At 39.8% G+C, this 72089-nt stretch overlaps 1 long non-coding RNA gene and 2 pseudogenes across 3 annotated transcripts; all 3 read right to left on the reverse strand.

The window, feature by feature from the left end:
* Positions 1-7299: 7299 nt before the first annotated feature.
* On the reverse strand, positions 7300-24241 carry LOC131275573 (uncharacterized). 3 transcript variants are annotated; one of them, XR_009182996.1, is made up of 4 exons: positions 24132-24241; positions 15525-15913; positions 11652-11776; positions 8776-9255 (listed from the first exon to the last, which is right to left on the reverse strand). It is a non-coding gene; the product is annotated as an uncharacterized lncRNA (long non-coding RNA). The 3 variants fall into 3 exon arrangements; XR_009182995.1 differs by lacking the exon at positions 24132-24241 and adding an exon at positions 22770-22865; XR_009182997.2 differs by lacking the exons at positions 15525-15913; positions 24132-24241 and adding an exon at positions 22770-22963 and having other exon boundaries at positions 7300-9255.
* LOC111759182 (5S ribosomal RNA) lies at positions 22045-22163 on the reverse strand (annotated as a pseudogene).
* On the reverse strand, positions 23543-23661 carry LOC131275713 (5S ribosomal RNA; annotated as a pseudogene).
* Positions 24242-72089: the final 47848 nt, after the last annotated feature.

The raw sequence follows: 72089 nt of genomic DNA on the forward strand, positions 1-72089 counted from the left end.
TCAGGCGCGAGCGCCGGCGCCCCCTGCCGGCCGGCCCTGCCTCACCACCCCGCGCCCGGGCCAAGCACCTGCCACCACGCCCAGCCGGCGCCCCTGAGCCAGTACCGCCCCGGCCCAGGAGGCGGGGCCAGCCCCAGCCCCGGCCTGCCGCCCACGCGCCCGCACGCCTCCGGCCCCCCCCCACACACACACACGCCCCCACCCCGCACGCCTTACCCCCGGAGCTCGGGCCCTGGGCCCTCGGCCGTCGCAGCGGGTCCTCACGTCCAGACCTCGCGCTCCCGGCCGCGCGCAGGGCTCTGCCCTCGGCCGCCGGGGCCGCCCCCAGGAGCCACGCCCACGCGGAGGGCGGGGGTCGCCCCGCACGCCGCCCGGCCTTCACGCCCCACAGCCGCGCCGTGCGCGGGAGCGGCCGCTCTCCCTTGGAGCGGCGGCCACGAGCCGGCGTCGGATGCGGGCGGCCGCGCTGGCTGCAAACGCCCACCGCGGGGCCAGGTGGAGAGCGGCAGGTGGCCGGATCGGGGCCAGAGCACAGGTCCTTGCACCTGGCACCGGGGGCTGCCCAGCCGCAGCGGGAGGCCCGGAGGCGCACGCAGCGGAAGCGCCCCCGGGCCGCGGCGGTGGGCGTGGCCTCGGTGCCCCCGCACCTGCGCCTGGGCCCTGCCGGGCTGCCGTGGGCACGGGCCTCTCCTCGCAGAGGCCCTGGACCGCAGAGCTGGGGCCCCTGCCCGCTGCCCTGCCACCCGACCCCCTCCAGGCGTCCCGGCCTCAGCCGGCCTAGGCCTCGCTGTCGCCAGCGCCTGCTGGCGGCGGAGCTCGCCCAGCTTCTGCAGATGCGCCTGGCGGGAGGCGGGAGGCGAGGGCGACACGGCCGCCGGCTCGGCCAGACCTTCCAGAAGGCGCCTGAGCGCTTGCCGCCGGCGGGAGGGACCCTTGCAACCCGCGCCGCGCGCCCCGTGGGGGAGATGCCCTCGGGAGGCCGCTTCCTTCAGGTCTCCCGCTAGCGAGACCCGGCCTCCGCACACCTGCCGGCCGCCAGTGACACCCTGGACCGCGGGGCCTCGGTCTCCCAGCCGCGAGCCCAACTGGCCGCGGAGCCGGGCTGCCAGGACCAGCGCCTCTGCTCGCCGTGCCCTCATGTGCCCTCGTGCCCCGAGCACAGATCCACGGGCCCTGCCGTCCCCCCCGGGGGAAGGAGGCCCCGGGCTGCAGCTGTGGCCAGAGGGGCAGGGGCCAGAGGCCTCGCGGGCAGCGGACCGTCGGGTGTCCACCGGGCAGGGCAGGGAGCTCTGGTCCCAGCGGGCCCGCGTGGCGGGTGCTGGTGCTTGGCCTGGACCCGGCGGGGAAGGCACGGGCCCGAGACCCGGGCTCAGCCAGGGGAGACCCCCATTTCCATTAGTATGTACACTTTAAATGTTTTATGTAATTCTGTAATAAAATTCATTAACATCCACTTCCTTCCTAGTGACACAATTCAAATGCCGAAGAACTGAAGCAAGATTAAGTTGAAACAGGTAGGTCCCTTATAGGATTATGAGCTCAGAATTCTGGCTAGCTACATGGACTGAAAAGTTAACTAAAAACAGGGATGGATGCAAACCATCTTTTCTTTTTTTTCCCCATTCTTTGATTTGCCAAACTGCCTCAGTTCAGTGAATATTCTGTGATGCAATACAGGTCTTAATATTGATTTCTGTATATGTATGACACATAGAGTCAAATAATGTTCTATTATATTTGAAGCACATTCATTAGCTTCAAGCAGCTTGCAGCCAGCCTCATGGTGGAAATGCTTGACGAGTTGCTATAGAAACACAAATCAGAATAAGGTATAAAAGAGAGTTTCTTAGAAGAGATGACATAATTTGAGTTTTGTAGAAGATAAGTTAAGGATATAAAGGAAAGTTCATTCCCATCAGAGGCCTAACAGGATAGGAATATATACCTTGACTGGAGTTTTTCAGAGGAAAAATGTGGCGACAGGCATGGGAGGTAGTTTAAGAGGAACTACATATTATGCTAATGTGGTTGAATATTACTTTGAATAGTATGGGGAGATTGAAGAAATTTAAGCCAGAATGAATATATCACATATGGAGGTTAAAATAATTCCTTTGGGAGAAATATGGAATATATATTGCAGGTGAGAAAAATGTCAGGATAGCAGGAGAAAAACCATTTAGTAATAGTCAGGGGGAAAGGGTTGCATTTTATAGAAGGCAAGAGATAGACTCAAGCTATTCCTTGTCAGTCTCATAGGAATTTCTTCATGAAATGCTCTCCATTCCCTGACATTTCTCTCCCAGGATGTCTCTTCACTCTATTTGATATCTAGGGTTAAATGATGTGAGCTGCCTCACAGGACAATCAGAATTTGTGTGTACTGTCATTACTCTGCATAGTCCTTATAGAAAGGTTTTGCTGTTACATTCATTCACATTCTATGTACTGACTTCTAGGCAAGGCTCTATGTATTAAGAATTATGGTATAAAAACCAAAGTTATAGTCATGATAGGGCATGATGCTTGCCCTTGTGGTTCTCAAAATAAAAGAGAGATAAGGCATGTGGAAAACGTGTGTTAAGAGTGTGGACTACATTTAAGGAGAAAATTCACAACAGTAGGTGATCTTTTCCCTGGGGAGTGAATAGGAATCCACCTGAGATGTTCGGTTTGAACAACAGTTAAAAAGTGAACATGATAACCAGGGAAGAGAAAGACTTCTTCTATAAACAGAGGTAGAGTAATATACAGGGGAAAGAAGTATAGCACAATGGATTGTTTGGGCACTGGGTTTGTGTTAGGAGTACTGAGTTTTAATGTACATTTCTCCTCTGGATTGTCACTTCATGTTATAGAAGAACTGATGCTTCAATCTCAGCCTTGTTCATTAGCATATAATGTGTCATCAAATGCCTATACATCTGTCCTTACATCCAACAAAACATCATTTCAGTGTCCGGAATGAGAAGAAAGTACTATCGATAGTCGCACGTCTACCTACCTGACGGCTCTGCTCCGGCAGCAAGTGAAACACTGGCCTGCTGAAAATATCAATCTGCACATTTATGCACTTCCAGAACAAACCTACCTCAGTTTGGGAGATCACAGCCCTTCAAGGTTATCCAGAAGACCCTGTGTTTCTCTAACTCCAGCTTCAGAGGGTGAGGGGCAGGATTGGAGGACAGGAAAAAAGGTGATTATTGTCATTCCCTTGCCTAAGGACATCTAAGTACAAGGGATGAAGAAATCGGGCTTGCTCTATGTTGTTTATATAGCATTTAAAAGCTGTTCATTAAAAATCCATTGAGGAACCAATTAGTTTGCAGCTCATTTCATGTTTAAATACTTTGCCAACAATTTACCCCATATTTCATTTAAGCTGAAGTTGAATATCAAAAAGAAAATCACTTCGGCATGGGTTTGATGCTAATTAACATCATTATGTTTCTTTCCTCGTTCTTTTAGCTAAAGGGTTCAGAGGTGCTAGGTGCATACAAAGTCAGTCAGACACTGTAATACCATTTGTTTTTGAACAACAATTTGCTCTAGCTTTAAAAAGAACATATTGTGAATGGGCTTTGCCAGTACTGCTTTCGGATGTGATTAGGTTTACATGGGTTATGGCAAGACGGATAATGGAAGAGTATATTTGGATTAAAAAACAACTCGAATGTATCATCATTTCTCCACATCCATGTTTCTAACTAAATATTCCCTTTACCATAATAACGAATTGACAATGCATTTCAATTTAAAAGCAGCTTTGGAGTTGATACAGTTATAGTGGTGAAAACAAAGATAACAGCAGGCTAAAAGCTTTGTGGAAATTGAAATGCTGGCAACCCCATTTAAATAATTTTGGTTCTACCCTGATTTGTCTTCCTTATATTAGAATAAGACTTATTCACCTTAACTGTTGCCGATTTGGAAAGTTTAGCTGCTCTTTTTTTTTTCTCCTTTTTTTTTTTTTTATTGAACAGTTATTATGTGCCAGACACTGGATGAAATGCTTGCTTTCATTTTTATTTTATTTTTAGTTTTTTAAAGATTTATTTTATTTATTTCTCTCCCCTTCCTCCCCCGCCCCAGTTGTCTGTTCTGTGTGTCTATTTGCTGCGTCTTCTTTGTCAGCTTCTGTTGTTGTCAGCAGCAAGGGAATCTGTGTTTCTTTTTGTTGAGTCATCTTTGTGGATGTCAGCTCTCCATGTGTACAGCGCCATTCTTTGGCAGGCTGCACTTTCTTTCATGCTGGGCGGCTCTCCTTATGGGGCGCACTCCTTGCTCATGGGGCTCCCCTACACGGGGACACCCCTGCGTGGCACGGCACTCCCTGCGCGCATCAGCACTGCATGTGGGCAGCTCCACACGGGTCAAGGAGGCCCGGGGTTTGAACCGCGGACCTCCCATGTGGTAGGTAGACACCCTATCCATTGGACCAAGTCTGCTTCCCCAGCTGCTCTCTTTTGATGCCAAAAAAAATGCTTAGGGAAATCCCCAGGACTTAGTAAATATTAATTTAACAACAACAAAGAAAAATAATATTTTTTCTGAACCAAAGAACCAAGTTATGCTTTATCATTGTTATTTTCGAGAATGTTTCAAACCCAATAAGTGTGCTATAGAAGAAGTTTATGAAAAATACTACTGTACAAATACATATAGAAATAAGATTACTGTAAGAACAAATTCTATTTTTATGACATTTAATAATCTAAGTATAAAACGAAGGGAAAAAACTTATTTCAGGTGTGTATTTAAATACCAACTGAATGTGATGAAAATCAGGTGTTAAACATCCTTTAAATGAAGTGATGTCTTATATTTTAATTTGAGCTCATGTTGAACAAGTGTTTTAATATCTGATGCCTAGTAGACTCCATCAAGTAGTTAATTATGGACATCTAGCCCTGAGAACACAGGCACTCCAGCTATATACTTATTAGTTATATGGAAAATACAAACAGTAACCAGTGAACTAAGTCAACTCAAAACTGGAGGACAGCAGTTTTAACCAGAGCCATAAAGATGATTTAGTGAAACCTCCACATATGTAGGATGATAATCTATGTATTTTGGCTTTTAGATCATGTTTCCTTTCACACTGTATCATAATACTAGCCAAATTTGTCTCTTGTTGAGATCCCTGATTTACTGTTTTGCCCACATACTCTCTCGGTTTCTCTAAATATTACTTTATTCTCTCCTCCTATCAAAGTCTACTCTCAGGAACAGAGTACCTTCATTTATATAAAGAGTCTATTCTAGTTTTTCTCCTGAATCATTTTTTTAAGAGAAAATATTCAAATTAAAGAAGAGTTCTGTTTCCAGGTAAGTTAGAGAAACTATTTGAGGATTCTGGGGGAATAAAAACAGATTCTGGATTGAGGGAAAATACAGAATTCAACTATAGAATTCAAGAGGAGTTCTGTTTCCAGGTAATTTAGAGAAACTATTTGAGGATTCTGGGGGGGGGGGGGGGCGGGAAAGCAGATTCTGGATTGAGGACAAATACAGAATTTAACTATAGACTATGACTACCAGGGTAGGGATTGGACAATGACTATGACTACCAGGGTAGTGATTTTAAGGGAATACGGTATTAGAGGTTTTTGTGATGTTGGAACTTTTCCTGGATGCTGATTGTGATGATAGTTACATAAATCTAAAATTCATAGAGGGGAAGTACCAACAAAATCAATTTTACGTATGCTGACTTAATATTTTAAGTGTAGTAAAAACATGGGAAAAATACGAATGAGGGAACTGAAGTCCCAAGTAATGAAAGAGCACTTCATCCTTAAATTAATTCAGTTTTTAGGTCAACCATATCCAGGCAATAATAAAAATTGTTAGAGGTATAAGAATTTTCAAAGAAGACTGCAGCCATATAAAAGTGGCCCACATTTTTTTTTGAATTGGGTATACATGGTACCGATAATTAGAGACTGGTAAACTTGATATTGTTGCAGTGTGATCTTAGGAGAAAAAAGTAAAATAACAGTAAATTGTGATTGATTACAAAAGGAAACTATCAGTGGTATTCTTTTATCTAGTTAGAACTATATTTCATATCAGAATAGTCTCAATTTCTTTTTTGATTTCTGGGCTGATAGGTCTGGGAACAACCATAGACAATGTCTATTGATTTAGCCTTCATAATAGATGTAAAGCTCACAGAAACCTACAGCATTCTACCATGGACAGAGATTCCTAGAGCATGAGGTCCAGGTCTCAGCACCACATTTTAAACAGAATAAATAAAGACATGGGTACATTTAGAGTGATGGATTTGGAGAATTAGCAAAATCAAAATAAACCCAATAACAATTACCAATTAATAAGACTGTGGTAGGAGTAAACTCATTACCTGATGTCAGGTACGCAATATTGTTGACGTGTTCATAGAACTTTATAGCTCGCAGCACTCTCAAGACTTTGAGGACTGTTAATAACTTGCTCTAGGTTATAAAGTAAGTTTCCAAGTTAAACTAAACTGTTTTTTCCCATGACCATTCTACTAAATCTCGCTTAAAATAGGGATGATTAAGTAAATGGGTGTATTTAAACTATGGGAGGTGGTATTTACGGAGAGAAGATGAGGGCGTAAGAAAGCTGTCTTCAGGTATTTGCAGCACCTGAACATGGAGATGGATTTAGTTCTTCAAATCCTGATTCACTGAGAGGATGATTACCAAGTGACTTCACTATGTTAGCATTGGAAGCAGTAGGAATGAAATGAAAAATAATGTAGCAGCCTAATTCCAAGGGGGCAAAAAGAGGATAAAAACACAAGTTTTCTGAAATAGATCTACTAATATCAGGATTTACTTTTCCAAAAACTAAGATTACACAAAAACTAAGATTACACAAAAACAGATTTATCTACCTTTAAAAATTACTGGATTACCTACTGCTAGAAATGTAGATTTAAAAGGAAAGAATAAAAGCTACTTCCTTCCTTTTGAAGTTGAAAATAACTTTTTCATGGTTGTATAGTTTTTTAAGATGATACTAGTTGTGAAAGAGAGTGAGCACACCTAGCAGACCTAGAATTAGAATGCTAATCTTCATGTTTATTTATTTCAAAAATACTCCTAAGAGACCTATTCTCTGCTAATAATTCATCGAAAGCCATGGACTGGATTAAATAAAATGAAGTGTCCCTGTAAATTACCTACGATTGCCCATGACAAAATAAAAGTTTGTAGTGTAGTTATCATTGTTTATAGTTTTAGAAAATGATAAGCCAAAAAATGCAAGAAAAAGTAATAAAACCACCACCAGTAGATCCTCAGGTACCCTGTATTCAAATTTTTAATAGCCTTATGTGAATAAATGTGAGAATATGAATCCAAATAATTAAATAATATCTGTATCACTGGAATTCAAAGTTGTTTAGATCATACATTTGTAAAGAATTTGTAAACAAAGTAGCCAATGGACCAAATAGAGTCAACACGTCTGTTCCCTAACATAGACCTATATTTGGAGAAGTCCGTTGAAAAGACCGTGTCACATTCCACTCTCACCCCAGGTCAGGACCCCATGGTGTCCTGAGCACTGTCATCAGCCAACAGTTCACTGCGGTTATACCAGCTGCTACTGAAAGGAACTGCCTGTGGCCACCACAAGCCTCTTCACCTACCACCACAATGAATCCCAAAGCTTCAGGAGGGGGACACGCGAGCAGACCCTGGAAACGCCAGTCATTTATTCAAACTAGAAGTGCGCATCCATTTTTTACCTGATCAGATATTAGGGGATCTTAAATGCTTGCCACTTCCATTCGCTGGAAACCTCCTGAGAATTTTAGTATCAGTGTGAACTCCTCCCTGAAAGCACATTTAAATTCAGCTCTTAATCTTAGCTCACAAAACCACATCCCTAATGGGTCATTTTGGCAGACAGGTGACCCTGCATCCTACTTCCCAAAACATACTTCAGAAGGCAGGAGGTTTCTAGATCTTGAATTTGTTGCCATCCCTCCTTCCTGGTTCCTTGAGATAAACTGCCCTGGCTCCTGGAGCCCTGGGCTCAGTGCTAGCACTGACCCAACCCGACATCTGTGCCCCAGGCAGGTGCAGTGCCAGGAGCAGGAGCAGGAGCTGAGCCTGGACAAACCGCTGTGCCCGTTGTCACAGAACTGATGGTCTAAGAGGGAAGGCAGTAAGCAAATAAATGTGCACGTAAATAACTGCAGATTGAAATACGTATGCCAAAGGAAAGGAGTAGCTTGTCCAATGGGAGAATCTAAGAAAAAAAAACTAAAAAGCTGATAGCTCTGTGTTTTCAGCAGTTAACTAGGTGAGGTGTTCATCTGGTTAGGGAGGTAGGGTTGGTTCTGACCCAGCAGAAAACCTGAGCAGAGGATTCATGGAAGGAGGGAAGATTTTTTTAATTCTAAAAAAATAAAGTATTTAAAAATGTTTTAAAAATATATATGGGTTAGAGTGGACTTACTGATATTCTACTATAAAACTATTGTGACTAGTAATAGAAGAAATTATAGCATTGAGGAGGAAAAAGTGGCCACAGTAGGTGCTAAGGGCCGGGAGAGGGAAGAGATGTGATGAGGGGGCATTTTGGGGACTTTGAGTTGTCGTAAATGATTTTGGAGGGTCAGGTGCTGGACTTTACATATCCTGCCTTAACCCACTGAATGTACTGGGGGAGAGTGTGAACTACAGGGTGAACTATTATCTATGCAGTGCAGCAGTGCTCCAAAATGCATTCACCGAGTGCGATGAGTGTGCCGCACTGATGGGGGAGGTTGGTTGGTGTGGGAGGAGTACGGTGAGGGGGTGGGGGAGGGGGTAACGGGAACCTGTTACATTTTTTAATGTAACATTGTTCTGTGTGTGATGTATATATCTTCCAAAAAATACAATTTACAAAAATGATGGGGTAGGGGTGGGGAAAGGAGTATATGGGAACTTCTTATGTGTTTTATGTTTTTTAATGTAACATTCTTTGTGATCTATTAACTTTAATTTAAAAAGTGTAAAAATAAAAATAAAAAATAAAAATAAACCTGAAAAAGAAAGAAGGAAATGAAGGAAACGTCATGGCTGCACCTCGAGAAGAAGGCGGCCGGCTGCAGTCCTGCAGGCCCTGGTGGACTCTCGAAGGACACAGCCCCTCTCATCGGAGTGGGGAGTTGTCGAAGGGCTTCAAGGTACAAGTGGCTGACAGTCTGTCCTTTGCCTTTTTCCACCAGATACGCAGAAGATGTTGGAAGCTTATCATGGGAGGCTGTGGGTATGGGAAGGAGTAAGCATGACAAAGAATACTATGTAAATATGTAGGAGTACAATTTGTGTAAATACATTTATTAACAAGCAAATAAAATAATCCTTGCTCTCAAAAAAATCTGCTTCTTCAAAATCTGAGTGCCCATGGACTCTACAAAAAGTGTATTTGCATAATCTGAAGAAGCAGGTTGATGTATTACATTTCTGGAGCCCTCGAGGGCCCTTCCCAGGGGTCTAGCTAATGGCACCAGTTGCTTCTTTCCAACCAGGCACACTCCATAAACATTGTGGCTAATATGTCTGCCCAAGGTCTAAATATCTGAAGAGTGAAGCTGAAATTTTGCCAGTATTCCTGTGGCTCTAAGGCTGCCTGAAGTTAACTGTGACAAACTAGCCATTTTAGTGAATCATCTGAGCAGTAGCCTCAGCAGCACTGGTGCAAATTTTTTCAAATTGACATGAAGGAAGTCATAGATCTCTGAGCTGAAACATGCTATTGTAGTTTTCTGTGTGCCAAGAAAGCTAAAGAAAATAAGTGTAGCAAGCCAGCGTGAATGCAGAATTCACAGCAGAGCATGAATATACGAGCTTCGCTTGCAGGATGGAGGATGGGTATATCTACATTTACAGGAGGCTGGATTCCTGCAATGGGTTTTAAGTAATCTTAAAATCTATGGTTCATACTGGGAAATGGTAAGAAAACTTCAGGAAACAAAACAGGAGGAATGTTCATACTAAATGTACAAAGGGCAAGTGACAGAAGTGACCTAAAAGCTAAATTGTCTGCAGTGTCGCATGAATTACCTCAGTTAATAGTCATACCAGTTCTTGAAAGAGGTGGTACTATTATCTCTGTTTTACAAATGAGGCTATTGAAGAAGTAAAGTAATTTGCCCAAGTAACAGAATTAGCAATTTATTCAGTTAGAGTCTGAGTTATGAATTAAGCTTAACCACAGTGCTGTCCCTCGGGTTAAAGTTGGACCCCGACTGCAGAAAGTGACCCCAAAAAAGGGAGACTCCCTTTCTGGAATATAGGAGACTTTCGGTTTAAAAAGATAGATTAAATACTGCAATTTGTTAAATTAGAAGTATCTACATTTAAGTAGCCTCCTCCTAAAACTTATTTACAGACTCAAAGTAACTGCAAAACCTGTTGTCAGTGAGAAAATGAGGGGAGACCTTGGACTGCCTACTGCCGATTGCACTCAGATACTAGGCCCCTAAGGCAGCATTCAGTAATGCACATTTTTCAGGGAAAGGCAAAAATCCAAGGATGGCGCTATGCTGTACCTAACAAAAATAAAGGATTTTGACAGTGTTACTTGACATAAGCTAAAAATAAAAAACAAAAAAAAAGAGGGAGTTTTTTGCCACAGGAGGCACTTATTAAATATTTGGCTAAAGCACCACAAATTTAAAGTTCCGACGAAGTAAGTATGGGTCAAATTCTAAGGTCTGTCTTTTTCACCAAGTGAAAGACCTCCATTATCTGCTTGTTTTCCACAGAAATCGTGCCTCACCCTCAATCTGACTCCTACTGGCTAAGTTTACCTATTTGCCCTTTATAACCTTTCTTGATTCTCTTTGTCTTTGTTATTCTCCACTTGCCTCCCATTCCCCAGCTTCCACATGTACCCAAATACATGCTTAGTTTACTTAATCTTTAATATGATTTGTTAATTCCATTACATGCATGCTGCATATTTTCTCTCCTTAGATTTGAGTGTTTACCACTCTTCTACCCACCCCTGCCTCTCTCACTCTTCCCATTTGTAGCAGTTTGATATTACTGGTGAATTCCAAAAAGAAATATTGGATTGTGTTTGTAAACTATTCTTGTCTTCTGGGTGTATAGATATATTAGGGTGTGTTGGATTTGGAGGTTTTACTTTACTTGATGAAATAATGACTAAGCCTTTGATTGGGCCACTTCAGTAGATGTTGAGTCCCCGCCCCCTCGGTGGATGGGAACTCACAGAGAAACTGCACCGCAGAGAAGGGAGGTTGGAGTTTTCATATTGGAGCCCGGGAAGTAAGCACACAGAGGAGCAGAACAGCTGAGCCCAGAGAGAATCGAGCCATGGGGAGAGAGACAGAGCCGGTATCTGATAGTCAACAGCTGGCCTTGTGGAGCAAGCAGGGCAGCTGAGCCTGGAGAGAAACAAGCTCCAGAAAGCGTGGAACCCAGGAAGCCTGAACCCTCACAGATGTCAGCAGCCATCTTGCTCCAACACTTGGCGACAGACTTTGGTAAGGGAAGTAACTTATGCTTCATGGCCTGGTAACTGTAAGCTTCTACCCCAAATAAATACCCTTCATAAAAGCCAGCTGATTTCTGGTATTTTGCAGCAGCATCCCTTCGTCTGACTAATACACCATTATGCCGATAACTTACCATTTCAAGAAAGTCTTCCTGGACCAATCTGAAGGAATCTGTTGTAACTATTCTAGTAGAGGGTTGTAGAGAAGAAATAAATCAGGCCAATAAATATATTTCTTCTTTCTCCTTTCAGTAGGCCTCTGAAATAGAGAAAATTATAATATCTGTGTACCAGTACTTGCATTCAGGTACACTACACACACACAAGCCAGTCACACACAGACATGAGCCAGAGAGAAGCATCCTGTTTAATTATACAAGTTGGGTTTTTTTATTTTTTATTTTTGGTGTTTTTAACCAACTATTAATTAACTGATATGAATGGAAAATGTGTCATTAATAATTTAACACAAGTATTAGTTATTGGGGTTCTGGAAAACTAGTGAAACAGTTGTGCAAATATGTCCCTCAGAGAACGTGTAGACCTGCCGGAGGTAAAGAAAATGCAGCAAAGGGCTAATTTGGGGTCACACTCAAAACTTATTTATGATAGAAGTTAGAAGAGCAACGACCTCTGGGGGTGAGCAATTCCTGTGAAAACGGACTGGGAAGCCAGGGAAGGCCTTGTGCAGGTTGGGTCTCCTGACCTTGGCAGTTGTGTGTGTGCCTGTGTAACTTCCTCGAGTTTTGCACTTAAGATACGTGTGCTTTACGGTATGTAAGTTATTTTTCAAGAAACATTTTTTAAGTTATCAAAAATAAAGACCCATAAGGTAGGTTTACTATCAGGTATTAATTTCCTACTATGTCAGGTAATCTACATATTTTTCTTAAGCTCTTTGATGTTCTGGAAAAGTATATATAGTCCTTCTCTCTCTCTCTTTTTTTTTTGAGGTACCAGGGCCAAGGATTGAACCTGGGACCTCATAAGTGGGAAGCCAGCACTCAACCACTGAGCCACATTGGCTCCCCTGAGCTGGTCTTCCCATTTGTTTGCTTGTTGTTTTGTTGTTGTTGCTGTTGTTTGTTTCTAGGAGGCATCAGGAACTGCACCTAGGACCTCCCATGTGAGGAGTAGGAGCTCAACCACTTGAGCCACATCCACTCCTTGTCCTCTTCTTTTAATGAGAAATTATTGTTTAAAAAAAAGCTCATTTTATAAAGTCAACATGGAAAGAGCTAGTTGTTAATGTATTAAAATCTCAAAAATAAAAAGATAACCAAGGTTGCTCCCACCAGTAAAGCATGGTGAAGGAAATTATGCCCATCAATTTCTCTCCCATTCTTTTACCCCAAGCCTCAGGCACAAGCTGAGAGCAGTTCATTTGTATCTAAGAAGGAAGATATCCTTTGTAGGAAATTAGGTATATATTCAAATATTCACTGACTATCTACTATAAGCAAAGGTAAATCCAAATTTAGGGACTTATAGTTAATAGAAGTACAGATGACTATTTAAAATAAAATGAATACATTTATGAATGCACAATTATTTACAGTCTATACTTATTTATGAGAGGGGAGATTATAATAAATTATAGAATTTAGCAATATTAAAAAACATCACAAATCTGGGGAAAAATTAATTAATTGCCTGACAACACCTCTAACATATATATTTGTCTGGATTTTCATCTGCATACTCTTTGCCAAAACTATTATGATATCTTTTGTAGAAAAATAAAAGATAATTCTTGCCTCCAACATTGTTGTCTGAAATGTGTTATTTATCAATAAATGCTTAGCACTGTTTTTTGTTCTTCATAACTTACAGGGAATATGAATTACATTTACTGGATTGTAAAACTGGGGGGATGCTCTAAAGTGTGCTTTGAATATAAGCTGTAAGATTTTAGAATACTTCAATTATCTTGTGTGCTTGCTATCTGAAGTATTTTTTAAGTGATATTGAATACCTAGTTTGTTGTCAGTGTCCTCACTGCACTGGCCTATTTTAGCTTTAGGTTATCTTGCTCAATGTCAGTGTTTTGTTTCTTATGATCAGGAGATTGAAAATATTTCCAGTGGGTTCGTATGCTCTAATCCTCTTAATTTATTGGCTTATCAAACATCAAGAGTTTATTCACCAGGCAAAGCTCATCTCTTTCTCTTAATGTGTTACTGAACTCGTATGATCTGTTATTTTGGTTAAAATTTATACCAAAATATTGCCATGTTTCCATTGTTTTTTTTAAACTCATCTTTATACTTTTTCCATAATGCTCCTTTTATCTGAATTTTCTGTTTAGTTAATTGTTGGATACACATGTACTACTTAGGGTTTGGCTGGTAAATGAAAGACCATAAACGTTTTCTTCCTGTGTCCACGCAGGCGTCGGCCCTTTCTCCCGTGCTTGACTGACCTGCCCGCGTCCTGGGCATCTGAGCAGCGGCTCCTCCGCTCCCGCGTGAATCCGCCGGTGGCAGGTGCAGGAGGCTGAGTCAGGAAGCCCCCAGGGCACTTGTCCTCAGCCTCAATCCACGTGCCAGGCAGGACCCAGGTGCATGGAGGACCTCCTGAAGGCGCTACCTTTAGTTAAGGGGTTGCCCGACGGAATATGGGACCCCTTACTCCAGATCCCTGGAGAGTTTTAGGGGCGGGATAAATTCAGATACAGAGAAGCTCCAGGGAGGAGCGAGAAGTCAGCGAGCACAGGCAGAGCAGACGCAGGAGAAGTGGGCGAAAGCCTGGAGAGGGCGCGGGCCTGGCACTGCAGGGAGGGCACCGCCTGGGCAGGGCATGGCCTGGCCAGCCCCTGGCCTTGGACTTCCAGCCTCAGTGACCTGGAACCTTCAGCCCCATTGTGCAGCCAGCGGGCGGCCTTTGTCCTGCGGCCCGGCAAGCCGCGAGCCATGCGCTTGTGTTCCTAAAAGCTCTTCTAATGCCAAGAGGACTGGGAATGACTCAACCGTACAGGAAAGTGACTCCGAAGTAAGGGAAGATATTCTACAAAGTCAAATGAAATAATTCAGCAAGTGAACCTGCCCTCAGCTCAATGGTAAAAGTGCCTGCGGCCCTCCAGGTCACCTAGCTAAAAGGGCAGGACACGTGTGCTGAGATGAACGTGGGGAAGAGGCAGGCGTCTTACTGGTAGTGGATAAAATAGCTTCCTTTTGTAAATTTTACAAAATCGCGTAACCTTGTGACTTAACCATCTATTCTCAAATTTCTGAAGACTTCCTATTGTCAAAATGAACCTGTAGCACAGGTGTCTGGGCTCCTTCCCTGGAGGTTCTGATTGGACAGGCTTAGAGAAGGCTCCTGGATGGTTCCATGAGTGTCCAGGTGATTCCTGTCCTTAGAAAGGTTTGAGCACTACCGCAGCCTCCGCCAGGGACAGGTGAAGCGTAACACACGCGGCTACGCCTTCGTTGCACACCAGTGGCATGTGATTCTAACTAACCTGATATGCAATCTGATTCACTGAGGCTACCACGTGTTTGTGCTTTTAGCATCAGAGCCTGGGCGCGCTGGGAAGTTCTGCAATTGCTGAGGAAAGTGCCGGGGACCACATCCCTGGAGAGAAATGCTGCACTTTATGTGACTATCATAATTAAATGCATCCATCTTTGCATGCCTATTTACAACAATTACTGCTACAAAATTGTTCTCAATCTCCTATCCCGTGTATTTCAGGACCTAGAAGTGATGTGAGCATCTTTGTTCCCTGATGCTCTTTCTGAATTAGTCAGAGTTCAGTCTGGGAGCACAACCTCTGCAGTTGCCAAGATTGATTACAGGAATCAGATCACACACAAATGTTAAGGAGGAGGTGGAGAAGAAAGTTTCTGGAGGGAGGAGTGAGAGGATCAGACAAAGCTACAAGCCAGTTCTAAGTGATGGTGCAGGTGGACCAGGGAAGCTTATAGAAAAATCAGAGGGGCCATACACACCCAGTACCAAAGATGGAAGTGCAAAGAGGGAGCTTGTCCACAGGAACCTCCTACCTCCACGGCGCTACCATCCCTGCATCTGAGGCTCCTGCTGGCCAGCTGACCCAGGCGTCAGAAGGGGAGCCAGGTGTGAAGTGGGGGACGATGAGGATAAGCCGACCCAAGGGCACCTCAGGGGTGGCCTTCAGCTGCTCTGAGCACAGTGGCTTCTAGGGGTGAAGTCTGCATGCATCACATCGGCCTTCCAGATAGCGTGCACGTTCATCTTTGGGCTGAGTTTAAATCTAGAACCATCCAGGGACAGGGAGTCTAGGAAATACACCAGCCCAAACCACCTTGATATAGCACAATACGCTTCACTGAGGCTCTTGAAGAAATCCCTGTTCATTAGTGAATCCATGGAAATTTGTTAGTAAGTGGTATGCTGATGAATGTTTAAATGCCTGCGTGGTAGAAAAAAAATAAGTAAATAATCAAGACTTCATTTATAGTTTCTGCCAAGCTCTATCTAAAAAATACTTCTTCCAAGGTCAATTTCAAGCATTACTATGATGTCCCTGAATGCCAGGTTAGGAAGAGGTGCTAAAATTTGTGTCTCCTTAACTAGTATGAACCAGTTGCAGCCCTCCTGTTTACTGATGACAGCAGGTATACTTCTTTATCACTCTTCCTTGACTCAATTTAAGAATTAGCAAGAGGAATACAGGTTTTTCTCCTTCTACCCACTCTGCTGCGTTAAGACAGTTCTCAGTGACTTAAAAATCCATAGATCCTCCATTTTTCTTGATCTGTTTTTCAGGACAAATATTCATTCCTTCGCTCTAATTCAGTACTCAACTCATGATCATACCATTACATATGTGTGTGTATATATATGTAATATATATTTATATCATGCACACATATATACACACATCATTACATATAAAGACATATGTATCTATATTATACATGTGGTGTATATATGGGGACATTTCTCCTCCACAGAAATGGCATGGCCTGTAGTTGTAACTTAATACATTTTGAAGTCCACTGTGCTGGGCCTAGACTAAGCCCTTTTAGTTTAGAGATTTGTGTTTATCAGGAATAGGAAATTGTATTGAATTAATCTATGATACTCTGGCTATCTGTTTCTCTCTTCATCTCTCTTCCTAAAACTCTTGCCTCTGTGCTGTAATCGATTTTTTGAAACTCTATTTTCCAAGGAAATTATTCCTTTCATTTAGGTCTTGGAAAGCATTTGAATAGAGTTAGTTTTAATTAGTCTCATACTTTTACTCTGAGTAATAAGTCTTTGAAATTATTTTTCACAGTTTCCTAATTTGAGTTATATAAATTTATTTCTGAGTAAAGTAATATATCCATTTGACAAACAAAGCAATTTAGTAACCAGCATGAAGCATTCATGTACCTACTTAATATATTCAGATACTAATTGTATGGTTTATAAGTGAAATCATTAGGTTCAAAACACATCTGGCTAATTGTGTTTTTTTTTAACTTCTGCCCTTTAAAATTTGTTGTGAATATTTATTAGCAGTTAATGAGTGTCTTCAAAAATGCACTTGAAAAATCACTTTTTTGCTTGACATGTTTTTTATTTTTATTTTGAATTTTACTTTTAAAATGTGTGTCTCTTTAAATAGTCTGCTGAATTTTGTAAGATCATGGTATTGCCTTATATTATCAGAATCATCAAGATGCCCAGGTTTTCATTCATTTAAAATCTTTATTTTTTAGCCATCATTTGCCAGATTATGGAAATTTATAATGTCAATTTAAACTCTAAATCTATGGCAACAAAGATCTGGAAATTCTGTTTCCAGAAAAATATGCAGAGTTAATAATGCAGACAAGGCTCTTTGCCTTAGTACCAACCACTTGGATGGCTGCTCTCATAATTTTGTAGTAAACTTATTTTCTATCTCTCTATTTCCAAGTTTTTTCATTCATTTGTTCCAAAGTTTCATAAATAAGTTTCAGATACTTCGTGTGAAGTTACGTAAACCTTTGCAATCTGAGGAGAAACATATTGGGAAAGTGTATTATTTCTCTTGTAATCACCTAACACCCATTCTCTTTGTTCCCTCTTTCTGAAAGTCCTATCAGTTAGGTGTAGGAGAGCTAATTGATCCTCACTGAAAAATGAGGAAGTAGGTTATAGATTCTTTAATCTTCTTCTTGTCCTAAAAATGTGTTGTTGTGTTTTTTTCCTAGTAAGAAGCTAAAACTAGAAGTACAATAAAATTTCACATGTAACAAAATCTCTAAATAAAAGCATTGAGGATTATATCCCATTCCCCCTCCGTGCTCTGAGAGCTGGGGCCTCGACTGGGCGGAGAGTGTGGATCTGCCCCAGTGCCTGGAATGACAGGCTGCCTCCAGCAGGCGTGGAGGACACAGCATCAACCCACAGACGACACGAAGACTTTGGGATCTAATGGAGCTTTCCCTGATATGTTTCAGGCTTGCTGTTTTCCTTCTAATTTCTTCCTTCTGCAATGCAAACATCTGTCCTAAGACTAGTCCCATCATTGTGTGTTGGAAGCAAATATGTTGTTTTCCAGGTTTCACAGGTCTATCCACAAAAGGAAAGGAAGTTTGCTCCAGCATGGACCATACCTATAACTGATTTTTTCAAAATATGTTTTTTTAAGGAAGTTTTGAACTTATAAAACAATCATGCACATGTGTGGAATTCCCATACAACACCCCTCCCCCAATACACTACATTGATGTGGAACATTTGTTACAGATTTTGAGATATTATCAGACTATTAAGACTAACTATGATCCATAGCACATATTTGGCATACTTTTTCCATCTCTCCTATTATTAACACAGTACATCTTTGGCATGACGCGAGAGTTTTACAGTATCGCTGTTAACTATAGTCCATAGGTTACACTAATTGTACTTTTCCCAAGCTTCTCCACATTCTCACCTCCTTGCAATAGTGATGTACACTTGTTCTAGTTTACAGGAGGGCATTCTTGCATTTGGACTATTAACCACAATTCTCATCCACCTCTGGGTTCACTATGTCATTCAGTCCCTAGACTATTCTCTAGGTTTCTTTCAATTGACATTTACATCCCTAGACTATGCTTTTCAGCCACATTCCCACTTAAAAAACAGCTTCATTAGTTCTACTCACAGTAATGTGTTACCATCAACTTCATCCATTTCCACATTTTTACAGTCAAGTTAATTAAAACAAAACCTTCTACATATATTAAGCATCAGTATACCTTCTCAGGCTTCCTCTTATCTCCTAATAACCTACACTCTAGGTTTTAACTCCATGTGATTATTCTTCGTATTTAGTTCATGTTAGTGAGACCATGCAACATTTGTCCTTTTGTGCCTAGCTTATTTCAATTAGCATAATGTTCTCAGGGTACATCCATGTTATCACTTCTGTCCCAATTTCATTTATTCTTATAGCAGCATAGTAGTCTATCATATGTATATAATTAGGAATAAACTTGTTTATCCATTCTTTCATTGATGGGCACTTGTGTTGTTACCACTTTGGGCAACTGTGAATAAAGCTGCTATGGACATCGGTGTCTGTGTCACAGTTTTCAGTTCTTCTGGAAATATTCCTAGTGGAGGAAGTGCTAGATCATTCAGCAGTTCTATATTTAGCTTCCTGAGGAACCAGTAAACTGTGTTCCACAGAGGCTGCACCATATTACAATGCCACCAACAGTGAAGGAGTATTCCTATTTCTCCACATGCTCTCCAGCACTTACTGTTTTCTGTTTTTTAAATAATGGTCATTCTGTGCAGGGTGAGGTGTTATTTCATTGCTGTTTTGATGTGTGTTTCCCTGATAGCTAGGAATATTGAACATTTTTTCATGTGCTTTTTTGGCGATTTGTATTTTCTCTTTGGAGAAATGTCTTTTTAAGTCTTTTGCCCATTTTAAAAATTGGATTGCTTGCTCTTTTATTGTTGAGTTGTATAATCTCTTTATATGAATGGAAATCAAACCCTTATTAGATATGTGGTTTCCAAATGCTTCCATTGAATGGGCTGCCTTTTTACTTTCTTGATGAAGTCCTTAGAATCACAGAAGTATTTTTGTTTGAGGAGGTCCACTTAACCACGTTTTCTTTCATTGTTCATGCTTTTGGGGCAAGGTTTAAGAATCCACCACCTACCACCAGTTCTTGAAGATGTTTCCCTACATTTACTTCTAGGAGCTTTTGAGTTAATTTTTTTGTATAAAGTGTGAGATAAGGGTCCTCTTTTTTACTTTTGGATATGGATATCCAGTTCTCCCAGCACCATTTATTGAATAAATTGTTCTGCCCTGGCTGGGTGGGTTTGACAGCCTTTCAAACACCACTTGGCATAGATATGATGGTCTGTTTCTAAACTATCAGTTCTGTTCCATTGGTCTATGTGTCTGTCTTTATACCAGTACCATGCTAATTTTTTTTTTACTTTAGCTATGTAATAAATTTATAGTTCAGAAGTGAGAGTCCTCCAACTTTGCTCTTCATTTTTAAGATGTTTCTGGTTATTTGGGGCCCCTAACTCTTCCAAATAAATTTGATAATTGTATTTTCTGTTTCTTTAAACAATTTTTTTGGGATTGCACTGATCTGTGTATCAATTCGGGTAGAAATGACATCTTAATAATATTTATTCTTCCAATGCATGAGCATGGAATGTTCTTCAATTTATTATTTTAAGTTTTGTTTATTTGTCTGTTTTTACCAAGGCATTGTAGTCTCCTAGATATAAGTGCTTTATATCCTTGGTTAAAAACTTAACCTAAATATTTGATTCCTTGGTCACTATTGTAAATGGAATTTTTTTCCTGACTTCCTTCTCTGATTGCACATTACTAGTGTATAGAAACACTACGGATTTTTGCATATTAATCTTGCATCCTGCCCCTCTGCTGAAATTGTTTATGAGTTCTAGCAGCTTTGTTACAGGTTTTTCAGGACTTTCTAGGTATAGGAGCATATCATCTCCACATAGAGATCTTGATGCCATTTATTTCTTGTTGTTGGCTGATTGGTCTAGCTAGAACCTCTAGCACTAAATTGAATAAGAGTGGTGACAGTGGGCATCCTTGTCTTGTTCCTGGTCTCTGCAGGAAAGTTTTCAGTCTTTCACCATTGAAGAAAATATATGGCCTTTACCATGTTTAGAAAGTTTCCTTCTATCCCCATTTTTGTAGTACTTTTATCAAGAAAAGATGGTGCATTTTATCAAATGTCTTTTCTGTGTCAATTGATAAGATCACGTGATTTCTCTTCTCTGGTTTATTAATGTAGTGTATTATGCTGACTGAGTTTCTTGTGTTGAACCAAACTTGGATGCCTTGTATAAAGTCGACTTTGTCATGATGAATAATTCTTTTTAATGTGTTGTTGGATTTAATTAGCAAGTATCTCCCTAGGGATGCGGTTTCCTTCAGGTCTCCCGCTAGCAAGACCCGGCCTCCGCACACCTGCCCGCCGCCAGTGACACCCTGGAACGCTGGGCCTCAGTCTCCCAGCCGCGAGCCCAACTAGACGCGGAGCCGGGCTGCCAGGACCAGCGCCTCTGCTCGCCGAGCCCTCGTGTGCCCTCGTGGACCGAGCACAGATCCCGGCCCACGGGCCCTGCCGTCCCCCCCGCCCCAGGGGAAGGAGTCCCCAGGGTGCTGCTGGGGCCAGAGGGGCACGGGCCAGAGGCCTCGCGGGCAGCGGACCGGCGGGTGTCCGCCGTGCAGGGCAGGGAGCTCTGCCCCGAGTGGGCCCGGGTGGCGGGTGGTGGTGTTCGGCTGGACCAGGCGCGGAAGGCACCGGCCCGGGACCCGGGCTCAGCCAGGTGGGACCCGGGCTCAGCCAAGTGGGTCCCGGGCTCAGCCAGGTGGCCCCCGGTCTGCCTCCGCCTCCGCCGGCGGTGTGTCCAAGCGCCTTGGGCTCTGAATGCCGCCAGCCCCGTGCAGGAGAAGCGATGGGCCCTGGGCACGTGTGCTAGTGTCCGTGCGTGCGTGCGCCTGTGTGTCTGCTTCGCGGGCTCCGGACCGTGTCCCGTTGGTCGGCACTGGCCGAGGGAGAGCGCCGCCCGCTTCCCCGCTGCCCGAAAGGCCACAGGGCGTGGGCGGCTGGTTGGGTGGGGCCTGTCGCCTGGGCTCAGGGGGCCACAGGAAGTCTGTGGCATGGGGCCCATCGGCGTGGTGCCAGGCAAGGCAGGGAAAGGCGAGAAGGGGCAGGCCCGGTGTGCACGGTTCCAGGGCACGGGCCAGAGGCAGGGCCCGCCGGACGCCGACAAGTCTAGCGGGCCTGGGCTGTTGGGCCCAGGCGCAGTGGGCGCGGGCTCCTGCGTGCCCCAGCCAGGTGTGGGTTGGTGCGGGGCTGCGAGCTCCAAAAAAGGACTGGGTGGCCGCTGCCTGCGTGGCTGCCTGCGTGGCTGCGCTGCCAGGGAAGGGCGCGCGCGGGTTGGGGTGGGGGGCCAGGGGCCCAGGGCCTGCATACCTGCCCCTGAGGGCTGCGGGGAGCGGGGCTCGGGGCGGGCAAAAGGAGCGCGAGCGAGAGGTGGAGAGGGGCGGCGCGTGGCAAAAGCCGACAGCACCCGGTATTCCCAGGCGATCTCCCATCCAAGCACTAACCAGGCCCGACCCTGCTTAGCTTCTGAGATCAGAGGAGATCAGGCGCGTTCAGGGTGCTATGGCGCTCCACGCCGGCTGCTGCTGCCAGCAGCCTCAAGAGCCCGCTGCGCGACGCCGCGCTGCCAGCCTTCCGCTCCCGCCCCGCTCCCGCCCCGCTCCCGGAGGCTGAGGGCGGCCGCCTCCGGGGCCGACCCTTGGGCCCTCCGCCACCGCCCTGCCCGCCCGCCGCTCTGGCACTACCTGGCCTCGAGCCCCAGCTCCCCCGCACGCCACTGGCTCCCGGCACCCCCGCCGCTCGCCTGCCCACACGTCACCGGCCCCTGCTCCGCCCTCGGGCCCACGGCGCGGCACCCGTGCCACCGACGGCTCAGTCGGTGACGGCGCCCTGCGGACCCCCGACCGCCACGCGCACCCCTGGTGCCAGGCCGGCCGGCCCCCGACTCTCCCGCAGCGACCGCCTCAGGCGCGAGCGCCGGCGCCCCCTGCCGGCCGGCCCTGCCTCACCACCCCGCGCCCGGGCCAAGCACCTGCCACCACGCCCAGCCGGCGCCCCTGAGCCGGTACCGCCCCGGCCCAGGAGGCGGGGCCAGCCCCAGTCCCGGCCTGCCGCCCACGCGCCCGCACGCCTCCGGCCCCCCACACACGCGCACACACGCCCCCACCCCGCACGCCTTACCCCCGGAGCTCGGGCCCTGGGCCCTCGGCCGTCGCAGCGGGTCCTCGCATCCAGACCTCGCGCTCCCGGCCGCGCGCGGGGCTCTGCCCTCGCCTGCCGGGGCCACTCCCAGGAGCCATGCCCACGCGGAGGGCGGGGGTCGCCCCGCACGCCGCCTGGCCTTCACGCCACACAGCACGTGTGCTAGTGTCCGTGCGTGCGTGCGCCTGTGTGTCTGCTTCGTGGGCTCCGGATCGTGTCCCATTGGTCGGCACAGGGGTACAGACCGCACTGGCCGAGGGAGAGCGCCGCCCGCTTCCCGGCTGCCTGAGAGGCCACAGGGCGTGGGCGGCTGGTTGGGTGGGGCCTGTCGCCTGGGCTCAGGGGGCCACAGGAAGTCTGTGGCATGGGGCCCATCGGCGTGGTGCCAGGCAAGGCGGGGAAAGGCGAGAAGGGGCAGGCCCGGTGTGCACGGTTCCAGGGCACGGGCCAGAGGCAGGGCCCGCCGGACGCCGACAAGTCTAGCGGGCCTGGGCTGTTGGGCCCAGGCGCAGTGGGCGCGGGCCCCTGCGTGCCCCAGCCAGGTGTGGGTTGGTGCGGGGCTGCGAGCTCCAAAAAAGGACTGGGTGGCCGCTGCCTGCGTGGCTGCGCCGCCAGGGAAGGGCGCGCGCGGGTTGGGGTGGGGTCCAGGGGCCCGGGGCCTGCATACCTGGCCCTGAGGGCTGCGGGGAGCCGGGCTCGGGGCGGGCAAAAGGAGCGCGAGCGAGAGGTGGAGAGGGGCGGCGCGTGGCAAAAGCCTACAGCACCCGGTATTCCCAGGAGGTCTCCCATCCAAGCACTAACCAGGCCCGACCCTGCTTAGCTTCCGAGATCAGAGGAGATGGGGCGCGTTCAGGGTGCTATGGCCGTGGACGCCGGCTGCCCCAAGAGCCCGCTCCACGCCGCCGCCCTGCCCACCCGCCCGCCGCTCTGGCCTCGGGCCCCACCTCCCCCGCACGCCACTGGCTCCCGGGACCCCCGCCGCTCGCCTGCCCTCACGCCACCGGCCCCTGCTCCGCCCTCGGGCCCACGGCGCGGTCCCCGCGCCACAGACGGCTCAGTCCGCGGACGGCGCCCTGCAGACCCCCGACCGCCACGCGCACCCCCGTTGCCAGCCCGGCCGGCCCCCGACTCTCCCGCAGCGACCGCCTCAGGCGCGAGCGCCGGCGCCCCCTGCCGGCCGGCCCTGCCTCACCACCCCGCGCCCGGGCCAAGCACCTGCCACCACGCCCAGTCGGCAACCCAGAGCCGGTACCGTCGCGCCCAGGAGGCGGGGCCAACCAGGGCCCGGCCTGCGGGCCCCCCCCCCACTCACACACGCCCGCACCCCGAACGCCTTCCCACCGGAGGTCGGGCCCTGCGCCCTGGGCCGTCGCAGCGGGTCCCCGCGTCCAGACCTTGTGTTCCCGGCCCCGCCGGGCTCTGCCCTCGACCGGCGGGGCCGCCCTCAGGAGCCACGCCCACCCGGAGGGCGGGGGTCGCCCCGCACGGTGCTCGGCCTTCTTGCCACACAGCCGCGCCGTGCGCGGGAGCGGCCGCTCTCCCTTGGAGCGTCGGCCACGAGCCGGCGTCGGATGCGGGCGGCCGCGCTGGCTGCAAACGCCCACCGCGGGGCCAGGTGGAGAGCGGCAGGTGGCCGGATCGGGGCCAGGCTGTCCGCAGGCCCGCACAGCTGGGGCCAGAGCACAGGCCCTTGGACCTGGCACTGGGGGCTGCCCAGCGCAGCAGGAGGTCCGGAAGAGCAAGCAGCGGAAGCGCCCCCGGGCCGCGGCGGTGGGCGTGGCCTCGGTGCCCGCGCACCTGCGCCTGTGCCCTGCCGGGGCCCGCTGCCCTGCCACCCCGAGCCCTTCCAGGCGTCCCGGCCTCAGCCGGCCTAGGCCTCGCTGTCGCCAGCGCCTGCTGACGGCGGAGCTCGCCCAGCTCCTGCAGATGCGCCTGGCGGGAAGCGAGGGCGACACGGCCGCCGGCTCGGCCAGACCTTCCAGAAGGCGCCTGGGCGCTTGCCGCCGGCGGGAGGGACCCTTGCAACCCGCGCCGGGCGCCCCGTGGGGAAGATCCCCTCGGGAGGCCGCTTCCTTCAGGTCTCCCGCTAGCGAGACCCGGCCTCCGCACACCTGCCGGCCGCCAGTGACATCCTGCATCGCTGGGCCTCGGTCTCCCAGCCGCGAGCCCAACTGGCCGCGGAGCCGGGCTGCCAGGACCAGCGCCTCTGCTCGCCGTGCCCTCGTGTGCCCTCGTGCCCCGAGCACAGATCCACGGGCCTGCCGTCCCCCCCGGGGGAAGGAGGCCCCGGGCTGCAGCTGTGGCCAGAGGGGCACGGGCCAGAGGCCTCGCGGGCAGCGGACCAGCGGGTGTCCGCCTGGGAGAGCAAGGTGCTCGGGCCCGAGTGGGCCCGGGTGGTGGGTGCTGGTGTTGGGCTGGCCCCGGCGGGGAAGGCACCGGCCCGGGATCCGGGCTCAGCCAGGTGGGACCCGTGCTGAGGCAGGTGGGACCCGGCATCAAAATAATACTGTTTTTGTAAAATATAAATTCAAATAAACTAGAGAGCTAGAAACAGATTAGCAGCTGTGTATGGTATTGGAAGCACAGAGAGATTGAGAGGAGACGAGGTTTTTTTGGTTGGCTGTTTTTTTTTTTAATTTTTATCATTATTGTAATAAGGAAAATGCTCTAAAAATGATTGAAGTAATGAATTCACTACTATGCGATTACACCAAATACCACTGAGTGTATACTTTGAATGGATTTATTCTATTTAAGAGTTTCATTAAAATTGGTTTGTTAAAAAAATGAAGATAGAAATTCAATTAAAATAATTTAGTTGAATGGAAAGAGTGTAAAATAAGATTATTTTATATAAATAAGTTTTCTAACAACTTAAGAGTCAGCAAATTATAAAAATCAAACAACAAACTTAAGAGTCAGGCTGGCAATATACTTTCACATTCGCTTAACTTGAATTTCTTTAAATTTAAAACACATTCCCTTAAACAATGTGCATTTAATTTCAAAAAGACATTTTTTGAGTTTAACACAGTACACGCATTTCTTAATTTAACATCAAAGGCTTAGATCATGGAGATCTTCAATAGGCAGTGATATATAATTTTTCTATGACAAAGAAATTCAATTATGGACATTTCCGGGCTCTGAGACAATAATATTCTCGTGAGTTAGCGGTTACTTTGCTTTGTCACTTATGTATTCTGTGAGAAAAAATAGCTATGTGCAAGAGCCATGTTGATGAATTTGAGGTAGTTTATGGTTGTGGCCATTGTGGATGTCATGGTTCTATTTGCATGTTCAATTAGAAAAAGTCATCATGAAAATCCCTTAATTTATATTCTCTTTACAATATAATTTTTCATGTAATATAATGGTAGTGGAAAAAAGAGTATTCATTGTCTCACATTGGTTGTCTGTCTTGGTCCATTGACAATTGGATTTTTGTGACTTTCTTAGTTTTATATGAAAATTTTGGGTCACTCTCTTCTTTTCCTCACTTCTCCCCAAGGGAAGAGGAATGGCCCTTCTGTTTAGTGAGAGTCTTATATTCATTGCATTGGTGTATAATAAGCAGAGCCATTGTGGTGTGGTCCTGCCATTCAAACCATTATTTGAAGTCCTCTTTGTCTATTATTCTTATATGAATAGACCTCTCTCTTTCTTTCTTAATGTTTTGGCTGCTTACAGATACCTTGGGAGTTCCATCTTTGGCCCTGCCACTTTCTGGGAAATGAATTTGGAATCTATTTTATGTTTATTTCACTCTGAATCTTGTTGCATGCATACCTCAGCATGTAAGTAAGTCCCAAGTTCTAACAGGATAAGAGAAAAAGCAAGGCAAACAGGGCTTACTAAATTTACCCGAAGTCAGATTACCAACAGCCCCGCCTCTTTAAAGAGTTATAAGTTATTTTTCCAAATTTAAAATGGGAAATTTCATTTCCCTTCTGGCTAGTGACCTTCTCTTTATTCATTATGGTCAGATCCCTGAAGCAGTGAAGAATGAGAGTTTTAATGCCCTGTGAACTCAGCCACATTTCTTTATAATCTTAATTTCATGAGGGATAGAATGAATCTTAAAGTTTCATATTGGCTGACGTGCTCTTTCCATATATGTATGGATGTGTTTGGCATAGTTAGGAGCTGAGCAAGAATGCGGTTGAGTGTGCTGGTAGCTAGTAGGGTTGTGGGCTGAGGAAATGCCAGTGAAGCACATGCTTGGGAATTTTGTGAACAAAAAGAAAAATATGGAGGTTAACATGAACCAGATTTCTACCTGTCTGAGAAGAGCATTAGAAAAAATAATTATTTTGCAAGTTCACAATATCTGTAACAGAAATATATTTTTAAAATATAGTATGGTTTGGGGGAAAATACACCAAGTGTGAGATTAGGAATATAGTTGGTAGTAATATTTTGATGATGGATCTTGCATAGTTTGTAACAAATGTTTCACAGCAATGCAGAGAGTTGGTGGAGGGGTGAAATATGAGACCCCTGTGTGATGTTATATATGTTTATTTTGTAAGTTCGCAATTCTTACTATACACGTATTGTTTATGTGTGTTCATGTACGAATGATATACTTCAATAAAAATAAAAACAAAAATAAAAAAAGTAAAAAAAAAGAAAAATGGCGAAGAGGAAGGATAGAATGAACCTCTTAGTGCTGTATTTGAGTTAGAGGCAATTTTGCATAAACTCATGGTTTTAATATTTTTAGATATTGAAATAAATAAAATGTGCGTATGTGTATCTGTGTGTGTGTACATGTATAATGTATTTCCTACCTCTGACTTGTAGCAGGTATAGAAACAGTAACAGCCTAGTGGCAATGAACAAACCAAGTACCCAAGTCTTTGTTCTTTCATATCACTGAAAACACCATTGTCCCTTAAACAAACAGCGTTCCTTGGAGAAATGCTGACTCCAAGACAGTGGCAGGACAAAAATACAAGATGAACAATTTTGTATAATAGAAATCTATGAAACCACGCTTATATAAATAAATGAATGAATGAATGAATTGGAGAAGAGTAAGTTTTCCTTATTATAGAATGCCACCTAATAAGTGTAGAAGGAAGATGGAATTAGATCACCATCATTTGATTCAGCACAGACTTTTAGCAGCTAAGGAAGCTAAAAATAGTGGGTAAAATTTTGATGAGGAACAGGACACTTACTAATCTCAATATATCACCCCATATCGTCAGAAGAGGAGAATAGTAACTTCGTAATACAGAAGAGGAGAATAGTAATTTCGTAATAGAGAAATCTGGCAGAAAATATCTTAGCCAAGAGGTTATGTTGGTAGCACCAAAAATGGGACATCATAATCAGTGGTTCATAGTTAAACCTGTTCTCAAAAAAAAGAAATCCAGATTTGTAGCATTTGTCATTTTTGTGGTGTAAGCATGCCCACCATGCCAGATTTCAAGACATCAATATAATATCAGTGAATACACAGTTGGGAGGAAATGTGCTGAATTAGCTCCTGCAAGCATTTACAAGCCAGCTTCCGAACATGACTGACAATGTGCCATATGATACAATGTCCTAAGAAACATACAGCATCAGGAAGTGCATGTGGCTCAAGTGAAAGAGCTTCCGCCTACCATATGGGATGACCTGGGTTCAATCCCTAGGGCCTCCTGGTGAAAAAGAAGAGAAAGTGTGCCCACATGGCAAGTAGTGCCCGTGCGAGTGCACTCCTGGTGAGCCAGTGCCCCATGCAAGTAAATCATGCAGGAAGATGATGACACATCAAAAGAGAGTCAAGGGGAAGGTCAAGGTGAAGTGCAGCAGAAACCAGGAACTGAGGTGGCACAAATGACAGGGAACCTCTCTCCCCATCAGAGGTCTCAGGGTCGAATTCCAGTGAATCCTAGAGGAGAGAAAATGAGAAGACAACACAGACAGCAAAAACAGCAGGGAGGGAGGAGGGCAAAGGGTTAAAATAAATAAATAAATCTTCAAAGGAAAAAAAAAGGAAAAATATAGCATCACATTTTTGATATCTTGCCAAAAGTACAGCTCCTAAATTTACTCATGAAGAACATGAGGCAAACTGAAATTGAAAAACATACAACAAAATAACAGTCTGCATTTTGCAAAAGTGTCAAACTGATGAAAGACAAAGAATGAGGAAAACAAGAGACATGGTATTAAATGCACTGATTTTTTTGTAGGTTGAATCATTTTGAATAGAAGACATTGTAGGCAGATTGGTGAAAAATCAATGTGGTCTGTGGATTAGATGGTTGTGTTATCCCAATGTCACCCTTTTTTTCTAGAGAACTACTTTATTTTAAGAAATACAAGGGAATTTTTAGGAATATTGGGTTATCATGACTGCAATTTGTTTGCAAATTGTTCAGAATAAAATCATTTTATATGATAGATGGACAGATAGAATCAAGATGAATATATAGCTAGAAGATACATGGGAGTTGTTGTCTACTTGCAACTATTCATTTGAAAATTTTAAAAGAGTTTTAAAAAAACTCTTTATATGGAAAAAATGACAAATCAGTCAGAATATTAAGCAATCAATATTTAAACATTTTGTTCTGACAAAATTGTTAAACATTCATGAAAGATAAATTAATCATATTTTAAAAGTTGTTGAGTAAAATACAAAAAAAAGTAAGTCGGTGGCAGAGGTAAAGAATTCAGAACAAAAGATTGACTTGCTGACAAACTCCTTTAATCAGCTCTGTGCTTTGAGTTTTCATTTCCATTTGAGTAGTCCTATGTATCTGGTCTTTTATTGTAAGCCATTTAAAATCAAATTTGGAGGTAGACAGGTTATAAATTATAAATGCAAAAAATATAGCAAAATTGGTGACAACTTGTAGCTGACAGTGTTAAGGGGAAGTAAATATTAGTGGGCTGAAGGTAGAATTTGTATGGTTTATAATAAAATTTTCTCCATTTTCTTAGTTATTTGTCTTTCTTTCTAGGTCACAGTAAAACAACGTGATAAACAGATTCTGCGTCTGGCAATTTAAGAAAATCAATTTTATTTCATACGGCAGAAATAAGCTCTTTCTTACAGTCCACTCAGTTAAGAGCCCAGAGCAAAAATCCAATTTGAGGGGGTGGAGCAGGGCGTGCCCTCTGTCCAGCTCTGGTCTGGGTGCCCAGGTAGGCAGAATCCTCTCAGCCCTCCCGGGATACCTGCATGTCTTTACTACCACCTGAAGCATCAAGACCTAGAATTTTTGTAGAATAGCAAATGATTATATGTTGTAACAGAATTACATACAGGACTTCTTACGAGTTTTCTTGTTGCAATTAATAACAGTAGAGGGAGCATGATACTTTAAATATAAACAATACTTTCATATATACAATTCATTTATTACAAATTCCTACAAGAGAATTATTATCATTTTATCGACATAGGAATATATTTCAATTTTTTTAGTGACTTAGTCAAGGTGCCAGAGCTAATTTCCATCTGTGCCAGGACTGGAAATAGGTTTTCTGATTCCCTATCCAGAACCCTTCCACAGTAATGCAAGCAAGGAAAATGAACAAACAGAACAGTCAAACAACCAGTGCATGTGTATTGAATACCTACATGTGTGAATTACTGAGCTGTGGGTTGTGGGCTTTCAAAAATAAAGATAAGTGAGGGTCTGATCTCCCAAAAAGGCTATATTTGAAAAAAAAAAAAAAGAACCAAGTATAAAGCATTGTATGAGAAGTGGAAAGCTGTATCTTTCAATATAGAGAAAATATATCCCACTACAAACACGGGTGGCCAAGAGTGGTTTCTATGAGGGGGTGAGAACTGAGCTGATTCTCATCTCGGTAACAGGACACCCATAGTAGGAAAGCAAGGAAGGACAACATTTCTTACAAGGATTTACAGTTAATTAAAATATTAGAGTAATGTGGTTGGAAAAGTCACAGATTAACACAAATCATAGGAAAGCCAGAAAAATGTATAAATGGTACAATGGAAACTTTCTTGGTTAAATTAGTTAGATCTATAGTAATTTTGTATTTTCTACAAATATCAGCCAAAATATAAAAATAAAACCTAGTGAAAGGACAAAAGGACAGCAAACATCATAAATAGATAAAGAACAGGTGTTTTAAGTAGATGTCTCTTTTCTTGGTATGGAATGGTTTAGAGCTGGTCCAACCACAGGCACAGTCCAATTCTCCCCCACGTCCTTGCTTCTTTCCCTGGCCTGCGCAAGTCTCACTCTAAGTCCTTGGGATTCGTGGCCACAGAGTGGGCTCTATTATTCAGCTTGGCAGCCAGCAGTTTACTTCTGGCAGAGGAGAGGGTTTTACTCAGGAAGATTACTTCTTTTGGAAAAAAGGCCTGGGCTCCCCCACTTACTGCATTGCCCCATGTGCTTCTGTTAGTTACTATGTAGCTTTCAGCAGTAGTCTCTCTGTATATTTCTGCTCACCAGCAGGGAGAAACTTACAGCTTCTCCTCCCAAACTATTCAATTAGAAGATATATTTACCAGGGTCATAAAGCAAAGGGGTAACACCTGAAGACATTTCAAAGTGTGTTATCATTCGAAACACATTTTTTAGGTCCTTTGGGTGAACTATGCACTAACGATGCAGGAATGAAAAGACTCCTGGAAGTCAACCCGCTTTGGCTGTGAGTAAATGGATTGCGGCACAAACCCTAAATCTCTGTCAGGAATCCCATTTCCAAAAGCCCCTTTCCATGCACATGTGTCATCCACACAGGCTCACATATTATCTTGTAGGAGTGGATGATACATATTTTTCTCTCCTTTTCTCTGTTCCTACTATCCATGCTGATAATCGTTTGAGATTCATAGTGTACTGATTGGCCAAAAATGCCAAAATGACTAGTTAAGTTTATATGACCGAAATGTAGGTGAAACTTTTAAACCCAATGAAACATTTTTTTGTGTTAGTTGAACAAGAAGTCCTTAAGGTATTTTCAGAATGGAATTTTAAAATAACTCATTTGCATTTGTGACAGGTTATACTATTGTGAAAGTGTTTGCGTCTCCTCAACTGGTATTTTTCTCTTCTTCATTCCAGGAAGACTGCCAGATCGTTGTTAACATTTGGCTTGGATTAAAAGCAGCAGGTGTCCATTTTCTAGGGTAAAATCTCTTCCATCTTTGGACACTTAAAAGCCTATGCTCACTGTTTAAGAAGCTGAGAGGACGGTGATGAAGGCTCGAAGTTCAACAGGTTAAAATGACTGCCAAGATTGGAAGTCAGTGACCTTGCCTTGGCCCGGCCATCAGCCCATAATTTATCACGATATCCTTGCAGCACCACAAGGAGGTGGTAGTACCTCAGAATGAAAATGGCAGCGTGAAGTACTTAGGCTAGATTCTAGGGCCAGGGCCTTAACTGGCAAAGCGCATTCTGTAAAAATGTGCAAGAGAGTATTGGAAGCACTAGAATTCAAGGGATAATATGAGCTTGGAAAAGGAGGATATCGGGAATAAAAAGCAGGGGACCAAATGTTGGGACTATTTAATATCTGGGGCAGAGAAGGACTCCTCAGTAATGCTAGAGATGAAATGTCCCCCCAACTCTATAGAATGGCCCACAGGGCATATTGAAGTTACTTCAGAGTTTAAATAAAAGAAATAGTCCATAGAGTAACGAAATTGTTATAAAATTCTTTGTAGTGATGAATGCACAATATTATGACTATACTAAAACAGTTGATTGTACACTTTTGATAGATCATATGGTATGTGAATATATCTCAATGAAACTGCTTTAAAAATTAAAAAAAATAAATATTAAAAAATATGAAGAGAGAAGAAACACATATTTAAAGGAAATAGCCCATATCACATGTTTATGAACAAAATTAACAAATAATATGCATTTGTCAAAAGGTGTTTTGCATGCAGGAGGAGGAGTACATAGAATGGCAAATAGTGATTTTGAAGTTAAATTGATGGCGATTTCAGTAGTCCTGGTAAGATATGAAGGTGGCTTAGGCTAGCATGATGGCAGTAGAAATAAAGAATAGATGACTGAAACTTTAACGGTCTCATATTCGGTGTGGCAAGATTGGTCTGTTCATCTCTCTAAAGTATTTAAAGAAGCTGGTATTTTTTTAGCTCAGTCCTAATTGGGAAGCATTCTGCTTTGTCCTGAGTCAAAAAGTAATTGGTGTATTTGGAGAGGTGCCTAATAGATCTACATAGGTTGTAAACCCATGGTAGTTAATAGTGAATGGCTTAGTTAAGGAAGAAGTGGGGAAACGGACTCCACCCAGCGTGAAAAGAAAGAGCAGCCTGCCCAGGAATGGCGCTGCCCCCACTTCCCGTGCCGCTGACGACAACAGAAGCGGACAAAGAAACAAGACGCAGCAAATAGACACCAAGAACAGACAACCAGGGGAGGGGGGGAAATTAAATAAATAAATAAATCTTTAAAAAAAAAAAAAGGAAGAAGTGGTTACTTTTGTACAAGTAGGAATAAGAAAGGGGAAATGGACTAGGGATGAGGTCAAAAAGCATTCTAGGCCTATATTTAGGGAATGCCATGTGACAGAAGAAATGAATTGTGAAAAATAAAGAATGAGAGGAGGCTCAGTAGGCCAATTTAAGGAATTTGAAAGTCATCTTACAATGATGGGGAATCTGTGAGAATTTTAATATGTCATAATCTTATGTTTATTTTATTTTTTTTTATTTTTTAAAAAAATATAGTATATGAAGCTCTTAGGCAAGCTCCTTGGAAAATAATAAAAACTATTACTATATTTTTCTTTTTTTCCCCATTACTTATTATTATTATATTTTGAAAGTTACATTAAAAAAATATGAGGTCCCCATATACCCCTCACTCCTCTCACCCCACTCCTCCCATAACAACAACCTCCTCCATCGTCATGGGACATTTATTGCACTTGGTGAAAACATCTTTGAGCACTGCTGCACTACGTGGTCAATGGTCCACATTATAGTTTACACTCTCCCTCAGTCCACCCAGTGGGCCATGGGAGGACATACAATGTCCAGTGACTGTCCCTGCAGTACCACCCAGGACAACTCCAAGTGCTGAAAATGCCCCCACATCACATCTCTTCTTCCAACTCCCTACCCTCAGCAGCTACCATGGCCACTTTCTCCATCTCAGTGCTACATTTACTTCCATTACTAATCACATTAGTTCCAGAAGAGAATATCAATAAGTCCACTCTAATCCATACTCTGTTCCTCCATTCTGTGGACCTTGGGATGGTTATGTCTGCTCCACCTCTGTATCAAGAGGATGCTTAGATTCCACTTGGATGATGGATGCAGTTCTCCTGTTTGCAGTTGTAGGCACTCTTGGCTCCCTGGTGTAGTGGTTGACGTTCTTCACCTCCCTGTTAGCTGGCCAGGGTAAGTCCAATAAAAGAGCTTTCTAACTGCGTAACAGCATATTAATTGGATTGGGACAAATGTAGGTTTAGTAAACATGTTAGAAAAATATCACCCTTATCCTAGGTAAAAGAATTGGTGGCTTGAATCAGATAGTTGTGAAGATGGAAAGATGGGGTGAGTGAAAGGGGGAGGGATTTAGGCAGCAGGCTACTAAGGGCCTGATGGCCTGATTAGAGAGCAGTATGGCATGATGGAGAGGAAGGAACTTTCCAATGCTAGGATGTGGGTGGAGATTGATAGTGTTGTTGACTGAGACATTGAACAAGGGAGGTCAGCCAGAGGCAGGTTATGATCAGGTTTGGACACTTTCAGTTTATGAAGCCTTAGGATAATCAAGAGACAGCAGGAGTCCTTTCATGGAACTCTTTATTTAAAACTACTGGATGATATTGTGACATTGGTATTGCATAAGTAGACATGAAGAATTATAGAGTATCTTATCTTTTCATTAATGTTTATATGTTTTGAATAATCAACTTATTTCTTTGTTCTACTACATAAATATTATTTTTTCATACATTGGAGTTATCTTCATCATATCTTCCTCTAATAATTTGCCTATACTGTGGTTAGTTTTATAGAATGGATAGTTCCTTGACAACTACTATGTACACAGTGCTTACCTAGGGAATAGATTTAATATATTAGAATACCAAGCATATGTGCTTCAGGAGAAAAAATGATTAAAACTTGCATAGCATTTTCCCACAGGACAATACATTGAGCCAAAATATTTTAAACTGACTCATGACCATTTTTCTTTATCTCAGCATCTTCCATTGTAAGAGCTGCTTTCTCCCCCTTCTCCTTGGATCAGTAATTCTCCTGAGTTGCTGTGACACAGGCTAGGACATGTTAAGTAAAAAGAGCATTATATAAAAATAAACCCATATTTCCCTTTTCACACATTCTTTGTTGAATTCATTCACAGATCTCAGGGGGAACATGATTCAGTATGAGGCTCACAAAGAATGGAAAAGAGATACATAATCAAAAGCAACAGCTTAAAAATAATCCATTGGATCCACATCTCTTCAGACTGACTGCTCCCTCAGCCCCATTAGGCTGAGAATTTGTTCCCTCTTTGTACATGTCAAATCAAAACAAACAAACAAAAAAGGCAGAATATTACATGTTAAAAGAAAGCAATGTAGAAAACCAAATGCACCGTTAAAATATAATAAGATTTTATATTCACTGACATGATATAAAGCTAGTCACGTCTTATGCTTGCGCAGGGTAGAGAAGATGAAGTCGAACTTTTTGTTGTACCATCAACAGTAGAAAGACTCAATATATAGTGCTAAATGCCAATACTTACATTAAATCAGACAAACTACGGCGATTTATAAGCCTAAAAATAACCTCACATATTTAATACTTGAAAAAGTGAATGCATTGGTTAAAGTGAAATCTACCTTATTTCTTATAGGAACCATGGTCCTAGCACTTCCAATTGACTCTACTTATATTTCCAATGGGATACTAGTGTGGCCACTGCTGGTTTTCACCTGGAATACAAAAGTAAGGTCAAATATTTCTGCTGCCAACTTTGTTATATTGAGGAATTTTCTTAAAGGAAAAAAAAAATTGACGTTCTTATTATCCAAGGAAATACTATTTTTTTTTTTTAATTTTTTATTTTTTAATTTTTTTATTTTTTATTGACTTTGTAATAATATTACATTAAAAATATATATGTGAAGTCCCATTCAACCCCACCCCCCCACCCCCCCTCTCCCCCCCCCCCAACAACACTCGTTCCCATCATCATGACACATCCATTGGATTTGGTAAGTACATCTTTGGGCACCTCTGCACCTCATATACATTGGTTCACATCATGGCCCATACTCTCCTCTATTCCATCATGTAGGCCCTGTGAGGATTTACAATGTCCGGTGAAGCACCATCCAGGGCAGCTCCATGTCCCGAAGACGCCTCCACCTCTCATCTCTTCCTGCCTTTCCCCATACCCTTTGTCCATTATGTCCACTTTTCCCAATCCAATGCCACCTCTTCTATGTGGATACTGGATTGGTTGTGTCCATTGCACCTTTATGTCAAGAGGAGGCTCAGATTCCACCTGGATGCTGGATGCAATCCTCCCATTTTCAGTTGTAATCACTCTAGGCTCCATGGTGTGGTGGTTGTCCTTCTTCACCTCCATCTTAGCTGAGTGTGGTAAGTCCAATATATCAGATTGTAGGTGCTGGAGTCTGTTGAGGCTCAGGATCTGGCTATCACATTGTCAGTCCAGAGATTCAAATCCCCTAAATATATCTTAAACCCCAACATTAACTGCACCTCCAGCACAAACTACCAGGGCAGATGGCCCCTCTTTGGAAATGGTGTTTATGTGTGATGAATCTGGACTCAGATGGGATCTCCCTTCATAAGGAAATACTATTATTCTAAAACCGTGTTTAAGATTTGCATGTAATTGGATCTTAGAAAACCTGTCTTGATGACATATTTATTTTAAAAGAAATACTAATGAGAAAATTGAAAAGTCAATGAATGGAGTGCTTGTATAAAACAACTACTAAAATTTTGGATTGTTCACATGAGAAAGTGCAAAGAATAGTTTGTAGATTACTAGATTCTCTCTGAGTCATAGCAGATATTCTTATAAGTGTCCAAAACTATAGAAAACCATAATTTCCAAGTAGATTATGGTTATTATATGCCTTTTTATTTCCAGTCTCAAAAGCTGTTAAAATCAGGACTAACAAAGGGCAGTATCTTCAGTGCTTTCATTCATGTATTATTTTTTTTAATTGGAAGTAGGCATTGCAAAGGAGACTCTAACCTCTCAATAAAAAATAAAAAAATTAAAAAAAAAAAATAGATGTGTGACTGAGTTAATAGTCTGATAAATGGGATGACAAAGTTCAAAATCACAAATCTTCTTTGGTGTTAGATTGTGCATGTAAAAGCAAAGTAAGAATTTCCAGTGAGGGTGTGGTTTATTTTAGACCATGTTTTTTTTTTTTAAATTTATTTATTTTTTATTGACTTTGTAATAATATTACATTAAAAATATATATGTGAGGTCCCATTCAACCCCACCCCCCCACCCCCCCTCTCCCCCCCAACAACACTCGTTCCCATCATCATGACACATCCACTGCATTTGGTAAGTACATCTTTGGGCACCTCTGCACCTCATAGACAATGGTCCACATCATGGCCCATACTCTCCTCCATTCCATCCAGTGGGCCCTGTGAGGATCCACGATGTCCGGTGATCACCCCCGAGGCGCCATCCAGGGCAGCCCCACGTCCCAAATACACCCCCACCTCTCATCTCTTCCTGCCCTTCCCCATACCCATCGTCCACCATGTCCACTTTTCCCAATCCAATGCCACCTCTTCTATGTGGACATTGGATTGGTTGTGTCCATTGCACCTCTATGTCAAGAGGAGGCTCAGATTCCACATGGATGCTGGCTGCCATCCTCCCATTTTCAGTTGTAATCACTCTAGGCTCCATGGTGTGGTGATTGTCCTTCTTCAACTCCATCTTAGCTGAGTGTGGTAAGTCCAATAAATCAGATTGTAGGTGCTGGAGTCTGTTGAGGCTCAGGACCTGGCTATCACATTATCAGTCCAGAGATTCAAATCCCCTAACTATATCTTAAACCCCAACGTTAACTGCACCTCCAGCAGATTAGTATGAAAGTCTTATGAAGGGAGATCCCATCTGAGTCCAGATTCATCACACATAAACACCATTTCCAAAGAGGGGCCATCTGCCCTGGTAGTAAACCCCATCGGCCATGACCATAACTCTCATGGGTCTCTTTAGCCTTCATAGGAACCAATATCTGGGGGTTGTATCTGCTTTATCTGTCTCTCTGACTCTGCTCAGTTGTGCATGAGGGCAATCCTTCTGCCAGCCTCCAGACTCTTTTTTAGAAACTCGTAGCCATATAAACTCATTTCTCCTTTCCATTTTCCCCTTACTTTAGGATTTAGACCATGTTTTTGAGCACTAAAAATGCTTAATGTTGATATTCATCTCCTTTAATAAGCAGTTGCAAATAAGCAAATACATGGATAAGCTTTAATAAGTGATCTTATGAATTGAGATAAACAGTTTGCAAGGATGTAAATGCATGCATGTTTTTGAAAGGCCAGATTTCCACTAGAATCAAAATACAGGGCTGTTTCACATTCTAGTTAACTTTCCCTACTGATTACAGGAATTTGTATGCAACTTTTTTCCAATTTATTTGAAAAGGATCATTTTAATGACAGTATAAAATGATACTGTGGATGCTATTTGTGTAGGATATATTTGGAAAAATCTGTTACTTTAATACATTTTGTGAACATCTGTAGGTAGTAAATTATAAAATTGATTTATGATAGTCTTAATAAATTCACTAATATTTTAGCAATGTTAAAATTGATGAATGCTCTTTTCTATTCTTATTAAAATAGCTTCTGACATTGCATTCAGTTTTTATACAAAGAGGTGCTCATAAAATAATTTTTCTCCAAACTTTTCTATATACACAGATGGGCTTCAGCTCTAAAAATATAATTATCTACAACCTATATTTAAAAGAACAAGACTACTATATTTATCATTGAAATGAACCTTGTTCAAGAGTCTAAGATTTAGTTTAATTATTTTATTCATTTATGTTTATTTGGACAAACTTAAAATGAGCATTTCATGTGTTATTTCTTTTTTAAATGGTTGTTTTCTGATGCTCACACCATTCTGATGGTTCGTGTCATTCTTTACTTCCAGTGGATTTATAGGCTGTCATTTCTCTATTCTAAAGGTTTGTTTTAGAGTTTGAAATATGGATTATATGAGGAATCTGTAGAATTAACCTTAATAAAATCTGCAACAAAGGGTACAAAGACTGGTGAAATAAGTTACCAACAGATTGCCAATGTTTTAAATTCATTACAATATTTTTTCATATACCTCAATGTATTTCCAATTTGCAATTTTCCAAACTGAGATTTTCCCTAAGATTTATATCCTACAACAATGATTAAAACAACAATAAGCACTTATCCTGTGCCACATCTTGCTTGTAGCATGTTACAACTGTTTTTTCCTCTCCCCTCACACAATGCTAGTGAGGCATTAGTATCCTGGTATTTAAAAGTGAGAGAAGAGAACCTGAAGTGTTATTAACCTGCCCAGGTGACAGTCACACTGCTAATACTGAGAGAATACAGAGGCACAAAAATACACTTTATGACAAATACGCTTCACCAATTAAGTTTTGTAAGTATTCCAACTATCCTGTTATAACTATCCCAACTCCCATATTAGAAAGGAAGTGCGCAGATTGCCCTGTTTTACAATTGCGGGTGTTAAGAGTCACTAGTATTAAACATTGAATGGAACATCAAAGTGCTTGTGAGCTGGTGTTGGAAAGCAAGGTGGTCTGGCTTTAGGACCCTGTGGCTTTATGACTCTCCCACCTTTGCTTTCACCTGGGGAGCATCATTTTTCTCCTTTGGAAATGGACAGTTAGGTCCTCTTAAATGTAATAGTCCCTTATTCTAAATGAAAGCTGGTAAGAATATCTCACACAGTAAACAATAACTTCATTCAAAGTGATAGGATGCAAAATATTAATGATTAACAAAGCAGTTCCAAGGAGATCCACTTTAATATGTATGGTCTAGATTTTCTGCTAACTTTAAAAATCTAGGTAAAACCTTGAAAGATCAGGATATTTGAAATGCTGCTTATATTCCTGCTGCCATCTATCCTCCTTTTTTATTAGTGGTTTGATTTGATACTTGACCAGAGTCAAGCAATACAATATACACATTGTCACTCTTGACCTGGCCTCTTTTCTGAAGTAACACTACCAAAATAAAACAAAACAAAAGAAATGAACAAATATCCAGAAAATTTAGAATACATATATGTAGACAATAATGATGTTAGTGTATCCTGGAAATTACAAAATCTGACCTGAAGGCATGGAACTTGCTGGGAGGAAACTAGAATACAGTAAATACTCTTAAATTCACCAGGAAAAAAACCACATAAAATATAATATGTACATATTTAGAGAGAGAAGGAGACTATACACATACACATACACATACACACACACATACACACACTCTCTCTCAGCTAAACTAAATATACATACTCAAGTAAATAAGAGTTTCATTTCAGCATGGAATTTGGTGAGAAGAAGTTTAAAAAGACTGAACACATGGGCCATGGCATTGGAATCTCTATCATTTATACGAGGTGATAGTATAACACTTAAAAAAAGGTTTGATATCCTTTCAGGGAATTTCTTTTTATTTGTATTCTGATGTGCTCTACTTTCTCCACTAACCCCATTTCCCTAATATTAAAGTATTTTAAAATAAAGCTGTAGTTCCTTTATTCTAAGAAAATCATTCATGTGACTAGCTACTCAACTTATGGACATATGTCTGTCTAGTTTTTAATTTCCTCATTATATTTTATTTTCCATGAAGGCATAATTATAATGTAATTTAATATTTTTGCTATGTTGTATCAAATGTCTTATCAAAACTTTTAAAAGGGCACTAAGATATCTATGCATCTTGTATTAATTCTTTCATCATCTTTAACGAAAATGCTGTGAGTCTTGTAGTATAAAGTTAAGTGCCTTCTTCACTGAGAGAACCCTTCCACTAGCTTCACAGGGAAATAGAAACAACAAAAATTTGTAGGGAAATTAAGCTATTTACATTTAATGTAATTATCAATATTAACTGAATTTAAAACTACCATCTTTCCAATTGTTTTCTATTTGACTCATTTGTTTTTTTTTCATTTTCACCCATGTTCCCTGCAGGCTTTTTGATAATTTAAGACTTTTGATTTCCAAGAGTACAGGGTTCAGAGAGATGCATGGTCATATGTTTGATGACTGTTCCTTCCACAGAACCCTGAGGAGGGACTCTCTCTAGGCTCCGGCTGTGTCCTGAATATTTCTCTCAATCACCTGGTGGAAAGGAAATGCATACTCCCCTTATGTCTGGGTCTTTGAGCTATCTGAGACCTACACCTGGCCTTAACAATTTGCTAAAATGTTAACTGATTTTTACCTGTTTCCATGGAAGCTGGTATCTGTTCCTCCCGTGCTCAGCTGAAAGTGAGCAGTTTGTATGTCCCAACTCTCCTTGAAGAGGCTTGTCCTTCTTTGAATTCATATTATATGTTTACCTTGCAGCATCAGCTCCCTGATGCATTATTAAGAAGTTATGATTTTATAGATTCTCTAGTATTTCTCCTTGTTAAAGTGGGATTGCTGTTTTATTTTGCAGATTTTACCTCATAAGTGGAAGTGGAAGTCATCATAAGGTCTTTTTTTAAAAAAGATTTCTTTCTATTCATTCATTCATTCATTCATTCATTTATTCATTTATTTATTTCCCCCCTTGTGGCTTGCTTGCTGCCTGCTCTCTGTGTCCATTCACTGCACATTCTTCTGTGTCTGCTTGTCTTCTTTGTTGTGTCATCTTGCTAGGCCAGCTTCCTGCGGGCACAGGCTACCAGCTTTCCACACGCACAGTCCAGCTGGCCTTCACAATGAGGCCCTGGGATGTGAATTCAGGGCCTTCCATATGGTAGATGGGAGCCCAATCAAAGGAGCCACAGCCACTTTCCATCGTAAGTTATTTTTTAATTGTATGGGTCAACAATGGGTATATGGATAATAAGGTTTTTTAGATTAGCTATCTCAGTTTGCCAAGGATGCTGTAACAAAGTATCACAGGCTATTTTTTATAAACAACACTAGTTTATTGGCTCACAATTTTGGCGACAGGAAGTCCAAAATCAAGGTTTCAGTAAGAAGATGCTTTCTCTGAAGTCTGTAGTAACCTGGTGGTGTCGTGCAGGCAATCCATAACTCTATATCTGCCTCTGTCACGTGGTCATTGCTCTCCATATCTGTCTCCTTGTAATGAGTTTGAAATTTCCTCTGCTTATGAGGACTGCAGTCACGTTGATGAGATCCACCCTTATTCAATATGGCACCAACCTTAACTAATCACATCTTCAAAGATCCTCTTTACAAATAGGATCACATACAAAGGACTAGGGACTAAGACTTGAGCATCTCTTTGTTGAGACATGATTCAATCCGTAACATTACCGTGGAGAAACTTATTCTTGAACGATCATTGTTAAAAGAAATTATCTATCTATCTAATTATACCCACATAACTTTAAAGTAGTGATATAGTTTTTATCATAACTATGAAAAATACCAGAAGATTAGTAAAATAAATTAATTAGCAGGGAAATCTTACCTAGTTTGGATGTGTTTCCAATTTAGAGTTTGCTTGAAATAGAAACTCTTCATTCTGATTTTATATATAGCAATGCTTGTTACTAATCATATTTTTATTTTTAAGAACTTCTTTGTTAAATTGGACAATTGTTGTGAGTTTATACTCTTTGCTAAATCACAAGAGATAGTTAATTTCTGAGATAGCAGTGAGCCATCTAATACCATCGCCTATTGGCATCTATTCAAAATCAATGTCATAAAACTGATCAGTTTATTTTACCTCAAGGGAAAGCTTGCAGCAATTATTCAAGCCTGTTTTAGTGACAATGATTGGCAGTGATTCACGTGGCACCAATGTAATTCTAAATGTGGAAGCATTTTTAATTTACTCCCTTTAATATCTTTTTCTGTTAACATTTACTACTGGCAAATGCACTAGAAAATTATACTGTACAGTATAAATCCCAGGTATCTTACAAAGCAGTCTAGCAGGCAGACACAGTCCAATGTAGAAACCATGTTCCTATGTCTAGGCTTTGGCCCTCAAATATAAAAGACTCTACAGATGCATTAGAACATGAAACATAAAATCTGTGGCAATGTCAGTTTCATATCCAAAAGAAGACAGAAATAGGGAGGAAGGAGAAGAAGGAACATGGAAGGATTGTTGGAGGAAGGAAGGAAAGGAGGGAAGGGGGAGGAATAGGAGGAGGGCAGGGAGGGAAAAAGGGAAAGGAAAGGAAAAGAAGAAAAGGTAAAGAAAATAAAAAATATTGCAGTAGCAAATTTACATTATATTTATTCTGAGAAAAGGAGGAATTTGAATCAGTGATTTGTAGTTGTGAGAAAAAATAAGAAATAATGTAAATATTACTTGTTTTTATTGAATGATATTCCTTTACAAGGTAGGATTAAATGAAAAACATTTTCCACATTTTTAGCATGTTTTTAATTTGTAATTACTGTAATTAGTTAAAATGATCTCTTACCATTATTAAACATATGAAATATTTTACTATATCATTGCTGATTTCATTCACAATTCAAAAATTTTGCAGATATTAATTTATTCAGAGCATTCTGAAATATAGTATTAATATGTCAAGTAAAAGTTCCTTAAAACTGATTAAGCCTTTCACATATGCATTTGTGTAATTGATAGATATGTAGTAAACAAACATTATATATCATGAATAGATAGATAAGATCTTATTCAAAGGTATATAGTTAAATGATTAAGAAAATGATTACCTAAACTTTTTAAAAACTTGATAACCTGTTTACTTTCCAAAAAGTATTTGATGCAACTTAAAATAAATATTATGTGTACAAAAATACAATTATTTTAAGGAAATAAAAGTTTTACAAAGACAACCAAACTAAAGAGGAGGATGTAAATATTTCTAGCCTCCTAGATTAATAAACATTAAATTTGAATCTTCTTTCCAAAAATCTTTTTAAAAAAGGAAATAGCAGTTAAGTAAACTTTTTACTTGTGCTATTTTATATATGATATTTGTCACTTGTGAGGAGGTAGTCTTCAAACAAAGATTTTCTAGAAAATACAGAAATGATCTTTACATGACAATCATTCATCAATTTTTGATAAAAAGTTGGGAATATGATATACTTCACGTTAATTTTTTCAGGGGGATGTTTAAATCAGCCAATAGAAAATTACTAAAATCAAGTTACTTTAAGATGTCCTTTTAAAATTCCATTTCTCCATACTTGTTTTCAGTAATTTAAAATGCACTTTTTAAAAAATCGATTAACAATTTAAACTTTATTAAGAAGCTTTATCAAAACCCACCCTAATAGTCACATCCTGTTACAACTTTAAGGGGAATTTCCAATGTTTTTATTGGCAGTGGAATTTTGAACTGAACATCATTGAAGTAAATGGTCCCCTGGGCTGGGCCTTTGGACTTTTTGGTTATATGGCCTCTGCTGTAAAGGTGTTTTGCTCTAACTGGATTTGACCTCTTCCATGTAAGAAGATCTAAAGTTTAAATGCAAAGCATTTTCTTGCTAAGTTCTTCATGGCCGTTAGCACTGCCCAACTTGTTCTCATGCTTATGATTGACAGTTCACAGTGGAATCAAGGTGAATTCATGGGAGTAGAGGAGAGATATAGTTAGGCAAGTCTTGTAAGGAGCTTCAAGCATTCTCCACTATCAGTACCGTCTGCCGTGCTCTCTAAGCGCCCGTGTGGGCTCTCGGCCGCCTGTGCTCTCCTGTCCGGGAAGAGGCTGCTGCCGCCGCGGGCGCCGCTGTTACTGCCGTGAAGCCGCTCGGCCCAGGCCGCGGTAGTGCCCAGCCCGGATTTCGGGCTCCACGTGCGGCTAGACCCGAGCGGACCTAAAATAACAATGGGATTAAAGGAGCCCGCGCAGAGAGCAGGACAGCGGTTTCGGCAGCTCAGGATCCACCCCTGCGACAACGTGGACCAGCTCCATGAAGTGGCGGCCGCTGCCTGCCCGTGCTCATACTCACCAGCACACACACAGAGCCAAACACACGGGCCGCCCACAGTTCTTAGCTAAAATGGACTACTTGCAATTTCCTTTGTGTGCTAGTCTCAAAACAGGCGTGTGAAAGCATCCAAAGGAGGATTAAATATCTGGAAAATGACTTAAGTCTTTTAAAATGAAAAGTACTAAATATCTTGATAGTATATTATTTTAACTGAATATTGACCTCTTAGGTTAGCCTTCTATGATTACAATAATCCTTATAAATACATGTAGAATATTAATATATTTCAATGCACTTTACTATTACTTAACAATATTAATGAAATTTCTCAACTTGAATGATAAGTGGGAATAAATTGATAGGTAATGAGAGGTTGGACAAGACTGAGCTTCAATGTACTTCTGAATATGCTTACAGAAAATTTCCTTCAGTGATACCCAGAAATGACAGCTCAGAATGTTGCACAAAATGGACTCTCTAAATGAGTGTTCTCTCAATGGTATAATTAACTTATCTTCCTAATCACCTAATGTTAAACTACTTTTTATACATAGTTCTACGTTGATTAGTCAATGACTGAGGTTTTCTCTAAAATTTTGTTAAGGTGCTTTTTTAACTCTGATTTGATGAGCAAAGAATGTATTCCTGCTTCCTATTCAAACTGCCTTCGATCAATTCATGTCTCTCTCATTCCCTACTTGTTTGAAACATACTAAGGACAATGGGAACATGTAAAATATTGTAAGTCCTGTCTTCTGTCTCACACCAAAGAGATCTTTATAGGAATGTGAATTTTCTCTTACAAGATAATTTTAGGCATTCAATGTTAACTATTTTCTGACAGGAGAATCCAGATTTATGTGGTGTCAACTTTAATATAAGAGTAACATACTGGGATATTTGGACATTTTAACTGGTTTTAAATTTAAGTGAAGGGTGCTATATAAATTACTTCATTGTTTTTCATTTTACTTTCTTCTAAAATAAAGCGATTCTCACAAAGCTTCTCCATTGATCTTAACAAATCTGATTGTCTTTAGAATTTCAATAATTAATAGATCTGAGAAAGGCAGGGAAGGGTAGATTTTATAGAACTATGGTCTTATCATAAAGTCAAATCTTGTGGACAGTCACCTACTCTGTCCGCACTTATTTAAAAGGCATCGAAAATTTTACACATACTAGCTGGCTGCTCTGTCATTATTTGAGAGAATTGTCAATCATTAAATAAATTCTGCTGATTCTTACTTTGAGAGTTTCCCACATGGAAAGGAGTTTGATTTCAAATTTATAGTTGTCATTTACTGAGTTTGCACTTGTGACTCATGGGAGAGCACTTTATGTATGTTGTTTACCATGTGGAGTGGCTTTCACAGCAGTGTGCGCATGTACTTTTTATTTCATCTCCTCCTACCCAGCATCAAAAAAAAAAAATGAATTTTGGGTATCCTTGCTTCATCACCAATTATTTGGACACCTCTTATATAGCCATGATCCATCCTCTAGACGGTGAGTATTCTAGATAGTGTAGTGAGAATAAAACAGTTCTGGTCTCTGATTTGGTGCAATTTACATTTGAGTGATGGAGCAAAATAAACAAGAAAACACTAAGCAACCATGATGGTTACAGATTGCGATAAACACTTCAGTAAATAAACAGTTCTGAGATGTAGAATAACTGTGCTGACTCTCCTTTAGAATGGAAGTATTCTTTGAAAGAAGGGTGAAAAAAATATGCCCTGGTGAGCCACACAAAGACCTAGAGGAAAGCATTCTATTCAAAGGAAACTGTCAGCTTAGAGACTGTGGGTGGGAATGAGCCTACCTGGCACAATCATGAAACAAACCAGAAGTCAAGAATAAGTGGAGCGGTACGAGCAGTTAGAAAAGAGCCATGAAATGAGCTTGAAAATTAGGTATAAGTATATGTTGAAGGACTTTGTAGTCAGGATTTTATTCTCAGGGCAAGTGAAAGGCTTTAAAGGGTTTTAGTCAGGGAAGTAAGACATAATCTGGTTTCTATTTTAAACAGATCACTTGGGCAACTGAGTAGAGAACAGTATGGAGATTGCCAAGAGAAAAACCTTGGTCAGGCAGCCGGAGCAGTAGTCCAGATCAAAGATTGTATAGCTATGACCAGACAGGGGAAAACAGATGGATTTGAAATGCAAATGGGGGGTAGAAGTAACAGCCGGTGATGATAGACGAAGAGAATAAGGAAAAGTGGGAAATAAGAATGCCCGAGAGTTTTGCTGTGAAATTTTTATTTGATTGGAAAAATTGATTTGATTACTGTCTGCCAAGATACGGGAGGAAAGAGGGGTACTTAAAAATACTTTCTCCAAAGAGTCCACCTTATCAAATACATTCTGATTTCTGAAAATATATATTCAATTATTTTCTTATGAAGGTGTAAAAGATAAAAATTTTCTTCCAGTTTTAATTTTTATAAATTTCAAAATATTTTGTTTTTTTATTTTTAAGGAATCACGTGATTTTATGATTAAAACGTTAAAGTGGTGGGGTCAATAAAGATTGCTGATGAAATAAATAAACATCTTTTAAAAATTTTTATTGTGGCAACTTATATACAGCATAAAATTTCTCATTTTAACTGGTTTAAAATACACAGTTCAGGGGTTTTCATGACATCCACAGTTTGTGCTACCATCACCCAAATCCATTACCAAAAAATTTCCACCACCCCCAACAGAAGCTCTGTACCCATTCAGCATTCCCTACCCTCATCCCTGCTCCGCACACCCTGTAATCCACTCTCTGTCTCCATGAATCTGCATATTCTGGTTATTCCATATAAGTGGATCACACAGCTTTTGTCCCTTTATGTCTGGCTTATTTCGTTCAGGATGATACCTTTAAAGTTTGTCCACATGTAACGTGTATCAGAACTTCATTCCTTTTTAACAGTGCATTAATATTCCATTATATGTATACCACATTTTGTTTATCCATACATCTATTGATGGACGCTTAGGTTGTTTCACCTTTTGTCTATTGTGAATAATCCTGCTATGGACATTGGTTACAGATTTCTGTTGTAGTCCTTGCTTTCAATTGTTGTGGGTATATATCTCGAAATGAAATTGTCAGGTCATGTGGTAATTCAAAATTTAACTCTCTTAGGAACTCAAAACCATTTTCCACAGTGCTGTACCATTTTACTTCCCACCAACAATGAAAGCATCTCCATATTCTTGCCAATACTTGCTGTTTTCTGCTTTAAAAAAAATAGTGATTCTATTCATTGTAATAGTGTAAAGTGACATCCCATTGTGATTTTGATTTGCATTTTCTTGGGATGGGGGCTAGCAATCTTGAGGATCTTTTTATGTGCATATTGGTCATATGTGCCTTCTTAGAAGAAATATATATTCAAGTCTTTCGCTCACTTTTAAATGGAGTTGTCTTTGTTGTTGGATTGTAGGTGAACTTACATATTGTATGTATTAATATTAAACCCTTATGAAATACGTTATTTCCCCCATTCTATAAGTTGTCTTTTCACTTTCTTGATGATGACTCTGACGCATAATATTTTTGTAAATTTTGATAATGTCCAACTTATCTTTTTCTTTCGTTGCTCATGCTTTTGCTGTAAAGTTGAGGAACGCAAGGTCTGGAATATATTCTTCTATAATTTCTTCTATGAGTTTTGTAGTTGTAGTTTTATATTTAGGCCTTTGATCTATTTTCAGTTAATTATTGCATATGGTATGAGGGAGGGGTCTAGTTTCCTTCATTTGTATATGGATCTACAACTATCCCTGCACCATTTGTTGAAGAGAGTTTTTCCCCATTGAGCAGACTTGGCATCCTTGTCAAAAGTCAACTAACCATAGAAGTAGGGTTTGTTGATCAACTCTCATTTCAAATCGATCTTGTTCTATTTGTCTGTCATTGTTCCAGTACTACACTATTTTAATAACTGTCGCTTTCTAATGTGTTTAAAATCAGGAAATGTAAGTCTTCAAACTTTGTTGTTCTTTTTCAAGGTAATTTTATCTATTCTGACTCCCTTGCCCTTTCACAGGAATCTGGAAATTGGTCTCTCCATTCCTGTGAAGAATGAGGTAGGAATCTGGATTGGGACTGCACTGAATCTGTAAATTGTTTTGGGTAATATTGACATCTTAACAATATTTAGTCTTCCACTCCATGAACACAGAAGCTTTCTCCATTCATTTAGGACTTTTAAAATTCTTCTTTTTAATTTCTTTAAGCAATGTTTCACAGTGTTCTGTGTGCAAGTCCTTTACATCCTTGGTTAATTTCATTCCTAGAATTGTAAATGGAATTGTTTTCTTGATTTCCTTTTGAATTGTTCATTGCTGATGTGTAAACTCACGAATGAGTTTGTTAAGATTGTCTTGGCCTTGACATATTGCTGAATTTATTATCTTTAGTATCTTCCTTGAAGATTTTTCAGGGTTTTCTGCATGTAGAATCATGTCATCTGCCAACAGGGAAAGTTTTTTTTACTTTCATTCCAATTTGGAAAACTAAATGTATTTTTTTTCTCTCACCTACTTAACTCTGGCTAGAAAATCCAGAACAGTGCTGAAGAGTACTGATAAAAATGGATATCCTTATTTTGTTCTTAATCTTAGGGGGAAAGATTTTGGTAATTCACCAGTCAGCATGATGACATCTGTGGGTTTTTCAAATATGTTCCTTTTCATATTGAGGAATGTTGAGGAAGATCCATCTATTCAAGTTTTCTGAGTGTAGCAGTTTGGCATTTTTTATGACTTCCAAAAATAGTGGATTATGTTTATAAACTGGTCTCTTCCTCTAGGCATATTAGATTGTATTTTGTTCAGAGGTTTCATTTTAGTTGATTAAATTATGATTAAGGCTTTGATTGGGCCACATCAGTAGGAGGTTTAGAAAATGACTTGGCAGAAGAGAGAGATGGAGTTTTGATGCTGGAGCCCCAGGAAGTAAATACACAAAGAAGAAGAACACAGAGGAAGAGAGATGGCTCCATAGACACAGCAGAGGCCCCAGGAAGAGAGAGAGCCTGATAGAATATAGCTGACCTAGTAGTTAGAGCAAAGCACCTGAGCCCACAGAGCAATGGGCTTGGGAGAGACGAGACTTTTCACAGCCTACAGCTAGATTGGAAGAAGCTGGGAACACAGAGTCTTAAGAGGAAGAGGAAGGCTGAACCCTTGCAGATGTCAGCAGCCATCTTGCTCGAACAGGTGGCAACAGAATTTGGTGAGGGAAGTAATTTGTGTTTTATGGCCTGATAGCTGTAAGTTTCTACCCCAAATAAATATACTTCATAAGAGCCAACATATTTCTTGTATGTTGCATCAGCACCCCTTTGGTCAACTAATACAATTTTCTTAACGAATGGATACTGTATTTTGCAAATCGGTATTGATGTGTCAATTGAGATTACCATGTGTTGTTTTTTTCTTTTTTTGGCTTTCATTCTATTAATGTGGCTCATTATATAGATTGATTTTCATATATTGAACAATGCTTGTATTACTTGGATAAATCCCTCTTAGTCAATTGTAGTTGGTCTGCAATTTTCTTTTCTTATATCTCTATCTTTTTTTGTTTGTTTGTAGGATGATGGTTACCTCAGAGAATGAGTTAGAAAGTGTTCCGTCCTCTTCAGTGTTTTGGAAGTAGTTGAACACATTGGTATTAATTATCTTTGTAATATATGGTAAATTTCATTAGTGAAGTCTTCCTGTCCTCCTTTTTCTTTCTTGGGAGGCTTTGTTGTTGTTGTTGTTGTTGTTGTTACTGATTCAGTTATTTTACTTGTTACAGATTTGTTAAGGTCTGCAATTCTTGAGTCAGTTTAGGTAGTTTTTGTGTCTCTAGGTATTTTTCCATGTCATCTAAGTTATCTAATTTGTTGGCATACAACTGTTCATATCACATTATAATCCTTCTTATTTTTTGTGGGGTTGGATCAATGTACCTCTTTCATTTCTGATTTTGTTTCTTTGCATCCTCTCTCTTTCTTTGCCAGTTAATTACATCTAGTTGGCTTAGAGTATTGTTCAAGTCTTCTATTTCTATATTGATCTTCTGCCTAGATGGTCTATCCATTTTTGAAAGTGGTATATTGAAGTCTCCTAGTATTAATGTAGAACCATCTATTTAACCCTTCAAATCTGTCTATATTTGCTTCATATATTCTGGCTTTCCACTGATATGTGCGTATATATTTATCATTGTTACATCTTCCTGATGAATTAACACTTTTATCAATATAGAGGATCCTACTTTGTCTCATACAACAGTTTTTTTTTCAGTCTGTTTTATCTAATATTAACATAGCCATCCCAGTTCTTTTTTGCTTACTATTTGCATGGAATATTTTTTGTCATCATTTCACTTTCAACCTCCTGGTATCTCTGAATTCAAGGTGAATCCTTTGCAGAAAGCATATAGTTAGGTCATGTTTTTTGTCCATTCTGCCAATGTTTGCCTTTTTTCTAGAATGTTTAACCATTTAATTTTAAATAATTACTGATAAAGAAGGATTTTCTTCTGTATTTTCTATCTGTTTTCATAAGTCTTATTCCTTTTCTGTCCCTCAATTCTTCCATTCCCTTATTTTTTTTCTGTGAGTATTTTAAGACATTTTATTTGTGTTTACCATAGGGATTAAATTTAACAACCTATATTTATAATATATTCATTTGATTTGATGGCAAATGTCAATAACACAGAAACTGTTACTATACTCCTCTGTCCCCCTACCTTTATGTTGTTTCTTGTACATCATTAGACATTGTGTGTTCAAAACCACAGATATATCATTGCTTTTTTAATTTTTTTGCATTGTAGATCTTGTAAGGAGTAAAAAGTAACTTATAAACCAAAAATGCAAGAATAATGGCAATTATAATTACCCATGTAGTTGCCTTTACCAGTAATCTTTTTTTTTCTCTCTTTATAAAATCTAATATCTAGTCTTTCCATTTAAAAAACCTGCCTTAGCATTGGCTTGTAGAAGAGATCTAATGGTGACAGACTCCCTCAGCTTTGTTTATCTGGGGTTGTCTTAATCTCTCCCTCATTTTAAAAGAGCGTTTCACCACATATACAACACTTGTCAATTATTTTCTTTCAGTCCTTTATCTATGTTGCCCTCCTGCTTTATTGCCCCTATAGTTCCTGATGAGATAGTGGCACTGAATCTTATTGAAGGCCCCTTGTACCTGACATATTGTTTCTCTCTTGCAGCTTTCATGATATTCGCATTGTCTTTGGCTTTTGACAGTTTGATTATGTTTCTGTTTATGTATCTCTCTGCATTTATTCTGTTTGGATTTTGCTGAACTTTCTAATATTGATATTCATGTCTTTTCTTAAATTTGGGAAGTTTTCTGACATTATTTCTTCAAATATTCCTTCTGTCCCCTTCTATCCTTCTTTCTCTGGGACTCCAATAACACATATTTCGATATGGTCTGTGGTGCCCCACAAGTCCCATAGGCTCTATTCACTTTTATTTATTCTGTTTTCTTCTTAATCTTAGACTGAATCCTTTCACTTATCCTATCTTCAAGTTTACTTATTCTCTCTTCTGCCAGTTCCAATGTTCTGTTGATCCCCTCTAGGTAATTTTTAAAAATTTCAGTTGTGGTAATTTTCAGTTCCAGTATTTCTGTTTGGCTCTTTTTTAGAATTTCTTTTTCTTTATCAAAATTCTCATTTTGTTCATATATCATTTTCCTGATATGATTCACTTCATTCTCAGTGTTTCTCTTTAGGTCTTTGAGCATATTTTTGACCATTTAGTTTAATGTCTTTGAATGGTGTGGCCAAAAAGTCTGGTCTTTATTGAGCCGCTTTGTTGTTTTACCTTAATCTTTTGGTTGGGCCGTCATTTCTGGTTTCTTCATATGCCTTTTAATCTTTTGTTACACAATGTACATTTTATTTTATTTTTTAAGATGTTTTTCATAAAAGTATGACAATAAAAATAAGATTTTATTTAAGTGAGGATAAAATGAACTCTCAAGCCCACTGGCCATGAAAATTGGAGAACTAGACTGAGAATGGAATTTGATTCAAAATATGCTATTATATATTCTCATATTGAAAAATGTAACCTTTATGGAAGAAGAGTAGGTTGGATCTCTACTGTCTCCTATTCTCTCCATCCCCACTATTCTTTTTTTCTCCTTCCAATGTTTTTTATTGTCTATTATTTTTAATATTTTAATATATTAAATCAGTGATGTAGCCCTAGAAATGTCTATCCTTAAGCTTTTATCCACCTAGTTATATGACCAGATAGGGGTTTCCTTGAGTACCAGGAGCTAACAAAAACAAAGAACATACAAACTAAAAATACTTTTCGCAGTTCCTTCAGGTTGACTCTGTGTTGGGTACTGAGCTCCTTTGGAGCTTACTCCTTTTCACAATGAACCTGAAGAACAGTCTGAACAGGGCCGTGTCTGGTCTTTTCTAAGTATGTCTTGTCCTGGGCATTTGTTCTTGGTCTTAGTGTTTTCCCTCTTTACAGGGATCTGATGACCCCTCTTTTCCCTATGAAATAGTCTTTTTTCCTACTCCTGATCACTCTACTACATATCTTTAATTTTTAACATAAAATGTTTTATTTTGAAATAATTTCAAACTTATAGGAAAATTGCAGAAAGAATACAGAAAGAATACACAGTTTACTGTATCTCTGAAAGCTGATAATCCTTTGTCTCAGACTTTTAGAATTTGATTGTTTCTTACACTGATTTAGCTGCTGGTGGGTTGTTCCTGCATACAGGTCAGGTTCTGGGACAGTGAGCTTGAGACAGTGTCCTGGTTCAGTCCTTCCGGTTGACAGCAGTATACAGAAAGGGGCTCTTTCCAGGACCTGGAATAGAGACCCACACTGAGATTGTGGGCTGGCTTCACACTGTGCTGGGAAGCAGGTGAGGAAAGAACCAGCAACAGTTTTCCTGCAGTTTTTAAATCACCTTTTTCTAGATTTGGAACTTACCCAGTTACTGCAGCGCTTTGTTTTTGGAAACTCAAATAAAATGGCTCTGTCAGTTTTTGCTGGTTGTTTCAAGAGTTTGTGTTTGGGAGGAAACCCTGGAACATCTCTCACCACCATCTTTTCATGTCATGCCTCTTAGCTACATCTTTTTAATGCCTTGTTTTCTTATTTGTTCCCAACTGTGGAGGGTTTATTGTCAGTTTTCTTCCCTGAATGTCTGCTGCAAATATTGAAACTTCCAACTCGTAAAAGCGTGCTTCTTTTCCCGTTGACTGTTACAGCATGAGTTTGCACATAAATTGTGAAGGAAACTGAAATATTTGGGGTTTCTAGCTTATTATATGAATCTACATAGTTCTGCAAATGGAAGATATTTATTTATTTATTATTATTTTTTTAAAGATTTATTTATTTATTTAATTTCCCCCCCTCCCCTGGTTGTCTGTTCTTGGTGTCTATTTGCTGCGTCTTGTTTCTTTGTCCGCTTCTGTTGTCGTCAGCGGCACGGGAAGTGTGGGCAGCGCCATTCCTGGGCAGGCTGCTCTTTCTTTTCACGCTGGGCGGCTTTTCCTCAGGGGCGCACTCCTTGCGCATGGGGCTCCCCCACGCGGGGGACACCCTTGCGTGGCACGGCACCCCATGCGCGCATCAGCACTGCACATGGCCAGTTCCACACGGGTCAAGGAGGCCCGGGGTTTGAACCGCGGACCTCCCATGTGGTAGACGGACGCCCTAACCACTGGGCCAAAGTCCGCTTCCCTTATTTTTTTTTGTAATGCAGCTCTCTTTATGATTTTGAAAGCTATATATTTTTTAGTTTGCTTTCATTAAGTGCTACATTGTTTACTTGAATCTAGTCTATAATTGAACGTGTATTATAAGTATTTGATTCTGCAGAAAACTAAAATTGTTCAGACAGTGGGTTTATGAGTCCACATTTGGGAAAACTATAGGGAAATTATTTAATAGACATTAAACTTACATTATCTATACTTATTTAAATTATTAAGACAAATTCAATTCTCAATTCTCTGCTTTTACCCTTTCTGTATTCATATAAATACTCTATGACCAGATAATTGAATCATGAAAGGGGTTGTCCTCCAGAGAATGTAATTCAATAGGGGCTCATAATTCAAAATATATTATTTTACTAACAAGTTGCAGTCACTTGAAAATTATTATTACTCTATTTTTAAAGTCAGTTCTTTGGTTTTAGGATATTTTTTAAAATGACAGACCATAAATTTCGTGATGCTACACTATCATCTCTTGGATGCTAAAACTTGAAAGAATTCTCTATTCTATCACAGGTCTTGCAAAATTTTGATGGCAAGTAATTAGGGAATAAAAATGCTAGAAATGGAATAAAGAATGACTAATGGATATGTGATTTAGCCAACCACCAATTAACCATTTATGATAAACTGAATCCTATTAGATTTTGTGATCAAGGAACTAGACACAGGGGAGTGGATGTTGGTCATATAAATAGAATTGAGGCAGGTTGGAGGGATAGTTATAAGAGTCGAGAGATATTAGAAGTGGACATGAGGACAGGGCCACTCCCCAAACTTTTGGATTGTCCCAGTGTCCCTTCACCAATGTTGCCTGGTCTTTATGTTCTGCGTAATAAATGAAAATAAGGTCAAAACTTCCTTTCCTAGAGAACTCATCACAGTTTATCATGAAATCTTGAAATACTTCCTAAAGTAAGTGAAATTTGCAATAAAGCTTTTTATGGCACTTCTTTTTTTATGGCACTTGTTTATTTTTCATTTTAAAATAGTCTGTTCTCCACAATGTTTCCATTCTCTTGAACTAAAGTGATAACTCTCTAACTGACGGTTCTGTCTCTGCCTTTTTTTAAATCACAGTGTCGCACTCTTCATTGTTCCAGAATGTCACTTTGATCATGTGATTAATAACCGTCTTAAAAATCCTTCAGTGCTGTGCCATTATGCAACGTTGTTTTCTTGGTACTCAGGACTCTTCATAATCCCAAAAGATATATCTCTGTCTCTTTTCTTTTAATTCAGACTGATGTAGTCCCTCAAATGCCTTATAAGTTTTCACTTTCAAATAAATGCTTACTGCATTCTCCTTGCCTCTTGTATTTTCCTAATTATCCTTATTATACTTCTAGAACTGCTCAAGATGTTCCCTTCTCTAAGTCCTGAATATATCAATTCATGTTCATTTCTTTCTCTTCTACTTTTTGTTCCTTATGTCCTTTGAACCCCATTAAACTGTTAGCCCTTTGGGATCATAGGCAATGTTAGGATCCCCCAAGTTTGCCTCTTTCTTCTTTCTTTAATCTCCTCATTGAATTCAACAAATTTTGTTGGCTCATTTGTTTTCTTGATATTTAATTATTAACTGATATATGAAATCTGGAGAAAATGCTTAAAGAGATCAGGGATGCAGCTGTGGTCATATCTTGCTTTTCACATTGAATTTTAAACACATTTATAATTAACCTCTTTAATGTGTGAATAATTTTTGAATTTTACGTATTTATCAACTGCCTTGTATTTTCTATAGGTGCACATGATGCATGTAGTCATTAAAAAGAAAGCATTTACTAAGGCTATTGTTAGAACCCAACTCCAAAAGGGCACAAGTTGTGCAGCCACTAGACTCGAGAACACACCTGGCATTTAGTCAGGCATACGCTTCATTGGGACTTACGGACAGGAGAGAATCTCTGATGGCAGTTCAGAGAATGAAGAGAGCACTCCACAAAGAGAGAAAAATGAGGGGTGATACCAGGGATTTCAGAAGTTAAGACATTCCATAGGGCATGAGAACAGAGATCTTGGTAGATTCACGTGAATCGCACATATGGGGTGCAGACATTTACCAAAAACGTGAGCAGACAATGAGCAAAAACAAGAGTAGGCAATGAGAAAAGACAACAAGAAAAGATAACCAGGAGACAGTGAGCAAAAACAACAAGGAGACAATGAGCAAAAGCAAAGAACTGGCAGCAGATGTGCTTCAAGTCGTTGAGTGCCCACCTCCCACATGAAGATCCTGAGTTCAGTTCCCAGTACCTCCTAAAGAAAAAGCAAACAGACCACAGGCAGACAATGAGCAAAAACACACAAAAAAACAAAAGTTAAACAAAAAAATTAGCAGATGAGCTAAAGTAATGAGCAACAATAACAGCACATAAACAACAAGCAAAAACAGCAAGCAAACAGATGACAGCCATCTTGGGGTGGGGGCAAAGTATGAATCAGGCAATAGAATGACTTAAGTAAATTAATCCACATTTTTCATGCAACAGAAATTTTTAAAAAATATTCCTTTATTTCATTATTGCACCATCAATTTCTTAATTTTATTAGCAAAGAATAATTGTATATCATTGCATTATATATTACCTTTGTTATGAAATGTGGTTAAGAGTTAATAACTTGCAAATGTTAAGTAATATCAAAATCCTCTATGTCACTTTATTTCACATTTTGTTTCAATGTGAATATGATTACTTTGCATAGATTTCTGACATTATATTTTAAATGTTGTGAATATATATATTAGTTCAGCATGTTTCCTCAAATTTCTGGAACAATAAATATCAAAAAGATCTGATTGTAATGATCAAATAGCTATATCTAAAAATTTAGGATTATATCTTGAGCATAAAATAAATCATTATAGGACAAGTCAAGAAATGTTTATATAAGGAACTGGATAATAAGTATTGTAACATCTATAAACTATATGTAAACAGTTAGGGATGGAACGATTTTTCTCACAGTATGTAGTATGTTGACTCCAAGTATAAAACCTTGAAACGACACATTTATGAAAATTATGGTTATTTTTTACTAAATATTTCAATAAAACTGCTTGAAATAGTCCGTTTCCCTGTTGATTTGGCCTGTGGGTTTTAAGGATTTTAATTAAATCTGAATATCTGGTACTTGCTGTATAAATTAAAAATCCAGAAACCATGTGAATATAAACTATTTGTAATGCATCATATATGTACAAATATTCACTTATATTAAATGTCTACATTTAATGTCATTATTCATCTTAATATAGCTGATATACAAATTAAGCAACCTAAGAAGCCTTTAAAATATTATTGTCATTGTTATCTCATTTAAAATAAAATGGGTCTTTACTCAGAAATGCTATAAAATACAATGAATTCATTTCTGTGTAATTGAGACTAAGTTCAATTGCAATGTTTGATATTTAAATTCTAATTAAATGTAATTGTCTAAATTTCTTGAGCCACATGTATGTCTAATAACTTTGCATGTGCATAAAAGTTGTTTGCATTGATAGTAAATAGCTCCATGGGAAAAAAAGGCACAACTGTATCCTTAATAAGGACTGTGGGAGAGTGTGGGCTATAATGTGGACCATTGACCATGAGGTGCAGCGGTGCTCAGAGATGTATCTCCAAATGCAATGAATGTCTCATGATGATTGAGGAGGTTGTTGTTATGGGGGGAGGAGTGGGGTGGGGGTGGTGGGGGGTATATGGGGACCTCATATTTTTTGAATGTAACATTTAAAAAATGAAGAAAAAAAATAATTCCCATTCACAAAAATAATCGTAAAATTCAAATCAACCATATACACACAACTCAGGACCCTATGTAAAGCCAGATGTTTCATTTTTCAGTGCAAGAGAGGAATAATTTGAATAACGAGTCTTGTATACTCTTAACCTGTTAATTGTTATTTCATAAATAGATACATTTCATCAAAAGCAACTCCTTTCATAGCATTAGTTCTTTATTAAAGGAAAATATGAAAAAAAACATTATTTAGCAGGTAAAATATCCTTAAAGTAATGACTGACATCATTTTTTGTCAAAGTTCATCATCCTTTCATCTATTTTTTATTAACAAATCAAGTACATCTTGGCTTCTTCTGGACAGCAAGCTAGCTGCAGGATGTGTATTAATGAGCAAAGATGAACAGTTTTTGTCTCAATGGATTTGTAGTCCTGTCAAGCCAGATAAGTAAGTTAATGGTCCAGGACAATTTTACTCTTGCTACGACACATAGGATTAGATTGTGTGCTAGTGGGATGAGTAAGAAACTGACATTTATAAGATCTGGGTCTTATAACCACATTATGTCATTTTCTGGTTATAGGAACTTGGATAAATTAGTTAAACCTCTCTGAGACGTGACATTGTTATCTATAAATGTGAATATTGGAAAAGATCAGTGCTTCTCAAATGTTCTGTAGAACACCAGCTCCCTATATTACTAATGGGTGGTACAAAGACTGAATTTGCTCTGTGATCAATTAAATATTTGAATTTCAGAGTTAAATAAAGTTGAAGAAGGTGAATCCCTGCTGGATTTCTCTGTGTTTTTAGTACACTAACATACTTTATGAAACACCAAAAGGGGGATAAAATATTCAACTCCCCCCAAGTTATCTTATCATCTGTGTTAACACTGGACACACAATCTCCTATGATTTCAAGAGCCCAAGCAATGTAATAACAATAAACTATAATAATAATAAAAATAATAAAACTAAGTCTTTAATGAAATTAAGGAATAGAAATAACATTTATTCATAATAGTGTTTATTATGTGGGCTGAAACTGTTCAACAGTTTATAGATAAAAGAAAACATTTTTAGCTCCATATACACTCTAGACTTCTTAGGTATTAAATGAGGGGAAAAAAACTGTTTCCTTTGATTTTCTTGGATGTTATTTTTATTAATGGACTTTTCTCAATCAATAACATTTGTAGTTATGAAAAAGTTTATAAACTCATTAAATAAACAATGAGGTACAAAACTCTGTATCCAGAGTAACACATTTATATTATGTCTATGAGACCATGGCATTTTGTCATTTATTTTCTGTATAATCAAACTTACATGGATCTCCCTAAGTGAAGCTGTGATTTCTTACTCCACCTGTGTCTGGATTTACAGAGACAGTTGAAAATAATTCTGTCTTAGGTTGTATTATACTTAAATGCACATAAAGAAAGATGAATTTTTACAAAATATGAGTTTTTCCAAAAGATTTATTGTTTAATTGTTTTCACTAAACTGTGTGAGCAAGATTTCTTCTTAATAAAGATAGAGGATAGTCTTCCCAATTTTCTATAGTGTGTATGATTATTTACCTATATGTCCAACTCAGTTGATCTCTCCACTTGGATTGCTTTCCTCTCTCTTTGGTTACTTCATTCATTGCAACTTGGAGATTTTAGTTAGAATAGCATATTTTTTAAGTTTCTAATGGTAAAATTCACCATCTCAATCAATATGAAGACAATGCCAAGTAGAAGAAAGTTGTCTAAATGTACTTCAACTCATTTTACCTACAAAATCCTGTTTTTCCTTTCTAAACATTTGATAAAAATTGCAAGTTTATCATAAGTTTCAGAGTAATTTTCATTTATAAGTTTTAAACAAACTATATTTTGAAATTTGTGTAATGGTTTTGGATTAATGCCTACAATAAATTCCAGAGACATGATGAGGCTTATTATTTTTGTCTATTTCATAGCTTTTACATTTTATGGTCCATAGTGGGTGAAGTCATTAAACTGTATTTCTGTTCAAATTAGGGAACTTGTCTTTTTATGGCTTTGTTTTGTTTTCTTTGCTTTTCCACATTAGAGTGCCAGGATTTTAAACATCTATTGTGAGATATTATACTTAATCCTAATTATATAAGTCAGCATATTTTAAATGTCCAAATTTTAATATTTGAAATGATCAAATAAATATATCTGTTGATACTATTAAATAAAACACCATGGTTCATAAAATTTTTTTCTGTTTTATTGCTTTTTGATAGCAGTGGTAAGGTCTAAACCTTATAAAAATGAAGTGGGCTCAGTGGTTAAGCACCTGCTTTGTATGCACGAGGTCCCAGGTTCCATCGTGGTAGCTACTAAAAAAATTAATTAATAGTAATATCAACTTTTAGAGCTGTTGTGAGAGTTGATCTATTTATCTCTGCATAGTATGTAGCATATCATTAACAAATACTTTCTAGTAAAGATATGTGACCAAAATATAAACATTAATTTAATTTTTACTGAGAGCCTCCATGTACGAGGAACAGGTACATTTTGAGAAATTGTCTTTAAACTTAAGCAGATTCATGGTTAAGAGGGAGCAAAAAGATGGAGGTGAAGGACAACCACCACACCATGGAGCCTAGAGTGATTACAACTGAAAATGGGAGGATTGCATCCAGCATCCAGGTGGAATCTGAGCCTCCTCTTGACATAAAGGTGCAATGGACACAACCAATCCAGTGTCCACATAGAAGAGGTGGCATTGGATTGGGAAAAGTGGACATAATGGACAAAGGGTATGGGGAAAGGCAGGAAGAGATGAGAGGTGGAGGCGTCTTCGGGACATGGAGCTGCCCTGGATGGTGCTTCAGAGGTAATCACCGGACATTGTAAATCCTCACAGGGCCTACATGATGGAATAGAGGAGAGTATGGGCCATGATGTGAACCAATGTATATGAGGTGCAGAGGTGCCCAAAGATGTACTTACCAAATCCAATGGATGTGTCATGATGATGGGAACGAGTGTTGTTGGGGGGGGGGGGGAGAGGGGGGGTGGGGGGGTGGGGTTGAATGGGACCTCACATATATATTTTTAATGTAATATTATTACAAAGTCAATAAAAAATAAAAAAATTAAAAAAAAAAAAAAAAAAAAAAAAAAAGAGGGAGCAAAAGTCCCTTAAGCAACTAAAGTAAAACATTTGTATTACATGCTGTAATTAGAAGCAAAATTCAGTTCTGAAGACTTGCTTTCACTTAGCGTGGTAGAGTTGTTTGAATTACATGTTTTTTGGGAGACAAGGATGCCCTCGCGGGACTGACGCTGTTGTTCATTTAACAGCCACATGTGGAGGAACGTTGCCCAGCTGGGGCCGTGATCCTGAGTCCAGGATTTCCAGGCAGCTTCCCCAACACCCTAGACTGCCCTAGGAAGATCTCACTGCCTATTGGCTAGGGTAAGTGAACACAGTTCCCATTCTTAAAGTTCACCTTCTCATTTCTTCTATCTTGAACAGAATTAAGCTGAATAATAATTATGCCTACTTCTGTTAACACAACTGTGCCTTTAATTGAAAGTGGCTTACAAATTGAAGCTCTAGGGAATCACTTTTAAAACTAAAAGTTATTTGAAAAATCATGTTAGCTGTGCAGCTCTTTTCAAGGCAAATTAAATGAGCTGAATTATGATAAACTGGGCAGGTGAGGTGTAAAATGCAACACCTCTAATTCATTTATCTATCTCTGTATTTATAATACCTCCTTTTCAAATCTATCACCAGAGTTCAATAATGGGTATTGTTTCTTTTGGAAATTTTTCAGACTTTTAAAATTCTAACATATTTTATGTTGAATATGACACACAATTTGAAAACATTATTCCGTCAAAAGTATTTTATGAACTTTCAGGTTATCCACCTTAGTTAATACTTTTAATTGCCATGCACACTAAACTCCATTTTGACCAGTGTTCAGAGATGCATGGTCTTTGTGAAATTAGGATTCCCTCTCATTCCCTTCCTTATGAGAAAATGGTTTCTATTGCATCATAATGAATTAATTCACTATAATGACTGATAAAATCTATTAATCAAGGTTTTCCCCACATGAGATTTTCTCACGAGAACACACTCTAATAGATGTACCAATATGAGTGCTCACAAATGTACTGATGTATAGTAATAGTGAACCGATGCATTAAATAGATGTTAGTTGAATGAGGACTGAATATAAGTGTGACTGAATCACTGCTCCAGAAGATGATTTTATTTTTCTATTAAGATTTCACAGGTTTGGCTTTAAGGATGTCTGCCTAGAATGGCAGTAGTAATATGACTATTGCATGGGACTGCCAGGACAGATTGCTCAGCAGAGTGGAGTCAAGAGGAATAATTATATGGCTATCCAGTTCTCCAGGCACCATTTGTCGAATAGGCCATTCTCTCCCAGTTGAGAGGGTTTGGTAGCTTTATAGAATATTATATGGCTATATATATGAGGTTCTATATCAGAACTTTCAATTCGATTCCATTGGTCTGTGTGCCTCTCCTTATGCCAATACCATGCTGTTTTCACTACTGTAGCTTTGTAGTATGTTTTGAAGTCAGGTAGTGTGAGTCCTCCAATTTCGTTTTTCTTTTTCAATATGTCTTTGGCTATTCAGGGCCTCTTTCCTTTCCAAATAAATTTCATAGTTAGTTTTTCGAGTTCCTTAAAGAAGGCTGTGTTGATTTTTATTGGGATTGCATTGAATGTGTAAATCAATTTTGGTAAGATAGACATCTTAATGATATTCAGTCTTCCTATCCATGAACAAGGAATATTCTTCCATTTATTTAGGTCTTCTTTAATTTCCTTGAACAGTCTTGTATAGTTCTCAGTGTATAAGTTTTTTACCTCTTTAGTTAAATTTATTCCTAAGTACTTGATTTTTTAATTTACTATTGTGAATGGTATTTGTTTCTTGATTTCCTCCTGATCTTGCTCATTATTGGTGTACAGAAATGCTACTGATTTTTGTGCATCGATCTTATAACCTGCGACTTTACTAAACTCATTTATTAGTTCTAGAAGCTTTGTTGTAGATCTCTCAGGGTTTTCTATGTAGTGGAAACAATTAAAAACAACAGCTGGGGGGGTACTGGGTTCCTGGCCGGGGGGGCTCTGTCGTGGTCCCTAGGGGAGCAGCGGCAGTCCCCCAGGTGCAACAGTAAGAACCAGGAAGGAATGAGGGCCCAACAGTGGGCTCCTGATACTAATGACGATGCTTGTGAGCCTATATGCCTGCAATAAGAACAAAGCTTAGAGCAGCATTGTGCCTGGGAGTTTCCTCCTGTCAGCCTTCATGTTACTCAAATGTGGCCAGTCTCAAAGCCAAACTCAGCATGTAGATGCAGTGCATTCCCCCCAGCGTGGGACATGAAACCCAGGGATGAGCCTCCCTGGCACCGAGGGATCACTACCAAATACCAGCTGAAGATGCAACTTTCTAATGACCTTGAATTAAAGGTTCAATGCGGATCGGCAGAATATCCCTGTCTACATATAATAATGTGACTTTAAAATGCTGTTTGACCTAATGTAAGGGGGAAATGGAAAGGAGAAATGAGTTTATATGGCTACGAGTCTCTAAAAAAGAGTCTGGAGGTTGTCAGAAGGATTGCCCTTATGCACAACTGAGCAGAGTCTAAGAGACAGATAAAGTAGATACAACCCCAGGTATTGGTTCTTTTGAGGGATAAAGAGACCCACGGGTTCTATGGTCATGACAGATGGGGTTCCCTGCCATGTCAGATGGTGCTTCTTTGGAGCTGGTGTTTCTGCGTGATGGAACTGGACTCAGAGGGGATCTCTTTTCACAAGCCTTTCATGCTACTTTACTGGAATTGTACTTGGTGCTGGGGTTTAAGATATATCTAGGGGATTTGAATCGCTGGACTGACAATATGATAGCCAGGCCCTGAGCCTCAACAGACTTCAGCTCCTACACTCTGATTTATTGGACTTACCCCGCTCAGCTGACATGGAGTTGAAGAAGGTCAACCACCACACCATGGAGCCTAGAGTGCCTACAACTGAAAGCAGGAGGATTGCATCCAGTATCCATGTGAAATCTAAGCCCCCACTTGACATAGATGTGCAATTGACCCAACCAATCCAATGTCCACAGAGAAAATGTGGCATTGGTGTGGGAAGGGTGGCCATGGTGGCTGCTGGGTGCGGAGAATGGGAGGAAGAGATGAGATGTGGAGGCGTTTTCGGGAATTGGAGTTGTCCTGGGTGGTGCTTCACGGACAACTATGGGACATTGTAGATCCCCCCAGGGCCCACTGGATGGAACATGGGAAAGTGTGTGCTATGATGTGGACCATTGACTATGCGGTGCAGCGATGCCCAGAGATGTACTTACCAGGTGCAATGGATGTGTCATGATGATGGGAGAGAGTGTTGCTGTGGGGGGAGTGGGGGGTGGGGGCGGTCGGGTTGAATGGGACCTCATATTTTTTAAATGTAATATATATATTTTTAAAATGAATTTAAAAAAATAAAAAAAAAGAGGAATAATCAGGCATGAGCTGCTGGCGAGGGTATGGAAAGGTGTGTGCATGTTGAAATGCTGTGCAACACCAGAGAGAGAGGAGGAACATGGAGGACCATCCTCAGGGAGAGTAAACAGCTGTGGGAATTCATGTCTAGTGAGTCCTTGAAGATTCACCCAGAAGGCATTGCGATAAGGAAAGAAGACCCTCTTCACATGCAGAAAAGATTACAGGAGTTCTCTTTTCCTCCCAGGCTTTTTAGTTTAGTTTTATTTGATTTTTCAAATAATAAACATTCTAAACATGGAAACGATGATTCTTCTCTGAACTTAATAAAACAGAGGGCCCTGAATCTACTAAACCAACATAGTCTCAGTTATTCTCAAAAGCTGTGTGGAATTTTCTTAGGATTGAAGTCTGAAGATAAGGACTTGGTTAGTCCTTTTCTTTAGAGTCAGTTGTTAAGGTTTGCATCAGAGACACATGGAACCCAAGAGCTTTTCAACAGCAGATCTACAGAGGCTTTCTACATTGTTTTACATATTCTCATAGTAGAAAATAGCAAAGAATGAAAAATCTACTGCAAATTGCAGTTCCATCATTTTGGAGCTGTGACCATACAAAAATGGATGAATCTCTATGATCCTTCATTTCTTCAACTTTCAAACTGCTGTAGGGCATGTGGCTCAAGCAATTGGGCACCCGTGTCCCACATGACAGGTCCTGGGTTCAATTTCCAGTGCCTCCTAAAGGAGATAAGCAGACAATGAACAGACAGATGATGGAGCCCTGAGGGCAAAGGGGAACATTAAAAATTTAATAAAGAAAGAAAAGTAATACAAGAATTTTAAAGAGCTCAAATAACGTCATAGGATTTTGGTGAGGATTGACTGAAATAACTCAGGCAAGAAGTTAAGCACAGGGCTTGCCATATGTTAAACAGTAAAAATGTTAGCTTTTTTATTATTTCAAATATTTCTCACTTTCCCTTCAAAACTCATTTGAAATGTTTTATTCTTGAAAGGTATAAATATTTCCTTTATTTTCTCTCACCCCAAATTTACCATCGTAAAATTTCTGAGAACGATGATTTGATTGGTATAAATCCTTAATCTCTTCATTCATAAACTAATATGCAAGAGAATAATTAAGGGAAATAAAATCATTTGAACCAAATTGTCTGAATTCATGATCAAGATCTTTGAAACTAAGCAAAATATTTATTTGAAGTAAGGCCAAAAAACAACAGCACCAAAAAATTATGAAATATCATGAAACAAAATGTCTTAAAATATTCAATATTACATAGTATTGTGGTTTAAAAAGCATCCAGCAGAAAAGACAAAATAAACTTAAATGCATATAAAACTGCATGACCGTCCTTAGCTTTTTATAATAGATGAATTTATGCTTTAGAACAATTTCCTACAGATAAAATTTAAGTAATAGACTAGATTTCTCTTCTATGAATTGATAATATATAAATACACTTCAAAACATGAAGTTACAAAATTAGTGAAGGGTAAGGTACAATGGTGGTTGATCTCTTGACAGAGTGGATATTTGGAAAATCACTAGTCCCATTAGATTGACTTTATAAGGGTTTAACTAATTTTTTTATATTTTGAAGATGCAGAAAAGATTTTACTGCTTAGTTTTCAAACCTCCATCACTTTTTATAATTGAACACACTTTCTGTTTCAGATTCATTTCTAGTCTTCTTTTACTCTACATCATCACCGAATAGCTTTAATTCTCTTCATATATGATTCTTAAAACAGCATCCCTCCATGCTGTGTAGCAATGCTCCAAAATGTACTCATCAAAAGCAAAGAACGTACCACTCAAATGAAAGAGGTTGTCGATGTGGGAGGAGTGGGGGATGCAGTGGGGAGTGGAGTATATGGGAACCTTTTATATTTTTTATTGTAACATTTTGTGTGATTTATGTGTCTTTAAAAAGAAAGATAAAAAAAATAGCATTCCATGTCTTGTCAAACAAATCATGTTTTCATGTGCACATGAAATATTTTTACCTGGGTCACCTCAGATTCAATAGGTATAAAATTAAATAATCACTTTCTTCTTCCCCTTTCATCAGCTTATTCCAAACTAGATTCTCTTATTTCATTATGTCATTATACCCGTAACACTACCATTAACATAGGTGCTCTCATTTCCTTGGTTTTAGTAGGAGGTGCTTCACAGAATCTTCCAAATAATAAACAAACCTCAAATCTCTTTCCTAGAAATTTTAAGAAAGTACATTTGAGTTGAAGTTCAGGAATCTGTATTTTTCAATCAAGAGCTCCAAAATCTTCTTATTAAAACACAAGTGGGAAACATAGCAAAGGTGTCCACTGTCTCTTTTCATTATTATTGCCCCTCTTCTTTAATCTCCCATATCGCTCCCTTTCAGTTCCCCAACCTGAGGATAGCGCTGAAAGATTTTTTGTAAATACAGCTGAGAAAAGGTCCCTGGTTTCGTAGTGAGACAAGGAGGAGGGTAGAGCGGGTAGGCAATTATTCCTGCTGAGATCACAATAAATGTCTACCTGCAAAATTTCTGCTGTCAGGATGATCTTGGCAATCATATGGAAGATGAAAGTAAAAAGATATTTTTTTGTTAATGTTGTGAAAAGACATAAATGGAATAAGTAGTTTACATTAATAATGTATGGTGAACTAACTTTTCTTGACAGGTATATAAACTTGCACACTTACTACAATTCATCTCCTTTTGTCCACCCTAGATTTCCTGCTTTGGGAATTGTAGGGGAAGAGTGATCTACCACTCCTCTCTCTTTGCTTTCTCTCGGGATATAATTAAAAGTAAAATGCTGGGTATATTTTTCCACATGCCCGCTATTATTAACACATGTGTCAGTATTGTACATTTATTATAGTTAATAAGAGAACACTCTCAGATTTGTACTGTTAACCACAGTCCATCTTCCAGCACGTGGTTCACAGTGTTATATAGTCCCATGCCTTATACATTCGGTCCAAAGTGTGCACTCAGTGACTCTGACTGTCATCACACAGTTGTAGAGTCATCCACCCAGGAAATCTTTAAATGTTTTCCTCAGTCCAAAACAATAGTTCCATGCCCCTATTGCTGGCCCTTGATACTTGATATAGTATCTTCTTCCACATTGATTCAAGAATAGTACAATATTGCTGTTAATTATAGTCCATAAGTTATATTAATTATATTAGTTGTAGTTTTCCCATGTATCACTATATTCTTATTGCCTTGTGTTAGTGACATACGTTTGCTCTAGTTCACAGGAGAACATTCTTATATTTGTGTGAATAACCATTATGGACCATAGTTAGTGATAATAGTCTGATGATGTTCTTTTATAATCTGTAACAAATGTTCCACAGCAATGTAAGGTGTTGGTGACATACAGGACTTCTGCATATTATAAATGATTGTTTCGTAAGCTCACAACTACTCTAGTGAATAAATTTAAAAAATTTAAAAATAAAATGTTTCCTTGCAGTATCACCATAAATATCAGTACAGAAATTCTGGGAATATTACTTACTTAGGATCTAAGGAGAATGTTAGATTTATTGAGATTTATTGGCACATTTTGTAACAAGGGAAATAGAACAAGCTTAGTTCAGTGATAAATAATACTGTGTACAGGAATGTTTGGAGGAGGTAGAGTTGTTGAAATGTAGACTCCTCTTCCCGGGCCCTAGATTTTCTGATTCAGTTCCTATGGCTGAATGAAATAAAGTATTCTGCATTTTCACCAAACACTTTTTGATGTTTTGGAGGCTAGAATCAGTATTCTCTGCACTTAAAGAAGTGTGCTTTTAATGTTAGAAAGATAAGAAATGCACAAAGATTTTCATAAGAGACACATAAATATTATGTATGGTGGAGAAATTGGCTTGGTGAAAAGAAATGTGAAAATCATAAGATTTTAGCAGCTTGTAAGTGGAGCTAGTATATTATTTAGTAAGAGAGAATGAACAAAATGTTCCTATTTTTCTTGTATAGAGCATTTAAAAAAATAAGTTTTATATAAAAAAATTAGCTGCCTCATTTCTGAAAATACTTTCTGTAGTATCTGAATGTACAGCCCTGTTTCCTTCACTGGCAGTATTAATTTTTTATTGCCCATCACATTAATGATTTTTGAATTGATAAGCATGAATGACTCTTGCTCCTCCAACTACTCTGAATAACGCCATTAATCTAGAATAGGAGACATTATTGCCTATTCTCGAGCCTTTCATTCATAGAGGATTTTAACAGAGCATTCTTTTCAATTAGAGATGTTGTGGGTTTACAGAAAAATTATGCATTCACTACAGAGTTCCCATATACCACCCTATTATTAGCACCTTGCGTTAGTGCGGTACATTTGCTACAATTCATTTAAGCAAAAAAGAACATTTGTGTAAATGTACTATTAACTATAGTCCAACATTTATGATATGCTTCTCTGTGTTGTATAGTTCTGTTTTGTTTTGTTCTTAAACTTTTATTCTAATAACATATATACCACAGTGCTTCAAATCTTTCCATTTGCCTGGATATACATCAGACTGTCCAATAGATTATCTAATTCATTAGTTAACAGTTATCAGTTTAGTCAGATTTGATTAATCATACCTCTTTTCCATTTCTAAGAATCAGCCAGTTGTTTAATATGAATGGGCAAAAATGATTGGTTGCTTTGGTATCAAGGGAAAACCAGTTTCCTCTCCTCTCTTCACTGCAGTGACAACTATCCTACACACTGTGTCAGTGAAAGAATGGCAGCCTGTGTCTTGCAATGATGAAAGGCAGTTCTGGCAGAAAATATTTGATGCATGGGCAGTGTATGTGATGGTCGCTCATGTTTTGGGGCTCTGTGTTAGATGATTAGAATCTTAGCTCTATCAATTACTGGCTACTCACATTACAAAAATATTTTTTAAACCCTGTTATTTTAATCTTATAAATAGCTATAATAAAATATCAATCTCATAGAACTCTTTGGAGGATTAAGTAAATACAAATGCTTGACACAGGATAGGCAAGTTTTAATTGTTAATTGCTTTTAGTAGTTAAATCAAATTCTCTGATAACATGAGGTAGTTTTCTTTCCGTTACACAAACTGGGGCTGCTGTTCTGTGTTGCTTTGCATGCGCTCATTTAACTCAGAATTTCTGTCTGTTTTCTTGAAAGAGTACAATAAATAGAAAGCTAAGTATTCTGTGCTTTACATTTATAATTTAATAATCAGTGCACTAAAATTGCATATCATGCTGTCCAAAATCACCATGGTTTTTGACAATCAAGAAAGGCAGGGCTTTTACAGAAGATTCTGTAGAAACAGTTTTCAGTGAATTCTGTAACTATTAAATATTCTGGCTTGTATTTTTACATGAAGAAGATGTGTAATAGAGCGATTATTAGTCATATGTTCTATCAATTATTATGAAGGTTTAACTTTGAATCATTGTCACATAGCTATTCAATTTTGGTCCAAGCACAGATGGGAAAACCCTTGTGCAGGTAACTCTTTAGGGGCACTTAATTTTCAATATGTAAGTAGAATTGGATGAAAATGTGTTGTGTAAATTCCACCCAAAGGTAGGCATTCAGATTGGTTTCTCTGCTGGAATAACATTAAAAAATATTCAGTGAGATAATAAAAGGATACTGAGGTTATTCTTATTTTAATCCCTTCATTTTGACATTATGCTGTCAAATCGAAAAAAAATAGCTGAAAATTAAATAGCTGAATAAATCTATCTTAAAGCAGATCAGAGCTGAGCTTTGTTCTATTTCCTAATATGTATTAGGTGGTTTGATATATGGATGGATATTTTACCCTGCTTAAAATGCTAATTCTGTTCATAGTACTGTAATTGTCATAATTGTAATTCCATTTCCACTTCAAGGTTAATTCTCAATCAGTAAATAACTATTTCCACTATTTCTTATACTTCTAAGATACTGGCATCTTCAATATTTTTTACCTTTTGATCTGCTTGCTGTCTTCCATTTCTTTCTTTTTTATGTTATCCATGAATTCCAAAATCCTTCATGATAAATACATCTTAAACCTGCAAATCCACCTTTAAAATTAGGGTATTCAAGCCATTTCTCTCCTATTTGATTTTCCACCCAAATGGAGAATAACATATTTCTAAATGGCCCAGTCTTGTCCTAGTTTTACATCCTATTTGATACTTTTGGGTCTACAGAGCAATGCCAGTACTTCAAAAGTTTGTTTCAGATTATTTTTGTGTCAGCTTTCACACTCCACCTGACTGGGATAGAGGAGACTGGGTATTTATGGAACTCTTTAGACGTCATGGGCTGGCATCCCTAGAGTAGTCACAAGAAAAACAGTGTCTAGTACAGCCTTTTTACTAGAGTCAAACCTTTTTTGCCTTATTTCTGGGGCATGCTATAAAGGAAACTCTTCTTAATTTGGCAATGGGTGTTGGGCAATGGGTGAGGCAACAAGTCAGAAACTGGTGTGTAAGCTACCCTGGGCCACCAACCCCTAAGGGCAGTGTGGAGGCTGCTATTTCACTGCTATTACTCACTTGTCTTTTTCTTTCTTTTTCCTGCTTCCAGTGTTTCTCTTTTTTTGCAAATATATTTGCTAATCTTTACAGGAAAAGTATTTGCTCATTGAAGGCTGTTAAACAAATATCAATAATTGACATTTTCAAATATTTACAGAAATGTTTTAAAATTAATTTTAGAGTAATTCCAATACTAAAAGGAAAATTGTGTATTGCATATGATATTAGAGTACCAGGACACGCATAGTCGGGGATATTCCTCATCTGATGATGATGTATTACTAATAAATGCAGCTGGACAATGTGATATGCATCCCATTGCCCATTCTAAAATAATTTTTTATTGATCTGGTAAAGAATACTTTCTTCTGCTTTTTGCTTCTTTTGCCTCTCCTTGAAACATTCCACATTTCTACTTCCTTTTATTTATTCTCCTCCAAACTAGATTGAACAAATTTAATACAAACTTATTTTATCTGAGGAGGATTAGAATATTTTTAACATCC

The sequence above is a fragment of the Dasypus novemcinctus genome, chromosome 23 (genome assembly GCF_030445035.2).
Source record: "Dasypus novemcinctus isolate mDasNov1 chromosome 23, mDasNov1.1.hap2, whole genome shotgun sequence".
Lineage (NCBI taxonomy): Eukaryota > Metazoa > Chordata > Mammalia > Cingulata > Dasypodidae > Dasypus > Dasypus novemcinctus.